This window comes from Aplidium turbinatum, chromosome 5 (assembly GCF_918807975.1).
Source record: "Aplidium turbinatum chromosome 5, kaAplTurb1.1, whole genome shotgun sequence".
NCBI lineage: Eukaryota > Metazoa > Chordata > Ascidiacea > Aplousobranchia > Polyclinidae > Aplidium > Aplidium turbinatum.
In genome coordinates, this window is record NC_137476.1 from 19,838,509 (window position 1) to 19,910,597 (window position 72,089).

At 37.7% G+C, this 72,089-nt stretch overlaps 2 protein-coding genes across 2 annotated transcripts; one reads left to right on the forward strand and one right to left on the reverse strand.

The window, feature by feature from the left end:
- Positions 1-15,650: 15,650 nt before the first annotated feature.
- Positions 15,651-27,488, forward strand: LOC145770540 (protein phosphatase 1 regulatory subunit 36-like). Its single transcript, XM_082582217.1, has 11 exons — positions 15,651-15,785; positions 19,724-19,791; positions 20,020-20,121; positions 20,908-21,126; positions 21,723-21,848; positions 24,082-24,234; positions 24,928-25,115; positions 25,525-25,663; positions 25,928-26,089; positions 26,342-26,439; positions 26,719-27,488. Exons 1-11 carry the CDS (start codon positions 15,783-15,785, stop codon positions 26,820-26,822), a joined length of 1,362 nt encoding a protein of 453 aa, XP_082438343.1. The 5' UTR covers positions 15,651-15,782; the 3' UTR covers positions 26,823-27,488.
- A 10,017-nt stretch (positions 27,489-37,505) lies between these two features.
- On the reverse strand, positions 37,506-44,195 carry LOC145771011 (cytochrome P450 10-like). Its single transcript, XM_082582752.1, has 6 exons — positions 43,693-44,195; positions 43,436-43,614; positions 42,045-42,261; positions 40,908-41,108; positions 40,016-40,591; positions 37,506-39,675 (listed from the first exon to the last, which is right to left on the reverse strand). Exons 1-6 carry the CDS (start codon positions 44,193-44,195, stop codon positions 39,465-39,467), a joined length of 1,887 nt encoding a protein of 628 aa, XP_082438878.1. The 3' UTR covers positions 37,506-39,464.
- Between the last annotated feature and the right edge of the window lie 27,894 nt (positions 44,196-72,089).

Sequence of the window (72,089 nt, forward strand, 5' to 3'; positions counted from 1 at the left end):
TGTAAGATGTCATCAAAGTAACCCCCAGAGGGTTTATTTCACCATAGAGTACATGGACCAAACGTGGTCAAAACGAAGTCTTATAGGACATCACAAAGTATCAAATCTAACAATACTCTCAATTGGGAAGGTGATAAAAGACCTACCCAAAAGTGAATCTACTCCTATAGTTTAATTTACTTCATCCCTTACTCGAACCAACCTTGGTGTAACGAAAGTGCTATGCCAGGACAGTACGAATGGATTAAATCTAAAAATATTTTTATATAGGTTTTGGTGAAATACATTCACAAGCTGTCCCATGATGCATGAAATGGAACTATAGCCTACTTTACAAAAAGTTTTTGTATAAATCATATTCAGTCAATCGAAAAAAGGCAACAGGACATGACAATACATGGCTTCGTAACACCAAAAACAGAAAGTACATAAGAAACATATAGGCTACAGTAGCCAGAAAATTGATCCAAGATCTTGATACGACCACTAAATGTGGACTTAATCGAACAACTGACTATCCAAATCAAAACGTTTCGAAATAAATCATTTGGAACGTTAATTCAGGCAGTAATGAACATTTTCCAGCTGCTACAATAAATAACCCAATAAACCCAATGTAGTAAATTTTTGTTTAATGCCATTTGCTTCATGTCTCCAATCAGTTATTGTAACTGTTCATTCATAAACAGTCCATCAATGACGCACTACGCACTGTGACTGGATGCCTGCGTCCCACTCCAACGGACTGCCTTCCCATCCTTGCAGGCATCCAACCTGCTGAGCTTCGCCGTAAAGGAGCCATGATTTCCCTTGCTCGTCGCGCACTGGACCCCGACCTCTTTGAAGCGTTCTGCTGGGAGTTCCTTCCAAATGCCGACCTATTGATGCACATCCCTGGAAAGGTAATTTAATACTGAATCCGATGCATGTAAAATTTAAGTGGCACGTGTTGCGGAATATAATTTTATTCGAAGATGTTTGGAGTGGTGTCTATTATGCAAAATCGTATTATTTTAATGTTTATCGTAAATATATGCTCCTGCATCTTTGAAGCGTTCTGCTGGGAGTTCCTTTCAAATGCCGACCTATTGATGCACATCCCTGGAAAGTTAATTTAATACTGAATCCGATGCATGTAAAATTTAAGTGGCACGTGTTGCGGATTATAGTTTTATTTGAAGATGTTTGGAGTAGTGTCTATTATACAAAAATCGTATTATTTTAATGTTTATCGTAAATATATCCTCTTGCATCTTTGAAGCGTTCTGCTGGGAGTTTCTTCCAAATGCCGACCTATTGGTGCACATCCCTGGAAAGGTAATTTAATACTAAATCCGATGCATGTAAAATTTAAGTAGCACGTGTTGCGGATTATAATTTTATTCGAAGATGTTTGGAGTGGTGTCTATTATGCAAAAATCGTATTATTTTAATGTTTATCGTAAATATATCCTCCTGCATCTTTGAAGCGTTCTGCTGGGAGTTCCTTCCAAATGCCGACCTATTGGTGCACATCCCTGGAAAGGTAATTTAATACTAAATCCGATACATGTAAAATTTAAGTGGCACGTGTTGCGGATTATAACTTTATTTGAAGATGTTTGGAGTAGTGTCTATTATGCAAAATCGTATTATTTTAATGTTTATCGTAAATATATGCTCCATCTTTGAAGCGTTCTGCTGGGAGTTCCTTTTAAATGCCGACCTATTGATGCACATCCCTGGAAAGGTAATTTAATACTGAATCCGATGCATGTAAAATTTAAGTGGCACGTGTTGCGGATTATAGTTTTATTCGAAGATGTTTGGAGTAGTGTCTATTATACAAAAATCGTATTATTTTAATGTTTATCGTAAATATATCCTCCTGCATCTTTGAAGCGTTCTGCTGGGAGTTCCTTCCAAATGCCGACCTATTGGTGCACATCCCTGGAAAGGTAATTTAATACTGAATCCGATGTATGTAAAATTTAAGTGGCACGTGTTGCGGATTATAGTTTTATTCGAAGATGTTTGGAGTAGTGTCTATTATACAAAAATCGTATTATTTTAATGTTTATCGTAAATATATCCTCCTGCATCTTTGAAGCGTTCTGCTGGGAGTTCCTTTCAAATGCCGACCTATTGATGCACATCCCTGGAAAGGTAATTTAATACTGAATCCGATGCATGTAAAATTTAAGTGGCACGTGTTGCGGATTATAATTTTATTTGAAGATGTTTGGAGTAGTGTCTATTATACAAAAATCGTATTATTTTAATGTTTATCGCAAATATATCTTCCTGCATCTTTGAAGCGTTCTGCTGGGAGTTCCTTCCAAATTCCGACCTATTGATGCACATCCCTGGAAAGGTAATTTAATACTGAATCCGATGCATGTAAAATTTAAGTGGCACGTGTTGCGGATTATAGTTTTTATTCGCAGATCTTTCGAAGGTATGTCATGTCGCATTTTGTTCCTCGCACTTATTCACGGATAACTTTTTTAGGCGGAAAGCGGAAAAATTATTCTGCCAGAATGACGGTGGTAAATAATTCAATTCAATTTATTTTTCTTTGTCAGAACGCAAAAAGAAATGATATTGTAAAAAAGAAATACAGTAACAAAACCAACATCAAATTGAACACCTGATCCTCAAAACGCTTCACACTGCTTTTGTTTACAAATTCCGTACAATCACAATGTTTTCACCTTGGTTGACAGAACAAGTAATGTTGCCAGATAAAACATAAAAATAGTGAAAAACAATAATGTTACCAGATGGCCAAATCTGAATGGAAATTAATAATTTCTACAGTTTTGGTTTTATCCTCAGATTTTATCTGCGCGGTACCGGGCGGCAAACCAGGGCAAAGTTAAAACAGTCAAAATTTTGTGTGGTACGATGGTATGACCGCGTCGTGACCGATAATGTTCCATTGCCAGTATTGGAGTGGGTATTAAGGCGATGTGAAACTTGAATGGACAAAATCGAATTATCACACAGGGTGACTACTGTTGTGTAGAGTATTTTTGTGAAGTTTTATGCAATAAAATCCAGTATCCGTAAACATGTAAGCGTTTTAAGGTTAGTATTTTCTAATTCTTGCAAGGTGATTCCACAAAAAATACTATCACAACGCATCAATCCACGTGATCCAGATAGCGCGCTCTGAATGGCTAGTTAGGGAAAACGCGTTGTGTGCCGCACACACGCGCGCGCGAGCGATTGGTGTCTGCTGCTGAGAGATTTATACCTTGAGATGCTGAATTGCTGATTATTATTGAAGATAAGGCTGCAAAATTCAGATAAGAAGTTGTGTTCAGCCGAAATGTTTGCTATGATTTTATGCTTGGTTGTTAAATAATCATTCAGGCTTCGGTTCAAAGTTAGTTTAGGCTAGGTTTTCCAAATTGTGTAAAGTAGGCCTAAGAGGCAGTGTCTGTAATTATCAGGTCTTCTGGAATAAGAACTGCTTATTCAGGTGAAGTTGCTGTTTGTGGTTCTGCATTTTTTATATGTAGCTTTGAGAATGACACTAATAAAGTTCATAGTATTACGGAAGGCTCAGACAACTAAGTTTTCAGCACTTAAATTCTTAGTTCTGTGTACCGTACTGTAAGTGGGCTATGTTTTTTTTCTTCAAAAAATACATTAATCTCTTCACATATTATCTTTAGTTCATAAAGCTGACCTTGTTGTGGGTAGCATTGTTAACTGTTAAATCATGCCTAAAAGTTCTAAAAAGAGAGTAAGAAGCATGGAAAGCTCTTCTGTCATTGGACCCTCCAAGGAGCTTACCACTGCTGATGTACCAACACTACGATATGTTCTTGCATTCTGTACTTTGTTAAAGGTGATACTCATTACTCAAGTACTTTATTACTGCAAGTTTTTCTCTGACTGGTTTTAATTAAGCTTGGTAGTGACATAAAACATAGACCAACTCGTATATCTTTGTATGGATGAAGGGTAGTTGTTAAAAATACTAACATAGGCCTATAGCTTGCATGAATGAACAGTACACGTAGGCTACAATAACCAACTAGAAGACACTTTTCAAAACCTTAATGTGTTGAAATAATTAATTGCACGTTTACAGAGACAGAGCACTCATAAGGAATTAATTTTTCAGGAAGCTGGAAAAAAGCTAACTATTCTCTTTTCAAATGAAGATCGCATTCCTAAAACAATTGAGGTTTCTCCTCTCCCAACGTTATCGTAGAGTAGAAGCACCGTTATACCAAATTGGGCCTCTTGACAAAAGGACAACGAAAACGCTTCAAAAGAGAGTTAACAAAAAGGTAAGTTCTTACATACGGTATCTTTTCAAACTTTTTTGTCTAGTAATTTTCTATGAAATGTAAGGCTTTTATAAGTATATTCTTTGATAACAGGGTCATGCATAGACATGTCCCATGTTGTGTACTGGGGTTGGTCTGTTGTTATATTTGTTGAATGAAGCCATATGGGAAGGAGAATGGGTTACTGCCAATTCTACAACCCCACTTCACCATTGCAGATGTAGTTCAACCAACTCTAGATAGTAGGTGGTTTAAGGATTTTTCGATTTCCTAAAGCATTTCCTCGTGGGAAAGTGATTCAGATGTTCTGATTTCTATGTCTGTAAAGGCAGGCTTGTGCTTTCACTAAAGCTAGTCGTGCTATGGCGAGAAGATTTTTCTTGACTATCACTGATTTTTACTGCCATTTGTCCGAAAGAGTATTAATTGTTATGTTTGGCATATATTGTTTTTCGTTGTGACAGTCAGAAATAAAAACAAACTGAACTGATTTACATGGATTATTTTGTGTTCTTTACATTTATCAATCACACAAAGGGGGGGAAGAACAAGCACCTTCTCGTGGTCCCTCCCGTCAGTACCATATCTTTGAGAAAAGATATGCGAAACGAAGCTTGTCACACTCGAGCAAACCAGGCCCAGGTTCAGCCCAGGGTGGATAGGGAAACGCCCTTGTCAGGGCGCGGCAGCTCCTCTGTCGAAAAGTACCGACGACCCACCGTACTGCAGCTGAACACCGAGGGCATCACGGCCAGCAAGCTCAGCATCATCGAGTATCTGGCCACAAAACATCAGGCCCTCGTTATTCTCCTCCAGGAGACCCACTGCACATCTGTGGATAAGTTGGTATTACCCAACTTCACACTCGCAGGCGCAACCATCAGCAGGAAACACGGCCTCGCCACGTTTGTCCATGAGCAACTGAGCTGGACGCCAACAGACCAGTCCAGTGCCCAGTCGGAGATAGAGTGGTTATGCATAGACATATCAGGCTATCACATCATCAATGTCTATAAGCCACCACCCTCACGCTTAACACCAACAGCCATCCCAGTGTTCCCCCAACCCAGCCTCTATGCTGGCGATTTTAATTGCCACCACGTTGATTGGGGCTACAACACCACCAACACCGACGGAGAAAGCCTGGCCTCATGGTCAGCCAATAACAACCTCACCCTACTGCACGATCCCAAGGGTGCAGCGAGCTTCTTCTCCGGACGCTGGAACACTGGTACAAACCCCGATCTGGCTTTCGCAAGTGATAACCCCGATAATTGCCAACCGGACAGACGTGTGCTAGAGAAGTTCCCCAGGTCCCAACATCGACCCTCGATTATCACGGCTCCAACGCTCATAATGCCTGTCCCGAGCAAGCCTGTTAATCGATGGAACTTCAGAATGGCTAACTGGGAGTACTATAGCCTCCTCACCAATGAAGCCACACAGTATCTCCCATCCCCTCACACCAACAACGTGGAAGAAGCCTACCAGGACTTTTGTGATGCAATAACATCAGCGGCAAAACAATCCATCCCCCGCGGCCGACGAAAGACCTACATACCGTGCTGGGATAAGGAGTGCGAAAGCCTCTACTCCGACTTCCTCCACGCCCCTCAGGGCAATGACACCAACAGCTCAGCCACAGCTCTGCTGGCAAGGCTGGACTTAAAGAGGAAGGAGCGCTGGACAGAAGCCGTTGAATCAATCGACTTCACGCACTCCAGCCGCATAGCATGGAGTACACTGAACAACCTAACTGGCAGATCACGTGCCTCTCGCCAACAATGTCCCGTTTCAGCAAACTCCATCGCCTCACAACTTGTGGAGAACGGGAAATACAAATCGAGAGACCGTGAATCTGATAGATCCGTCTTGCAAGAAATGACGGACCTCTGGAGGGTAACAACCCCAGACGGGGACAACATCTCGGGTGAGTTCACCCTGGAAGAATTTTCCGCCGCCCTCCAGCACATAAAGCCAGGTAAAGCCCCGGGCCCTGACCACCTATGCCCGGAGTTGATACTCCATGCTGCTGCCTCCTTAAAGTCCTGGTTAAAAGACTTCCTTTCCTGCTGTTTGCGCCACCTGAGAATTCCCAGAATCTGGAGAAGAGCCCTTGTGGTTGCAGTCCCTAAGCCGAAGAAGCCCCCAGGGGACCCGAAGAGTTACCGTCCAATCTCACTGCTCTGCATCCCCTTCAAGATCCTCGAGAGACTCATCTACGCCCGTGTCGAACCAATAATAGATCCGCAGCTCCCCCGTGAACAAGCTGGTTTCCGACACGGACGATCAACCGTAGATCAGGTCACACTTATGACCCAAGACATTGAGGACAGCTTCTCGGCTAAGAAGAAGGCTGGCGCCGTGTTTGTTGATCTCACGGCTGCCTATGACACCGTATGGCATAGCGGCCTTACCTGCAAGTTACTCCGTCTGCTCCCTGACAGACACATGGTCCATATGATGATGGAACTTGTGCAAAACCGCAGTTTTACCCTCACAACCGGTAGCGGTCGTCGAAGCAGACTACGCCGACTTAAAAACGGCGTCCCACAGGGCTCAGTCTTGGCTCCTCTCCTGTTCAACATATACACCTACGACTTGCCCCCCACCACCTCCAGGAAATATGCTTACGCAGACGACCTGGCACTCCTGCACTCAGCAGGAAACTGGCAGTCAGTGGAGAGGAACCTCAGCCAAGACATGCAAACACTATCAGCATACCTCCAGAAATGGAAGCTACAGCTCAGCAAGTCAAAGACAGTGTCGGCGGCCTTCCACCTTAACAACCGGGAGGCACAGCGTGAGATAAACATCAAGATTGATGGGGAACGCCTGCCCTACTGTGCCGAACCTACATACCTCGGCATAACCCTGGACAGGTCACTCACGTACCGCCGGCACTTGAAGTCACTGCGCAAAAAACTATCTACACGCGTCGCACTTTTGAGGCGATTGGCGGGTTCCGGCTGGGGAGCTGGTGCTAAAACTCTTCGTACAGCTACCCTAGCCCTTGTTCATTCCACCGCTGAGTACTGCGCGCCGGTCTGGTGTCGTAGTTCTCACATCCACCAGATTGATACCGCCATTAACGACGCACTGCGTACCGTGACTGGATGCCTGCGTCCCACTCCAACGGACTGCCTACCCATCCTAGCAGGCATCCAACCCGCTGAGCTACGCCGTAAAGGAGCCACGATTTCTCTCGCTCGTCGCGCTTTGGACCCCGACCATCTCCTCCATGCAACACTCAAGAGACCACCACCTATAAAGCAGCGCTTGAAATCAAGACGCCCCTTTGTGCCTGCCGCACAACAACTCCTTAAGAACGCAGAAGAACTTAGTTTAAGTGCGGCACACTGGACGAACCACATGTGGAACACGGAGTGGCAAAATCACACCTCCACGCTCCGTGACTTCATACCCAACGCCGATCCCCGTCCACCAGGGATGTCCCTCGCAAGGCTTGCGTGGGTCAGGCTTAACCGCCTGCGAACTGGCGTCGGCCGCTTTCGTTCGGACATGCACAAGTGGGGCCTGGCTCCTTCATCAGAATGCGAGTGTGGTGCCACGGAACAGACCGCAGACCATGTCATCCACCACTGCCTAACCCACCGGCCTCCACACGGTGCGCATGGTCTGAGAATCCTGGACGACGAGACTGCCGAGTGGCTGAAGATTTCCTGCCCTCCAATCTAGCCTGGAAAGATCGCTCATACGCCATCATCAATCACACAAAAAACTTGTTTTTCAAGAGCCTCAAACAACAGCGAGGAGATGATTTCGCTGCAGCAAAAGAAGTCACAAGTGATAGAGGAAGAGAACTGGAAAAAACAGCAGTTTTCTGCAGCAATTGATGAAGAAATTGACTCTCTTTTCGAACCAGCTGCACTTGGTACATCTGAATGTGACAATGTCCCGGTATTCAGTGATGATCCTGCTCTGCGATCTTTTTCTGTGAACATGTTAGAAAATATTCGCAAAAGCAGTAACTCTTGTGATGTTTCTGTCCGCACTTTTACCCAACCAAAATTAAATTTGGATGCCAACTCACTGTTCTCTTTGATTGGGACCATGCCACGCTTACTGAGTCTATCCTTACTTCACACTTGACCATGGATGAACTAAAGGGTTTGATAAACACAAAGTTTGAATACCCTCATTTTCCTGCCCATACTCAGGCTGTGCAGCGTCTCATTTGGGAAGTCACTAACGACTGTGGAAGTATTGCTGGCCATCAACGACGGGATGGTTTCATTCGGGCGAGAATTGCTTCGCGTAGGGTCTTGCCGAAAGCAGACACGAAATCTGACTTTCTTTCATTGGCCGCAGTATAATGTTTTGATATTCACCACTGTTTCTTGTTCATTTTCTTTATTCTTCATTCGTTTGTGCACGTTTTACAAGCACATATAAAGTTGGTTGGTTAATGTGTAAGCTACCATTGGTTGAGTTACAGCATAGTTAATTAACTATGGTTACAGTTACTATATCTGTCAAAAAACAAATGTAAATCGGCGAAAACAATCGAATATTAATACAGTGCGTTGTGTGATTATGTAATACATATTACTACAACAAAACCAAAGTGTCATCTTATGCACAGTGCATTCCTACTCTTGCCATGGAAGTGAAAAAGGCTTTAATATCATCAGTTTTTGCTGACCAAGCAAAAATAGGGTTGCCAGGTGATTGTTTAATATCTTACTGTACACCGCCAGACTTTACCTAAAAGGGCAACTAGCAGTCGCATCATATGTAATTGTTGTTGTGGTTGTTAAAGTTGGAAATTTTTACAATTTAAAAAAGATAAACAAAGTTTTTTCTTCAAAAAAATTGTACCTGGCAACTCTCCACTGGCAACAAATGTCAAAGACAAAATCGACTACATGTTTAAGGTTACTGAATATTTTTGCGTGAAATTTTACAGAAATACTCTACATAGCAATAGTCACCCTGTGTGATAATTCGATTTTTGATTTTTTTAAATTTTTTGATTTTCACATCGCCTTAGTGGGTATACAAGTCCCCCCCACCCCTCTTGGCAACTCATGACAAAGACAGGACTCAACCAAACATATAGGGTGAAACTACTTTACCCTTGCCTTTGCTTTACTGTCCACACACTTCAATCCACATGTTTTGGTCAATTCCTCTTTATCATGAGTTGCCAAGGGTGGGGGAGGGGACTTGTATACCAGCTCCCTAGTATTTTTTTTATTACAAATTGTTAACACTTTTGGCTTTCATTCCGAGCAAAGATGTAGCTAACAAATGATAGACCTGTGTCTGCGGTTACTTACACTTGTGTTGTTTTCTAAACTGGTGAGAAAGTCTATTGAAATGAACCACATTTCCATGTCGATGCAGTGAAAATATACACAATATTATAGGTCTGCTTGACGATAGAGGGCCCAAAATTATTCTGGCCCCGGGGCCCACAAAGGGTTTAACACAGCACTAGTTTCAAGGAACCATTAATAAAATCTGCTAGTGCAAATTCAAATGTAGCCTATATTTTGCTAAGTGTTTCCTGTATGAAATTGAAATGAGCTCAATTGCCAATCTGTTAGAGAGACTTTTCATCCAATAATTTTTGTAATAAGTATAAAAGTGTTCATACTGTTAGAAAGTTGTAGGTAAATTGGCTAAATTAATATTTATGAAGTTATAGTTTTGCTTGAACTATATTTTAGCCCATATTTCATCATTCGCAGAGACTACATGGCATTGCTTTGAAAGCGATTACCAACAGGGGCCCCTAAACTTAGCTGTGCCTCGGGCCCTCGTGAGCCTTAATCAGACCCTGGACATGCATTGTTTTTGCTGCAATGGTCGAAAATAAAAACAACTGAACTCAATCTTTTCTTTGTCGGAAAACAACAATGATAGGGGAACAAAAGAAAAAGGTGGCATATTCATAGAAGTTTAAAACGTGCGTAGGCCTACGATGCAGATTTAAAGGTTACGTAGATGAAAGCAAATTAAGCTCGGTCGCCAAACCTAACAGTTTAAAATAGATGAATTAGTTGAAAGAACCAATTTAGTCCAGTCGCTGAACTTAAAAAATATGGTCAAACCCGGAAAAAAAATAATATTAAGCTAAAACTTTGCCAGATGGTTCTATTGATGATGTGTAGAGTATAAAAAAAGCCCCATGATTCTTTTTTAGAAATAGTGAGTTTTGGCCATTTTTCCACAATGGCAGCAGCTCCCATCGGCCAAAAATTCGAAATCGTCTAAAATTGATCTTTTATACCACATTAGAAAGATAATTTAATGCTGAATCGCTTTCAAACAAGAACTATAGTCAAAGAATACACACTTTTGATGTTATAAGACTTGTTACTCAATGCAACAAACAGTGTGCCACTGTAGCCTACCAGCCTCATCTCTTAATCACAGATCAATTTCGCTATAGCGAAATTCAACCTTTTACGAACAACAAAACACTTTATGCATTGAAATAACCAAACATCAAAGGTGTAAAGCAAATATATGGGCAGTTGAGTTACCAAGTAGCCTAACTATATGAGCAATTGAGCATACAGTGAATATATCCAAACCTGATGCTAATAGCATGACAATGCAGGGAGGCGCGGATTTATGGGGAGGTGGCCCGGGCCCCCCGAAATTTTGTGAGGAATTGTTGAAATTGTATGTTTCCACATCAAATGGTTTGAACAAACTGCGCATAGGAAACCCTTTTTTGATTGCGGCTTAGACTATCTTGGACCTTTAACCTTTGTTGAAGGTAGAAGTCACAAAAAAGCTTGGGGACTCTTGTTCACATGTATGGCATCTCGCGCTATTCATGTTGAGCTGGTTACGTCATTGTCGCTGAGTGATCTTTTACTTGCCTTTACAAGGTTTACAGATTTACGTGGGCAGGTTAATGCTATCTATTCCGACAATGGAAGTACCTTTCAGGCAGCATCTAAGAAGTTACCCGAGTTGATAGAATCAGCTGAATTTCACAACGCCCTGAGACAGAGAGAGATAAACTGGGAATTTATACCTCCGTATGCTCCGGCGCAAGGTGGCCCTTGGGAGGCAATGGTTAAACAATTTAAAATTGCATTTTTTCACATTTTGGACTCACCAATTCGTAAGCCCAATTTTATTGAACTGCTTACGTACACAGGCAGTGCCGTTCGGATCGTGAACGAACGCCCTTTGGTACCTTTGAGTGACGACCCTAGGGATTTTACTGTCATCACCCCTGCCTCACTTTTGACCCCATACTTAGACCCATACTGTGCTGTTGGGCAACCACATGATCGTGACCAATTAAGAAGGGATTATCGGTTCAATTTGTCACTTTCTCAGCAGTTTTGGAGTAAATGGATCGATTTTTACTTGCCAGGTCTTCAAGGCCGGAAAAAATGGCTAAAAATGGCCGAGAATTTGGAGCCTGGTCAACTTGTAGTGGTAGGTTCTCTCCAGGACATTGGTAAACGTGGGAAGTATCAACTTGGGAGGGTGCATGAGGTAGTTCCACAAATTAGGAAAGGGAAGCCTGTGGTTCGTAGAGCTAAAGTTGCCGTCTGCAACTATGATGAGAGTACGGGGAAAGTGAAAGTAGACTATGTGTTGAGGGATATTTCGTGCCTCGCCCCCGTAAAGAACACCTAAGTGTTAGGGTTTGAGCCTGGTTTTGTCTGCGGTGGCCGACACTTGTCTGAGCCCAGAACAGTCGGTTATTATCGCAACCATTGTATATAGCGTCATTTTTTGCGTGTACCTACTACCTATGGTACCAATTTCATGTATCGTCGTGTTTATTCTTATTGCTGTTCATTCTTTGCATGCCCTTTGTATTTGCGTATTAACTTAAACGTGAGTGATTCAAACAATTTGTGTATCATGTGTTTTTATTCATTGGCTCACAATTGTCGTCAATTCTTTTTTAGTTATGCCATGTCAGACTGTCATAACTAGGGGCGGCTATGTTCCAGACAATTGTTCACCTAATCAAACGTCATATAAAAAACCGTTCAAGTCTACTGAATATTACGTCATGGAAATTCCTAAAACATGAGCCAAAATTGCACCATCGTTCGTAAGACTTGTGTCAAACCGGTTTAAACCTGTTTAAACATGAAATATTGCGTCACGAACTGCTGACGTGCCTTTGAGTTATCACAAATTTTTCTGATTCATTCTTGAAGTTGTGTGTTGGAAGTCGGTCGCACATTTAACTGGTTTATTTAGTGCTTGCTAGCTGGACAAATTCTCCGTCTTTTATCCAAGTAATCTGTATCGTAGTGACAGTTTTTAGAGGTGTAAGGCGTTGCATCTCGATTTCGATAGCCGCGGGCTAATTTTACAGGAATACACTTATTGAATAGACGTTTTAAGGAGTGTTTCTTTTTCGGTCACTACATGCAGACAAACGGATCCGGGAACTTTATGTTACAATTTTCCCACGAAGAGATTATGGTTTACCGCTGTGACCAATAGCCTTTAACCTAGCAGGCTTTTGTGATATCAGCAACGTCATCTAGAGATTACAGTGATGAAATGATACACAGTTCTGGGAGAAATCCAGAGGCTTACCGGTACTTTAGGTTTGATTTAGGCTGACAAAGCCAACATAGTGTGGTCAAAGTCAACATTTAGCTTATATGAGGCTTTATCATACAAAAACATAACATTAAATAAGCCAATAAGGTGGTTAAGGTCAACATCGAGAGTAAATATTAGGTTTTATCATACAAACCTAATACTTTTTTTACCACTAGTTATCTGGCAAAACCAAATATAAGCCATATTTTAATAAACAAACAAAAACCTGGCTCAAATTTCATTCTTAAAAATTTTGTTTGGTTGTCCGCTCCAGCCTTCCAAATGTCAACTTCGAGTGTTTTACCTTGTTAATTTTACAGCTATAATCACAAAAAGTCGTTTATCTCGAAAACTTGAAAATGGCGGATATTAGGTTATAATCACGGGAGAGCTGTATAGGCCTATCCATGCCACGATTTCTTTTGCTGTAGGTTAGGTGGTAGGCTATAGGCTACACAACACATTGCACTTTTAGACATTTGTTTCCGGTAACAAACGAACCAAACTGAGTTTGTCATCAATAACGTCTACAAGCGTTGTATCAATATAAAACGTATAAAGGTAGAAGAATAATTTTTTGTGAAAGTAGGCCTATGAGCATGGCCTTTGAAATGCCATTTAATATCTTACAGTGAAACAGGCAATGAACGTTCAACAACAGTTCCATACAATGCGCCAGTTTTTTGTAGAATTTACAAATCAGCATGTTACATTGGTAGGCTAAACAAAATGTTTAGAAAACAAATAGCCCTATAAGCCGTCGCTGAAACGTCACCAAGCAATATAATCCCGTTGAAAATATAGGCATAAAAACCCAAACTGTCAAAAAAAGGACATTTAAGCATTTTTCAGTGTCCTCGGAGGACAATTCATTTTTCTTGAAAAAAGAGGACAAATCTTCTTAAAAATGGTCGTATGGTAGCCCTATGTTACGAGAGTCGAACCAGCTTCGCTTGATCTTAAAGATTTTTTACATCATTGTTCAACACAAGCTTTTTTTACTATTAGAACTAATATCTTGATAACATAACTAATGCTATTCAAATATTTATTAAAATCACTTTGAATGTTGTTGCAACCAAATGAACTATGTTGTTGCTGATAATACTCCCGTGTTTCTCGGCAGTCGATTGTAGCAAGAGTTGTAGCTACACCAGTATGGTTAGCGAACACATTGCTTGCTGTTCTATAATGAGTAGTCAGGTAGTGCTGACTCCAGGAAGATCACTCCTTCTCAACAATTACACGCCCTTTCATTAAAAAAAAAAACTTTTTCACTACTTCTTATGGAAAAATTTTATCCTTGCTGGTTGCCAAGTTGCTAATGCTGCACCGGAGATTACTAACGATATTTTTCTTACATTACCTTTTTTTTGGTTCAAATCATTAATAACTACGACTTTGAGGTTTCTTATAGACAGATTTGTAGATTGAGTAGGGGCGTGATGCCTACCCATGGTCAGGCTCACTCGACTGCCAATCGATATAGGCTATTGGTTATGAATCAAATTCACAATGAGAATAAAAAACCTGTTTTTTGTCTGGCATCTAAAGACTTCAGTACAGTTATATAATCAAAAAAGTAATATTACATCCAGTACATCTGGTAAAGGCGTCCTAGTATCGGACATTTTTAAATGTCTCAAACCTTCTGCAGTTGAATTGCCCCGTTAGCTTAGTGGTTATGCTCTGGGCTCAAGATCTCTGGTTCGACTCTCGGGGTGTGCGCTTGAGCAACGCATTTCAGGACTGCTCTCCGGCACCTAGTGAATAGAATAATTCCCCGGCAGCAAAAAATTTCACTCTGTCTATCTCGGTAACCGGTCCTGCGACTCTACAAGTATGCGACGCCTCTACAATATAATATAGAGCCTCTACAAGCATAGTACATATAGAGCCTCTACAATGTAAGTATAGAGCCTCTACAAGTATGCAAAACTACCAAGGATAATAATTAACCTATCAAGGCTTTGTCAGTCCGAAGATAAAGATTCAAAACCAACCATGATAGCTATAAACTTTTTTAAAACTGAGGTCTCAAACATAACCCTAGCTCTATAACTTTTAATCTAGGCTATATTATATAATATTTTATCTGCCCCAATAGGAGCCTTTTACAATCTCCAATGCAGCATACTTTTACTACTTAATATAATTTTTCTATGTAGGCTGGGAAAACCTCATAGCTAGCATTTCAACTGTACCCAAGTTTTGCAACATTTAAAGGCACCCATGTTATCCTCAGGCTTTGTTCAAAAATACTATTGTATTATGCAAAAGAAAGCGGCTTTTCTTTATACATAATCGCTATTGACATGTTGCAGAAGGGCTGGTTGGTTCCATAGAAGATATAAGTGATTAATTGTGGAAATCTTTATCCTCAGATTGAGACAGCTTCTTTCAGAGCCTAAACTTGGCAGTTTTACATACTTCTACAGGCTTTGATCTACTGACGCAGCCCCCCCCCCGGGTACAAACTAGGTTGCATCCTGGCAGTTTTACATACTTCTAGAGGCTTTGATCTACTGACGCAGGCCTGATTATCAAAATTGAAGAATGAAGTTGTCACTTGTTGTTGACATGGATATTGTCTGTAATTTTTTTATTAGTTTAATACATTCAATTATTATTATAAACAAAGACTTATCAGCATTGTTTCAGTTGCATTTGTACAACTATACCAGTTTTACTTGTTAGCATATTTAACTACGGTAGCCTACTTGGCTGATTGTTGTAAAAACTCTAAAATGTTGTTCTTACTTACCCCACAACTTGTATCATATATTGAGTAGAATCAGTTGTTTTGATTTTCTTGTGGAATGCATCACCAGTGTTGACTTGCAAGACCTTGTTTCACAATTTGTATATATCTGATGATTTATTGAAGAACTTCATGACATAAAAACTTGACTTTTTTGCTGTTAAAACATGGTAATATTTTGTTACTTGTCAGACATAGTTTTATTTGCATCAAGTTTTGTATAATTGTATTTTGTATTTCTTTAAATTGTTGTTTTTGAAACCTGAAAGATAAAGCAAAACATGTTTTTCAACAAATTGTTTTACTTGTCTAAGTATTTTTAGTTTTGACAGAACAATAGTACCGCACCTTATTTTATATTATAAGGTTTAACAGCTTGTGACATTGAGAAACATTGGAAAATTGACATTATATGTAGTTGTCATACCACTCGGCATGCGACAACTGACCAAGTGCTTCAACTCAGCAAGTATATTTCAGCTACTGCCAAGTCAACAAATGAGATTTATTTGCTCAATTTTGACTTGCTTGGTCGTCGCTTGTTAAACTCATTGATATAGCTGACTTGTGACATGCTAAGCTTCAGCTTGTTCAATGTTCAGCTGTCACTTCATCAGTTTTATCATTTATTAACTTCAGCCACTTGCTGAAATATTGTTGGTTTAGTGGCTTGCTCAACTGCCACAGTGCCACATGCTCAGTTCACAACTGCTGATTGTAGGGAGACTCATTAAACGCATGTTGTACAACAAGATATAATTCTTAACCCATTTATGCCTAGCGTCCTATATGTAGGACACCTACTCAAATTAAATTTTTTCTTCGCACGTTCAGTTTTTAGATTTAGATGAAGTCAAATACGTTTATGAGTGTTTTTGCAGCATATATCACAACTTTTTTTAAAAATTGCTTGTTTTGTTGAGACTTGACATCATTTTCAATTTTCCCGATTTTGCTAATTCTGAAATTTTGAAGATGCATGTCGAATTATATCAATAAATCCGCATATGCAAATAAGCTTCCAAAAATATTTGTCATTGTCTTTATTCGTTATGTATCAACATATTTTACAGCAAATGTTTAAATTTAATTGGCAGCAAAATTTTCGAAAAAATTGATTCAAAAGATTGGTGTCCTATATATAGGTCGCCAGGCACACGTGTTCGCAAAATGAAGCAAAAGCGACAATCAATTCCCACGCATCAAGTGGTATCAAACAGCGATTCCCTATGATTTCTACGCTGTATAACAAAGTAGTTGTGTTTGTTTTTAGAACAATAACATAATTATCGTAATTTACTGAAATTTTTGATAATTTTTTAGTTCTCTCTTGGTGTTTTTACATGGAGAGCATCTTGACGTAGGCGAATTCGGCCTTAAAGCGATTTCGATCCGCTAAATGACTTATTTCAGTGATGTGTTGCTTTGCTAATTTTCATCTTCGTATTTTGTGAACTTTTGCTTCAATAAAATGCTCGATGACAAGAGATTTCCCATTTATCACTTTGAGCGATAACGATTAGGCCTACGCATTACGCACAAGAAACTTGCGAAATTTGATAGCCTAGCGGATTTGCCTAGCGTCCTATATGTAGGACGGTCTTTTTCTCGACCAGTACTAACATAATTAAGAAAAAATTAATTGTAAAATATTTTTTAGGTCATGATTATGCAATACTTAATTTTTCAAAAAAAATTTTTAAGTACTTTCACTTTCGGCACAAATGGGTTAAAGAAGGCAAAATTTATATTTGAAATTTTTTTTTCTGCATTAATTTGTTTTCTAATTGATTGTGGACCTTGATATTAGACTGGTCAGAAAAATAACATTTAGTGTTGTAGGCAGTAGCATTGACAGGGGGTTCACAGGTACTTTTGAACCCGGGGTCAGGATAGTTTTAGGGGCCTGGAAATATAAAAACACCACAAAGTATTTTTTGGATACAATGCGTTTTTTTTATAAATGTTCATCAATAACTAACGCTACAAGAGATCCAATTCAAAGGTGGCAAACGTGGCCTATGGAACCATTTTCACAGTCCTCAAGAAGGATTTGAAGATAAGCCCATTCAAACACATGAAGAAACAGTTACTAAATGCCAATACCATTGAGAAACATCTCTCCAGAGCCAGAATTCCGCTCTCACGCATTGAAGGAGGAGGTACTATGTCAAACCTTGTGTTCAGCGATGAGAAGAAATTTGATGTTCAGCATCATTTTAACAGTCAGAATGATTGTGTTTGGTCAAGAGATTTTGACATGGAACCCCAGGTAGTCACTCGGAGACAAGGGGCAGTATCAGTGATGGTGTGGGCCGCAGTCAACGAATCGGGAAGGAGTCCATTGACTTTATGGACCAAGGAGTAAACTTTAACCAAGAAAATTACCAAAATGATATCCTTGAGGGTTCAATGTTGCCTTGGGCAAAGAAACACTTCAAAAAACGTAATTGGTCATTCCAACAAGATTCTGCTCCTTCATATGGAGCTAAGAGAACACAAAACTGGCTTCCAAGGAAGAATGGTCTCCTTCATCCCCAGACCTGAAGCCCCTAGACTTTGGCACCTGGTCTTTTTCAAAGTGTCTCCGACTTGTTATCGATGCAAATGGCAGACACAATGAGTAAAACTTGTTCCTAAGTATTTATTTATTTGACAATAATATATGTTTATTACTCAAAAATTGTCTACCATTTGTTAAATATATTTGTTTGAAGTTGTAACGTTAATTACTGATGACCCTGTATAAATCTTGATTTGGGGTGCAAGGATCTCATTAGTACCGGGCCCAAAATATCCTTTCATCGGCCTTGTGTGTAGGTTTTACCCAGGTTTAATTTTCAAAATCAGTGGCATTTCTTCTACTATTTGGACCAGAAAGTTGATTTTTTGTTTTATTGTTTCACTACATCCATGTTAAATTTCACTTTTAAAAGAACAATTGTTTCTCTGTGTGGTTCAGAAACAAGTGCTAATTGCTTGACTGAAAATTTTTTACCAATTCTGGTAGGATTGTCTATTTCTGTAAGGCACTACTCAGTGTTTCAAAGCCATACAATGCTTTCTGGAGTAAACTTCAACAGATGATGAAAATTTCATGTTTTATGTACAGTTGGTAGTTTTGTGCAAATGCACTTGTTATGACATGCATGTAACTTATTAAAGTGGGGTTTAGGACATTTTAACATGGCTGACCTGTCACAACACAACTGATTGCGCTGACCTGTCTCAGGGACATCTCACCTAGAGGCTGTTTGGCATGAATATGATATTACTTACATCAAATATAGTTAGTACTATCTGAATTTTTAACAGCCTGTTTCACCTCAAACGGATCATCAGAAGAGTCTTATTCATATAGAATCCTATTATTATTATTATTAAAACATTCTATTTGAATAAGACTCTTCTGATGATCCGTTTGAGGTGAAACAGGCTGTTAAGAATTCAGATAGTAATAACTATATTTGATTTAATTTGCTCTGCTTTGCTTTTTTGCTTAGCATTGAGCACTTTTGTAGTACGGTATTAATAGTTTTCATTGTTTTTGATATTACTTACAGATATTTTTGAACACTTCTAGAAAGTCATTTTTTGTACAAAAGACTTTAAGAAAACAACATTTTTGTAAATCCAAAGTCATCTGAGCTGCCTATTCTTACGAGAATGACTCACTCGGATCAAATCTAATGAATCACGTTCGCATTTTTACATAGCATTGATATTACCGCAGCAAACATTGCCAACTATTTTCCAGCTTGGAAGTAAAAGGAACACAATGAAATTATTTAATAAGATCTTAGTTGATATGAAAGCAGAGGTCCAAGTTTCCAGTCAAGCAAGTCACGCTGTAATATGGAAGCAATAATCAGATTAGTAAGATCGACAAAAAGTCTAGGCACTGCATGGAATATCTGTAGTGTACAAGGCAAGATTAATGTAGACTTCGCACTAAGTAGTCTCATAGTGAGATATACCCTGTGGTAAGACGTTCTTGCTGCAGGTCGGTCGCGACAAAATGTTGTGTGCCCATTAAAGTGTGCTGTCCGAACATTTACATTCTTAGACTGTTTTAATAGCCTAATAAAAATTGCATACACTTTTATAGCTCAACATACAATGTGTCAAAGGCCACTTCGAATGGAACTCACAAACCAATGAATTGGAATTATTCAGGTGCCGGTAATAGTTTTTGAAAAGCAAAAAGCAATTACTAAGTTGTCAAGTTATGATATCATATATGTCAAACAAAACTTATTCCTTTATACAGCATCAAAACATGTGTGTCCTTCACATTATCTTACCTAGCCTACCTTATGTGGTTGACAGACACTTTAAGTTACAGTTTGTTTTGATATGTTGGTGACTCTTCGATTATTGCCATCAAACTTCGTGTTTTTACAGTGACAGGGATACTAGCGGTGACAATTACAATGACAGACGAAGAAAAAGTCGACTTGGTTACAATGGTCGTGTGCTGCAGTTTCCAAATTATATGAAAGATAGGTTTGATGTTTTTTTTTTCCATTTTTATCAACCATTGTAGTTGTACTAAAATTTATATAGTCTTGCCATCTGACATAAAGTGTGATCGGTTGTGAAAAACGTTTTCCTCAGGCATAGGAAACTTGTTTGGAAGCTTGATCTTGGCAGTTTTGAAAACTTAATAAGCTTTGAACCACTGGCACTTACTACGTTCCAGAGCTCATTTGGTGCTTTGGTACTTCTCTCGAATTTGTAGAGTTGTCATTTAAGTGCATTGCTCAGGTGTACACACTCAGAGTTGGATTATTATTTTTTGATCTGTTCTTTGCAAATCGAGGTGTCTATCCACTGAGCTATTAGGATAAGTGAACATTAAATATTTTCAGTCCATTTGTTATATGGCTTTATTGTATATCATAAGCATTGTTCGTTCCCAATACCAATACACCACCTAGAGCAGAACTACCTCGGAAGGAATGGGTGAAGCTTAATCTTGTGGACTGAGGTGGGCCGTTTCAATAGTAAAATGTTTCAATTGGGCCTCGCCAACTCATCATCTCATGCATGTAACTCAGATTTTCAGACCGCATACCACTTTATCTAGCAATGTCATGTATATGGACCCCAGAATAGATACGTGAACCTAACAACTCTCGATGACTCACAATCCATTGGCTGCTGCGCCTGGAATTAACAACATGACCTGTGGCAGTGTGGCGGCCTCAAATGCAAGAAGAAGAATTTTGTATGTAGCTTCCCTGAGCTTGAAGTTTGAAAAAGGTTTTCATGATTATTTTCTGCATTTAGAATAACCTCTGGCAAAACAACTCATGGAATATTGTCAACCTCTGGCAACCCTGGTGTCACAAATCGACTGGCTGGCCAAGCAGCAAGAATTTCACCAAGATTGGGGCTTCTTCGTGGGCAAAAGTCAACTGTGACCCTAAATGATGTTAAAAATGTTGCGTTATCAGACGCTAACAGAGAGAGGATGGAAGATGGTGCTCTTGTGTCTCGTTCTTTTAAGCAAGTTTATGTTTTTTTCTTAATTGCTCACAGTAACGTAGGTCTGTTTTGATGTTGATTGTGAGAGTTTTACTTGAGTTGGGCAATTTTGCATACTTTCCAAAAACGTTTGTACCCTAAACTATTGAAGTATTTGGTAAACAAACTTGATTGTACAGCTATTAAACATGAAATGATATTTGTGTTATCCTTTGAAATTAGAATCATATTATAACTGCGTGACTCTTTGGTTAATTGAGACGGAGCTCTCATCTTACTTGGGTAATTTTACTTCTGTACCATATCTGGTCACACTAATGGACACTGGACATTAAAATTTACCATTGAGGTCACCTCTTTGCTAGAAGAAGGTAAACATGATTGGTAGACAATATCAGGCAATAGCGCAGCATTGTCTTCAGAATGTGAGTACAATTAAGGACTCAACGGTTCCGTGGCAAACTGTGAAAATGGATTGACTGATTGGCACATATGGAAACATCACGTTCAGTGGTATGATCAACTGCAGTGATATTGCCTGTATTGGGCATCTGTATAAACAATACGCGTAACTTGAAATAATATCATTATGTATCATATCTCTACATTTTTTACAGAAATTTACTCTACAAAGATCAATTCAACAACTTTCTAGTCACTTTAGTGCGATACTTCCAATGCTTCTTTGAGAGTTTGGAACAGCAAAAGCGGCCACACAAGACCAGCTACCTTGAGCCGAGCAAGTGTGTTGCTAAGAGTGCTTTGATTGAAAATCTGTGTTGTGTTTTCTTGTTTACGGCTTGATAGCCCGGCCGCCAAAGTCAAAGCGCACCTCCTATAGAATAAACTTACTTAACTGTTTTGTAAGTGTCGTTTGAAATAGACTTGCAATAACCAATTTCAACACGTAAATCGTAGATGATGCTTGTGCTTAACGCCAGGTCAACCTAATTGTAACAGCTTCTCCCTTCAAACAAGCTTGTTTAATGTTTATCAAAGCTTTGAGACCTAATTAAAATACTCTTCCGAAAATGGGCTAATTAATCATGAGCAAACCGAACAATGCCTTTAGGTTTTTGAATAGTTTGAAAGGATTTAGAGTTATGAAGTCTCACTTCCAATCTACTTGACCGTTCTTGAGATTTCCAAATGTTTTGGAATAAAGCTAATGGCACCCGAATTGGCAAATGTTTTAATAGTTCTGCTGGACATTCCATCGACTCCTGATACTTTTGTTCTCCAGTATATCGGGTACAAGTTGTTGACTTTTGTAGTCTTTTGTCTGTGGTTGCAGTTGGACATCCTGATATATTTTTTCAATATATTTTCCACTGATTCAAACTTCTTGTGTGTCGTGAAGATCTTTTCCATTGTCTACACTTAATCGTGGTTTTGGATTTGAAATTGCCACTTTCATCTTTCTACATTGTTCTCCACAATATATATCTGTTTTTATTTTTTCAACCTTGTCGTTGGAATTCAGCGTTCAGGTTTTTGAATTTTGTTTTGATGACATTTGCTTTCTTTCTTTCCGGCTTTCTTTCTCTGTTCTGCTATGGTAATTCATTCCACCAATAACTTTTTGGTACCTTTTAGCCTGGAGGTTATTCTGCACCAATTTTGAGCAAATGTCTCAGATTTTTACAAAGTTGATCAAAAGTTATAATTGGGCTCATCATCCACAAAAATGACAAAAAGTGGAATCAGTTGTCGTTTGATGCCTCCTGTAGAAGCATTTCTATGGAAACGACCCAATATATAAAAATATATTGTAACAATGAAAACTATTAATACTACAAAAAGGCAAAGCAGAGCGAATTAAATCAAATGTAGTTATTACTATCTGAAGCCTTTACAAATTGTTTCACCTAACGGATCATCAGAAGGTCTTATTCAAATAGAATTTCTATTTGAATAAGACCTTCTGATGATCCGTTAGGTGAAACAATTTGTAAAGGCTTCAGATAGTAATAACTACATTTGATTTAAAAATATATTGTATATACCTTAAAAATTGATAGAGCTAAAACAAAAATTAATTGAACCATAACTATGACATTCCTATAAGGAGTGGGCTAACTATGGGTCAAAGGTACTTTTTTTTCTTATTTTTCAGTGGGGACAGTTTTTTTGTATTTCATTTAACTCATCTCAACATAAAATGGTGCAAACATTGCTAAAAAACTCAGAATTTTTAGAAACTAAAAAAATAAACATATAAAAATGTCGTTGTTCTGATTCATTTAAAAAAATAGTTATATATACAGTAGCTTTATTGGTTTCCAAGATACAATAATTTTCTACTTTTTAGGTCGTTTCCATGGAAACGCTTCTACAGGAGGTGTCAAACAACAAGCGATTTAACTTTTTTTGTCATTTTTGTGGATGATGAGCCCTACGACTTTTGACCAACTTATGTAAAAATCTTGAGACATTTGCTCAAAATTGGTACAGACTACTGGAGGTTCCAACTTATGGTACCACTTTGTCTTCACGTTTTCGTTATGTCATTATACCGTATTTCGGCAGAGCAGAATTTTGTGGTAGGTTTACCAGGTCAGAGCCGCTTAGCCAACGTGTGTGGCATACATTATCGCCTACTCTTCGCTAGGTTAAAGAAAACACTTGATCTTAAAATAATAGAAAGAATGTTTATGTGATTAAAAATAAAATGTTTATCCACCACAACTCCCGTTACGATGCAGTTCATGAATCATTTACACAGATCGAGCAAAGCTGTTGTATGGTTGTAGACAATTTTTAAAAAGTAATATAAAACTATTATATACTTTGTTTTGACTTTAGAAACGATTTGTTAAGGTAAAGTCCCCTCAAAAAGTTTCTCTCATAGGCAAGAACACTGTATGGATATTTGTATAGTTTTGTTTTGACTTTTTTCATTGTTGAAGCTTAATCCAAATCAAACTTGAAATATTTATTGAAAAATAGAACTTACTAAAAAACAACTTATAACAGAGCGGAGATCAAGGCCATAGAAGAAACAAAGAAAAAAATGGTTGTTGCAAAGCGCCATCTGGGACAAGCTTATTGCACTCTGCTGCTGGGGACGGGAATGGAAAAGCAACATCACATGGGATGCGGAAAGCAAAGGGTCTCGTCAACTCATAGGTGGGTAATGGTTTGGAAGACTGGCATATTGTTGTGATAATTTTCTTAACCGGGGGTTCTCGCACCCCTAAGGAGTGGGGGAACCCCCGGTTAAGAATTCCTGTACTATGCTATGAATATAGTATTACTTGTACTATAGTAGCAGCTAATCTACATTGCATGTAATGTTTTTTGAAGAACTATGTGCATTAAACAAAAAGCTTGCATATTTCGAGGTCTAAAACACTAAATTATTTCAGGTGGTTCTGTTTTACAGTGGCTAACTGCCAGTAAATTATAATAGAACTCTTTATTGGTTGACTGTGCGCTGCCTATCAATAAACCGGTAACGAAAGTCAGTCAGTTTGTCGGCAAGAAAATATTGCTAGAGCTGCGCACACACGCGGGATAGCTTAAGACGCAAATGGGCGACTTCGTCAATGAACCCATGTAGCCTTTCGCATGCAAGACAAACGCTGATAAGATTTGTTTGTGTTTATGTATGAACTTACTGCGTGTCGTGTTTCTTGATTTCTTCATCGCAACTGGAAGTTTCATTTCGTTTTTGCTGCGCTAACAATGCTCAGTACTTTATTTTTTACTTTGTGTGTCGCTTCGTAGATCTTAAAGTGGTGAATTCTTAAAAATAAAATACACACTACACAGGTTGCAAAACATAAAAACTACATTGCTATCCTTTCTTGTCGTTTGCAGGGATATGAAAATGTACGAAGATCTTTATCTGTTTTGTACGTCACTGGTACACGTCACATTTCGTAGGAAAGAGCTGGAAAAGATCCGTTTTGAAGTTGGCGATATGCTTCGATCATCAACGTATAACCCAGCTGCACGAAAGAGTAGACATACAGCCTCAGAAAAGCCTTTACACTTTCATAAGCCCTGTGAGTTCTTGGCATTCATATTCGAGCGGTAGTTTTATCCAAAGTCTTTGCGTCATTTTTAGGAAATACTTACTCAATAAAACTCTTTACCAAATTGATTTCTCGGAAGCTTAGTTTAAAAAATCGAAAAATAAATCATAAAAATGATGCAAGAAGTGCTCGTGACTGTGAATGATGGCGCATTTTGTTTAACCCTCATCACAAGGAAGGATCATAATGATGATGATGATTATTTGGCTCCACTATGTTTCTATGGTATGATGTCCTGTGTCAGTTCATGCGATAGACAGACACTATTACGTATTCTTGCACCTTGATACATTTAGCCATGTAGGAAATAAAACTGTTAGTTGCCAACGATCAATAAAGGTGGTTCTATTGTTATGTCATGGCGGTATGTTACTTATAGATGTGAAGGACAATGCAAAGCCAATCAGTAAACGAGTGAAGGAGCTGCTGGCTGTCAAGCTGCCTCCTATCAGCAAACTAACACCTGCGGAACATCGCCGTCAGCATGGGAAGAGACCCGCGATTACGAAGGCTATCCAGTATGAGAGCGTCTGTTATTTATCTTCAGTTTGTTTCCTTTGGTTTTGTGCTCCACATTTGCTTTTATTTTCAAATCAGCGCTGAGAAAAGACAGAAAACTCGCATTAAAACCTTTTATGGAGAAGCAGTGTTGCAATGCAGCAATTGAATCAAATGACGTTTACTTCGCTTCGTTATAATTGGATAATATTATTTCACAGCTTTAGTTTTAATGACGTATAAAACAATTCATTGGCAACAATGTGATGCATATTATGTTACAGCCAGCGATCTGAAGCTTTAATCTCTCTTCTACCGCTGCCCCAAGAAAGCTCCAACTATTTGTTTAAAACGAACGTGGAGCTTCGACAGCAATTTGTCAAAAATCAAAAGAAATCCGAACCTATGCCAAGTCTCCACAACTTAGATATTTTTGGCTTAGAGAAGTAAGCGACTGGTTGTGCAGTACGTAGGTGGTTTTGTGCGATTTTATAATGTCGTAGAATTGTCTATCTTCTGTATTGGTGGCTGCGATTCCCAAGAAGCTAAGTATGACTGCCGAAGGCATCGCAAAATTTGGAAATATTTAGAAGGTAATAAACTCATCACTAACTTCCATGGTCTGCCCTCTGAAGCTTTTCTTCTAGTTTGTAAAATTAAGTAGTCCAAATACATTCCTGAATAAATGATTTTACTAGAATTGGCATCATTGGTGAACCTTTGGATTTATTCAATCCTGACAATCTGATGCCAAAAAACACTGAAAGTGGTAATGAAGTGGACTCTAATGCTCCAGGTAGCGTTCTTACAGTTTTATGATATGTTTAAAACAACTCTTTTTTATTTATTCAAAAATGCTAATACGAATTTTGGACTTTCAAGATAAAACTCTGTCTGACAGATTATGTTTGGTTCGGAGTCAGACCGCTTTGTAAGTTTGAAGGATGGCACTGACTAGATATCAACGTCCATCATTCACAGACTGAAATATGTTCGATGAATTCATTATGTCGTTTCAACGTTTATTCAACACTCGTGTAAATAACCAACTTACTTATTGAACTTTCTGTCGCAGACTCGCCCGGACCTCACAGCACCAACAGCTTGTCAGGAGCGAGTGATAGAGCCAAGAACAGGCCCTTCTCTCGTGCCACCACTGAGGATAGCATCCAAGCTTAGCAGCTGTTGCGTGATCTGCACGAACGCTCACCCGTGCTTGACGACTTCGTTTCATGATTTCCTTCTTTGCTTGACCTTTACCTAAGCGCACCGTGAAATGTGCATTCATCCTACTTGCCCATATCCCACTGCTTTGGCGTTCAGACTTACCACTTGATACGTGATTTTTCAGACTTCTTTTCATAAAGTTTAAAAGAGATTTCAACCTCGATTTGTTGTAGTTTTATTTCTATACATTTGTAACCTTTTTTCTTCAAGGTTTCTTCTTACATTAGATGTTTCACATTAGATGTTTGGACACTGAAACAAATTTAAAGCAACATGCATTGTTCTAAAATGATAGTTATGAGTTGATCAAGTTTCTCTTGTCAAATGTGGTGTTCAAGTATGTTTCAATTCACTTGCGACCATTGCGCAAGGACTTTCGACATCCCCGACGTCAACCTTGGTCGCTGAAGTTATCAAATCCAAATTTGTGATTGGCACAGAAAATCGTTTGTTTATTTACGTTTACAATGTTTTCGTAGGACAGACATCGAAATATGAAAATTTTAACTAACGTACTCTATTTATATTTCTAATAGAATGTTCTTATCTTCTCACTTTTTACTGTGATCTAGACCTACTCTTGTGTTGCACCTATGGTATGTATATATTTTTGACATATTTTACCTATCTTGTTAATAAAAAAGCTATTTAGTGTTAATTTCAATTACTGAGAAAATCGTTTCTAAAGGTCAAGCTATCTGGGAGTACAGAACATACAGGGGCGTAGCCAGCACAAACATTCGAGGAGGGAGGCAAATAACTATCTTTACACATGTGAGTGAGCACGGGCTAGGAGTACCCGAAAGCGACGCACCCAAAGGGAGCCTTTCTCAGAAAATTTGGAAAAAAAATACCTTAAAATTGCTGATTCTAAGGATACTTTCAGCCTAAATCCACAGTAAAAACTTTGTCAAAGGATGCTGTAACAGAGTGTGAAGTGTTAATTTAAAGTATTTCGGGGAGGGAACGATTGTCCCCCCTGACTATTACGTCCCTGAAGACTTATAACACCCATTAATGTTAAAAGAACTAAAGCTCGTCGTTTTATTCCACACTTAGCTATAGTACAGTGATTCAGCCTAGGATCAGGAGGCTTTTTAAACAAAACATGTCAAATTTAACTTTAATTAATTGTATAACAGGATAGCTATTTTAAGAGCTCAGATACATTTAGTTCAAAATTTCGATCCACCCTACCCTAGGCCTACGCGTATTTATAATCTGCATCAGATGAGGCTTATTAACCAGTCAGATGGCAAGACTTAGATCAGCTGATTGCCGGCATGGCTAATGCACGTTAGGAAGGATGGTTGGAAATCTGTTTGAAAAACTTCATCCTCCTCCGACACAGAAGTCACCCGCATATCATCAAGACTGTTCTCATATCTTCTTCACTACATTTTTGATCATTCACGATCATCACTTTAATATCATGCTCAAATAATAATTAACATAAATTCCTGAACCATCAGTTACCAGTTCCTATTTTAAAACGATACCACTGTCATCGCTGCGAACACTTTATTTTATTTGAAAGCGAAACTCTATAGCCTACACAGTTTTTTGTATCATAAGCTCAGTACGTTTATTCTTAAATGCTCGTAATTTTATTTTTTTTTGTATTGGTTGTAAGGTTCAGTCGTCCCCGCATGGCTTCATCAACTGGCACACCTCAATTTGCGTTAGATATGTCGAGCCAACTGTTTTTTTCAACTACTTCATCGATTTTAAACTGTTAGATTTGGTGGTGGTGCTTATTTTACTTTCATCAACGTAACCTATAAATTTGCATCGCATGCACGTTTTAAACTTCTGTGGTTTTTGCACCTTTTCCTTTTGTTGGTTTTGTTCCCGTTAATTATTTGTAACTTTATTATTGCTGTTATTTTCCAACAAAGAAAAAGTACATTGAATTGAATGTAAAGTACTGTAAGTGAACATTTTGTCATTGACAGTGTGGTCTAACAGTGTTAGGGTTAGGATAATAGTTATTTCGATGACGAGTTTGATTCCCACCCCTGCCATTACTTTTTTTTTCTTCTGCAATTAGGCTACCAAACAGAGTTCAAAGCAAGAATCAACTCTCTGGCTGAGTGCTAGAGCGAAGAAGGATCACAACACTGTAGTCAGCTGGTTCAGAAGAAAAAGTGTCCTATGTCAAAGTGTCTTGGATACTAGTCAAAACACCCCATCTGCTCCACCGTCCTGCGGATTACAAATAGCCTACGACTAAAGTACCACTCTGTGTCATGGTCGACGCGCTTTAATTGGAGACATACCACATTCCTCCTTATAAGATCGATTCTTCTTTAAAACAAGCGCCACAGCCGACTGAAGTTAAGGCATTCATTTGAATGGAAATAATATCACCAAGCTCCCTTCTTTCATTTCCCCGATGCCGACACCCATATCATCGGCCTGTCTTCATGCCGAGGCAGACATGGGTAGCCTATGTCATAACCATCTTCGTTCAGCCTCAATAGGAAAATACCGTTAAGTTATTTGTTTTGATGTTAACACAGATTTTATGGCATTGCTTTGTATTCTTTTTAACAAGACGTTTTAAAATCAATTAATGAAAATAAAGCATACGCTATATTGCAATTATGTAATAAAAATCAATTTCAGATATAGGTCTATTTAGTGCAATAGCCTATCTTGAAATAGGCTTAGCCCTACGTTAATAAAACCTTTAAAAAAAAACTTTTTCCTGGTCCGTTCAATTACCTTTTCTCTAAAATTGATGAATAGGCTAAATATAACGGAAAGCAAGAACCACTGGACTGCCACAACAAACAAAAGCTGAAAACAGTAAGTTTATGCTTAATCAAGACATAACCACTTTGACAGGAGACCTCCATTAATAGAAACAGGAGCTCTGTGAAATCAAAACTGCAAGAGCAGCAGCCTTCCATTACAATAACAGGGAAGCAAAAGGCCAGTTGATGGCATTTATCGTCCTACCACAAATTCTACAAGTCAGGCAGAATTGCAAATATGACTCGAAAACCACATTATTTGAAAAAATCATACTTGCAAAATTAAAATTTTCTGAACTTTACAAAAATTCGCTAATTCTGGAATTTATGAAAGCTACTATAAGCTGCGGTGGGATGGCGCAACGGATAAGGCGTTGACTTTTCAATTATGCAAACCTAGTTCGACTACTGGCTTCAGCTGGTTGTTGAAAACACCGCTCACCTCTACCTAGGGTGTAATAAATTGGGTGGGCATATTTGCTGCAGGAAAGGCGGCCGAGAGAAAGGAACTGGCCACCCTACTCTGTTTAGTGCTGAAGGCTTAGTACAATGAGAGCCTCATCTTATCTAATGAACCTTATCTTTTCATCCCCAACAGTTGAATCAAGTATGGAACCACCTTTACCTTACTATAAACCAGTGGTTTTCAACCTTTTTGGTGGAACGGAACCCAATGAAACATTCCAAAAGTTCGAGGAACCCCTGTTCAACAATTTAATTGCCTGATGCAAAAAACAACGTTTGATTAATAAAAATAAATTAAAGTACTCATGTTCAGATTCATTTATGTACAATAAAAAAAAAAAAACTGTAAAAAAATTACATTTATTTTCATAAAAAATTCAATGAGAAACTTCAGCCTGGTGTTTCTTGCACATTTGCACAAGTCTTTAATATTGGGTCGTGTGTTTGACAGACACACACGAAGTTCATCTTCCGCAGACAGCAATTGTGCTCGCTTGATGGTTGTCAGAGCTGAAAATCCAAACTCACACAAGCAGGAGGTTGAAAACAGCATAAGAAGTCGCAGGGCTTTCTGAGCAATTGCAGGATATTCCTTTTCAACCAACAACCAGAATGCATCCAGGCTTATTTCAGAATGCTTCAACTTTAATGTTCTATCTATCTATCACTTGAAACACTGGCAAGTTTTTCTTCTTCTGTTAATGTAAACTGTCCTTCAGATGGCTTAAATTCGACAAATGGGCTTCTAAGACAGTCACACAAAATTCGGAATCGCAGCGAACGTGTTAAAGTGTAGCAAATTTATTAATAGTGGCAAACCTAATCAATATTTGATTATATTTAAACACTATGCATATAATAATAAAATAAACTCTCGGATTTGAATGTAAACTTGCGGAACCTTAAGGTTCCGCAGAACCCGGGTTGAAAACCACTGCTATAAGCTACTACACAATAACAGATGTAAATTACCAATGATTGAGTGAATGACAATTGATAATCAAAACAAAAGTATAACTTTACAAAAATAATATACGCATGAAAATTTCAGGAAACACAATAGGCTTTAATAAAAGGCGTTTCAATTTCTACCAATAAGCCTATTATGAAAACATTTCCGATATTCAGGAAATGGGAAGGGAGGGAAGGCAGATTTTGAAATGGCAAATGTCAAAGATGGAAATGTATTGAAGATTTGGATGATAGAAGACAATCTTCCATCATTCCATCTGAATTCCATCATTAAGTTTGAACCCTCATTTATCAAGACATACAAAAGTTGTAAAATAAATTGAGTAAACGTTTCCGTTTGATTACGTTTTTTTTAAACAAAAATATGTAGATTTTTTCGTATTGAACCACGCGGCTGTAGGAGACGATTGTTCAAAGAAGTGAAGTCGACAATATTCACACTTTGTGAGTATGACAATGGCATACTTTCATATACTCAGTGGCGCCGGCAGGGGGGGGGCAGGCGGGGCAGCTGCCCCCCCAATGTTTTGGGCATCATCTTTTTAATTTTTTTTTTTATTAATACATATTAATATTTTTTTTAATATTTGGATCCCAACCTCAAGTAAGTCAACTCAAGTTGCAAGGGGGGGGGGGGGGGGGGGGGGTAAAGCTCTCTCTTTAAAAAAAGTATGCAAAACCTTGATGACTAAATTGTACAGTAGATTAAAAGATTTTCTACAGAAGCAAAGATATAGACTTTTTAAAGTTTTAACTAACTTCACATTGATGTAGAAAAATAACAACCTGTTAAAATTTTGATCCCTCACACTCCCATGACTTCTTCCGCGCGCATTTTGGCATTGGTTGCTTGCAGTGATTCTTTCACTTAAACAAAACGTTTCGTTTCAGCAGTTTTGCGTTGTTCGATTCTTAAGTTGTAAAGGAGACTCAATTTCTCCAATATTTATCATTTATGTTTCTTCTTTAATCTCAGCAGAGTATAAAACTTGTAAAAGTTTTTCATCCATACGACGTCATGAATGAAATTATATCTCAAATCAGCGTAATGACGTGACATCATCTAAACATTTTACCGAATAATAAATTAACAAATTCGATCGTCAATAGTGGTTTGGTGGTGGTAAATATTACGTAATGAAAAAAATGTGATAAGGTTGGAAGACATTACGTCATGTATTTTTAATACAAATATGAAGTTTAAAATTTATTCTTTTGTTCATAGTCGTAATCCACCTTCGAAGCGGTACTACAAAGAACAATTTTCGATAAGGGGGGCATCAAGAATAAGTCGACATGACTTTTAACCCTTAGAAGGTTGGGCTCCTGAAGTCTTGCTCAGTTTGGGGGGGGGGGCTGTCAATTCTTCTTATGCTTTAGGAGTGATATCTCTGTTATTTTGGCACGGTTTCAAAATTTGGGATTCACTTTGTAAAATTATTCACGCTGAGCATATCCGAAAATTAAAACTATGTGAATTTTGAACTGCTCATATACGTTGAAATGTTGAGGTCACTTATGAGTGTAATTTGTAGCGTGGGTTTACACATTATTTCTTGGTAGAGTAATGAAGAACGTGCATAGTAATGTTGTGATTAATTTTTTTTACATTATTTTACATACAGCCAATGCCCTTCACGCTGTGAAACAGTTAGGATTAACGAGATATGGGCCAAATTAATTAGGCTACTTTCATCCAGCTGGTGGGAAAATGTTTCACAATAGAATATGAAATATTTCAGAGGATGTGCTGAGAAATGCTTTATATCTTTCAATTTATAACCTTTATTCGCTCAAAATTTCAGTTCAATAGAGGTGAATAAAAGTTAGGAAAAGTCAAGAAATCTCGTAGTCACAGCCTCAGTGGTTTTAGAGATACAACTGTTGATACAAAAAAGTTGTATTGACAGCCCCCCCCCCCCCCCAACCTTCAAAAGGTTTGCATTGAGTCAACAGATCTATGCCTGGTTTACGTCAGCTCCGGGGATTAGTGAAATATAAGGTTGTCATCGTCAGTGCGACAAGACCATTGATTGATTGGTTTAGTGAGGATTCGTAGTCCCATTGCTTTCATTTTGAGTGATCATACTGATTTTCAATTTATTCCTACAAGACGTTACGTAATGAAAAAATATATAACTAACGTTGGAAAACATTACGTCATGTCTTTTCAATTCAAAATGAAGTTTAAAATTTATTCTTTTGTTCATAGTCGTAATTCACCTTCAAAGCGGTATTACAAAGAACAATTTTCGATAAGGGGGGGGCATCAAGAATATGTCGACATGACTTTTAAGGTTTACGTCAGCTCCGGAGATCAGTAAAATATAAGGTTCTCATTATCGTGATTGTAAGCCGCGGGAAATTTTTTCTCTAAAAAACAGATTCCCGGGAAGTTAAACATTTTTTCCAGCCCTGGTAGAAAACAAGAGAAATTAAATAATATGCCACTGTCTTGGATGTCTTGCACAAGTTGCGTAGCCAAGGGAAGGGAGTTCGGGGGTTTCAACCTTTCAAATTGAATTTACGGATGTTAATACAAGAAAAGTCTATGATGTAGTTTCTCGTCAAACTGTGCAAGGATGCAAGCCATCTGCAACTGCTGAAATCGCTTGTTCGATCTAGATTAACATCTAAGCAACTATTCGTTATACAAAACTTGAATATATCAGAAATAGCCTGAAGTAACTTCATTGTCTCAAAGCTTTTTGTTTGACACTCATCAAGATGTATGACCTCTGTGACGTTACATTTTCTAAACTTTGGGTTGACTTCAGAGCATAAAAGTTAGTGACTTACCGGAATAAGATCGTTTTTTGAATCAACCAAGGAGAAAATTGACCTAATAAAATCGCAAAAAAAAGCAATCTCGCAAAAAAAAGCAATCAACCTATGTCTCTAAAACAAAGTTTGACTAATTTTAAACGAAACTGCATTAAAAGAGCGAGTTTTGCCAGTACCAAACATTCAAATATCTCTGTCTGGAATTAGCAACAAGAAAACATAGAGACTTAGATTTATTTTCGAAAAATGCCGAAGAAAACATGATCTTATCCTTTTGCTATGCCACCGGACAGCACCATTTTACAGAAATATTCATACCCACAATTTTGTTGAAAATGCTCTCAGAATGCACCAAACTGAAAGTAATTTTTCAAAATTTTCTGGGGGAGACCCCCCAGACCCCCCGCCGCTAAGTGTCGCCTTCGGCGAACACGCCATCGGGCTTCGCCCGCAGGCTGTCTCAAAATTTTTCACTATGCTACTGTCTTGCACTGTCAATATTTTGCCCCCCCAATGTTGAAGGTCTGGCGGCGCCACTGCATATACTGTAAGTGGAGACATTTGAATGCACTACTTTGAAGAACCTCGCCTTGCATGATTCTATTTCTGCGAGAACACTTGAACAATAACAATCAAAGAGTGAGAAACAATGACATTATGTGGCAGCATGCTAAGCGCTTTGAAAACTAAAACACAAACTGTGATCAATTAATCAAGTTTATTTCAGTAGGCCTATAGCTTCACATACCGGTACGGTACATGGTAGAAAAATTACACATCACACACATTAACATTTATCCATGTGGAAGCTACACCGTGGAGTCACCAAAGTAACCATAAGGTTTTCTAAGTCAAAGTGTTACCCAACTTAAAATAAAACTTAAGCAATTGAAGAGTGAGTAAGATAGCATAACACACACCGAACAGTAATCACCGCAAAAACAAAACATAAAAGCAGCCACTCCTACGCTACTTCAACCTGCAAAGCTTGTTAACAGTAGCCTACACCTGAAAGCATCGAAAAAACAAACAATTCTCTACGTGATGCCTATAATCCCTAAAGTTTCACATAAATTAACGGAACACGAATTACAAGCCACTCAACGCATTCCACCTCTCTGTGCTCCATGCACAACAAGTGTTGAAGTTGCACTGAAACAAGAGCACAGATTCTTCCAGGGCTGTCCAGTCGGGGGCGTGAAGTCGACGGGATTTTGGCGTGTCCAGAATTGGAGTCAGCCAGTTATAAACGGAGAAGTCGGCGTCGTATGCTATTATGCTATTTTTGCCCGACTTCACAGCCCTGGATTCTTCTTGTAGTTGTAAGCTAACTTCTAAGACCAAACGGTACGTAATTCTCAGAAAAATATTGCTGTAAAATTTTTAATTGAAATTTAGCTGCAAAAATTGCAAATAGAAAAAAGTTTTGAGATGGAATGGAAGATTTTTACGATAAAATGGAGATGGAATGAAAGAAAATCTCAGGATCAAAGATGGAAAAAACTTCTTCCATTTCATCTCATAATATAGGCTACCCTGTCGATATTTATGTTATACCATAGCAAATGTAAAGCTACCGTACTACATTGCGCCGATGTACGTTGTACTGTAAGGCCTTCTTTTTTGAGAAAAGATGAGAGTGTGTGATCTATTTGTCAAAGAATAAAAGTATTGAGTTTTTTTCCAAAATCTTCAAAGTTAGGGAAGCAATGCTCTGCGCGAATTGCGTCGTATAATCGGAAGCGTTTGCTTCGTAAGTACAGTTGTAGTTGGGTTGCAAAATGCAAAACAGAATCTGCTTTTAGGAAAAAATTAAAGCAATGAATTTACATGCGTACATCGAAGCATCAACAAAAAACTTTCAAAAGTTAATCATACCACGAAAACTTATGCATGCATGATTAGTTAAGATGAAAATTTAGGTATGAAAGAAAAACATAATTGTGGTGGAATGCCTTTTGCAAACATTCTTACCAAAACTTTGACTCTGCTAATAGTTTGCAAGTAGCCTATTTTGTACATTTTCTCTAAACATTTTTATGCTTCGCCAATTTTCATAAGCGATTGGAAACAAATTTAACGATGCGTTTTGTGCTGCGATTATTTTCTTATATTATTTTTTGATATCTGTATCACAACAGGAAGAGTCCACAAGGAACAGCAACTAATTTTGCGTCAAACTAACGTAAATTAGGCTACATTTGCGCAACGAATTTAAGTCTGTTTACTCGCAGAACATTTCTTGTAGCTTTGAGTAGCAGCCTATTAATAAAGAGGCTTGGAAGGATTGACTTATGCCGGAACATAAAAATTAATATTAGCCGTGATCTCCAAAAGGCTGGCTGCATCCCCTTTCTCCAAATATTCTCCGACATAAGGCTACATCGTACATACCATAGCCTACACCAAATTATGCGTTGACCAGTGTAATCGGTGTAATTAGCTGGATTCCAAAACTGCATATTAGGATTTTGCGATCTAAGAATAGTAAATTCACGGTAAATTAGTGACTAGATGATTGAAGCTTTACTAAAGCTGCGGTTTAAGTTGCTAAACAGTTCAAAGAATTATAAAAAGAAAATTTTGCTCGGGAAGAAAAGCTGCTTAATCTTGTTTGAGCTCAGTCAATATTTTTTCAACAGTAGTTTTCTCATTTCTTTTGTTCAGTTCAATGATTTAATCCAACTTTATTTTCGGATCAACCAAACTAAAAATACAAAGACGCTTCAATTATGAAACTATTTGGGAATTCTATCATGAGATTAGAAGTGAACTATCCATCGGAACGGATGCGTTTTGAATGTCAAAGCAAGAGTTAGCCTACTTGAGAAGCATTTCAACTATTTTTGTTTATAACCGATGTTTATGCAAAACTTGCTGCATTGTGAAGTAGCGGAGTAATTTTGAAGGCATTTATGCATAGCCGAAGTCAAATTTATCTTTGCAAGCAAAGATACAGGCTACAGCGCTTTTATACATTTGTTTTTGGACGACGGAAAATTAGAACATTCTTAAAGCGTTAACGGTTTATTTTAACAATCTGCAAAAAGGATGAAGAGAAGTTAAGTAGACGCAGAGCTTGTCATTCCTTGGTGCCCTTGTGCTTTATTCCATTGATAAATCTTATGGGTAATTGTTTCGTGCCATGTCCTCAAATCTACTTGTTCATTAGATCTTGTCGTTTAAACTTTGAACTTGCAGTTGAAATCTAATCGGCTAAACTAAGCCATTGGTCCTCAAACTTGTCTTATTATCATTCCTAACAAGCCTAGACAGTTGATCTCCCACAACCATCGTTAATATGTTAGGCCTACTGCAAGCATGTATGACGTTTTAATGAAATTGATTCATTACAAAAATGTCATTTATGAACTCACTGCCATGTATTTAGCAATTTATAACACCCACTAAAGTCTTTCCAAGCATCGCCAGGCAGCGTTAACACTCACCGCAGAAAACACCACGCTAGACTGACCAGAGGGATATCTTTTGTCGCTATGTTTTAAGTGTACACCACCTTGGCATTCAAATAATTGGTTGATTGAATTCGCTTCCTGTCTAAATGCATCAAGTAGCAGAGTTTCTCATCGCGATTAAAATCTTCAGTTTATTCAGTCTATTAAAATCATTCGATTACGTTTTTTAGTCTATTATATCCAAAGCTGGTAAACCTTGTAAATTTAAAGCTTGCTACAGGGACGAGAAAGTCTTGTTTTGAAAGATAAACTTTGTTTTTGCTTTCCTTCTGCTCGAAGATAAGTCGCTGACAAAAATGTAATCAAACAAGATTATTTTATACAGGCAAAGAAGTTGAGAAAGAAAAAAACGTTGCGGGATCTATCAGAGTTGCATTGATGTATTGTGCCGTTGTACGCACAGTCCACAGGATACTTGTGCCGTAAAGGGTAAAAATAATTCAAATACAAGGTAAGAAATTATTTCAAAAATATATAAAGTAAACTTGCAAGCATGATATAAAAAATGAATAAGTTAAATTTTAAAAACGTAAAAGCTACTTCTTGTCAAAGTTTGTACAAAGTTGTTTACTACACAAAAAAAAAACGTATTCTAAACGTAAATGCAACAGATTTTTACATCCTTGGTAACAGTTTATAAATGATGTTAGTTTAATAAAAATGAAGCAATTGATTTGTCAAATGACAAACAAAAATATAACAAACACATTGGACAAAATATCGAATATAGAAATAATTTTGATGCGGTTTAGCAAATCATAATAACCTTAAAACAGCTTTCTTTAAGACAATAATATCACAACATGCTGAAACCGTGAGCTATATTCTTCTTACGCAGCATCGGTTTGTGTTTTCCCAGAATGCCAGCCGAGAACAATGAAGCATCACAGATTGCTTCAGTTATTTACTTGTTTCGAGAACAAAGGCTGCAGTTTTTTCGGGATCGCGAGACTACAACATGGAGCGCAGTGAGTGAAATCCTCTAAATGCAATAAAGTACTCAGGTAAAAAGGCCAAATATAATTAATACTTTTTTTCCTCCGATTGTTAGCGGTTATCGTTTGATGTTTTAGTTGCCAAAAATGCGGTGTATTACACCATTTTAACGTATAGTGATATACTGTATAAAATAATAAGATAAAACTTATTTATTTTTTAAAACCATTTCACAACAATTGGAAAAAGCACCTTCCACACAAGAAGGTGATACATAGATTGGCAAATCCGATTTAAAATTAATCCAGGTTTGCTTGGAAAGAAAGCAACTTCCACGAAAGCTCGTTAAATTAATGAAGAAGTTGAGGTGCTCGTGGTCGATTGATGCGAAGCAAATTGAAATGTCTACAATCTACATCATAAATTTAAAAATTGTCTTTTTCAGGCAACATGGATTTCCAGTCATTGGGCAGGTATAAGCCTGCGAGGATTGCTCAGTCGAAACAAATCACAGTGCTAGAAGGTTTTCATGCTTGACATATTTGTCATTTTGAGAATGCAGTCAGACACGCCATAAAATATGTTAAAGATCACAACTCCTCCAGCATAAATCAAAATATTTTCTCAAAGACAAGATTTTTTAAATAAATTTCTATTGTAGATTGTTTTGTCTTGCCAACAACGTAAAGCTAATTACCATAGGAAGGTAAAAACTTCGAAACAAATTATCACCAACAAATCAGCAATGCCCAATTCCTTGCAACAAATAATGAAATAAAGTTTTTTTGTTAATATCTATCTAGAAAAAATGTTTAAAAGATTTCCCTCACGCACTGCACTGGTGATTAGTTGGAGGACAAGATAACATTGAACTTGTAAGTTTTTGTAAGCCAAACAGCCATGGCTGCGATGTAATTTTATTTTTGATTACAAAACCCTTGGTTAAAGTTTTGTCTGGTAAGTAATTCACTAGCTCTTTGAAAGTAATGCGCTTGAACATTTTGAAATTAACCTCTGCGTTGATATAACAATCTTTTAAGCAATAAATAGTGAAACCCAGACGGGAGCATGCATGCACCCGACATCCATTTATCTCAGACATTAAAAACATTCTACAACATGTCGCTTTGCTTCAAGTGGTCAGCCATATCCGAAACCAATTTGTTTTAGAAGGCGTGACTCAATTGCTTTCCAAAGTTCTTCTAATTCAAGGGCGTAAAATCAAACCTTGCCGGTTTGTCTGCTCTGTTAAACAAGCGGACTTTATTTCCCATCTTTTCGTGCTTGTAACCGATTTCAAAGTTTTTCAAAATTTCACGAAACAAAAGATCAAGTTCCTGTTCAGCGACTCGTCGTCCCGGACACTGCCTCGCTCCATGTCCGAAAGGAGTGAACGTAAATTGTTCTTTGCATCTAAAATAACAAAGTGATTATTACGTTAAGAATTTCAAGCAACGAATCTTTAGGTTGTAACTTGTAAGCTAAAATGTGATGCAAATTAAACATTTGAATAAGCTGCTGAAGAAACCCTATTTATGGAGGCGAGAGCTGTATCAATAAATTGTACAAGTTTTTGAGCGTGGCTGATTTTATAAACTCGTTATGTTCAATCGTTTGTTTCTTGGTGCAACTTTTAATGCTTAGTGATATTAAGAAACCGGAACAGCGAAATCAGGGTCCTCTTTGTTGTCAAAAGTAGCGAAATCCCTGTCTTGACTGCATCATACTGACAACAAGAAAAATGCCCTCTTACCTGTAAAGTGAATTTCGGTCCAACCAACGCTCTGGAATAAACTTATCAGGCTCTAAAAAATATTTTTCGCTTTTCAGATTCATGAGATGGGAATCGTACCGGACAGTTGTACCGGCTGGTACAAAATAGCCAGACAAGACAAGATCTTTTTCTGTCGATCTCACGTTTGCGTACGTCAAAGGATTCAGTCGCATTGATTCCCAAACAAAAGCTTTCAGATACTTGGAAAAATCTGACCTGTCCCGGTTGTATTCTTTTAAATTGCTGTTTTCAGCTTCATCAAACTTCAAAAGCTTTCTAAGATGCCGTTGATGTGTTGTATTAACCGCAAGATGGTAAAGTGTAAACACTGCTGCAGTTGCTGTGGTGTCAATGCCGCCAGCTAACAGTTCAAGGCAAACTGTAACCGCTTCGTCCTTTCGCAACTCGCTGTTGTTTATAACATGGTCAAGTAAGCAGGAAAAAGATTCGTTATCAGTGTTTTTGTTATTGTTATGGTGGTGAACAGGACAACCGGTCGATTTGGTTTGGGTTGATTTCATAGGGCAGTTCCTGGCACCTAATTCCTTTAGTTTTCTGCAATGAAAAACAAGTGGAATTACATAGCTATAAGGCATTCTAATGCACAATCAAAACCAACTTATTAACGACACGTAAATGTTTATCAGTTCAAGCTCACGGTTTCTGTATGATATCGGAGATTGACAGGAAGCAACACTCAACAAATTGTAGACTACAGCATTTTAAAGTCTTCCTTGTAGCTGTCACTTCTTTCTCACGAACGTTCCGGAACATCTTCATTATTATTATGTAAACAATAGAAGCGCAAGTCCAAAGGTTAACTATTTTTGTGATAAATCTGAAATGAAACTCTATAGCAGTAAAAGCTTACTTTTCAACAAAGTAACCGGCATATTTAAATTCATCTCTTTGCGAATTTCGAAAGATTTTCCAATCCTTGGTATTCCATAATTTCCACGTTGGCATTCCGAAGGTAAGCCGCGCTCCGTAGTCAAAAAACACGTCCATACATTCACGAAGATGTTCTGCAGCAGGATTGACTTTTACTGTTCCTGGTCCCAAAAGACCAAGCCTGCAAACCATAAGCTTATGTTTCAGTTGTATTTTTTAAGCTATTCATATGCTATAGGCCAATTAGTTATTGTAGTTTAAATTGGCACTGCTAGCTTATAGTGGCGTAATGAAGAAATGTTATCAATAGTAGGCTAGACATTGACAACAGTTTAAATTTAACCGGCAGTAACAAAAATGTTTACCATGTTTTTGAATTATGCCTACTAATAACTACTGTATAAGTAATGAGACTACTTTGTTATCTGTATTAGTGCAGAGAAATCTAGGTTGACATTGAGTAAGGTAATGTAATTAGTAACTCAGAAAGTACTGCAACAGGGATGTGTAGCTTTGTATAAATTTTAAGCTGTTACTGAAAAAGTTAGCTATGGCTTTTTGTGAAGCTGCAGCAGTTTAGGTATCAGCTTTCTTGTTAAACTGGTTGTGAAGGCTCATAAGGTAGATAGAGCATCAAATTGCGTAATCAGTTTCTATCAGGAAATTTTCAAAAAAGTTTTGTCATGCAGACGTCAGTTTTCATGCGTTTACACAAAAAAAAGTGGAGGCCAACAATTACAAATAGTTTCCATTTTCTATCGAAACACAAGTGTTTTTCAGTTGGCACTCTTTTCTGTTGATTAAAAATTTACCCAAACATGTTGTTCTGTGCTTTGTGTCTGAATAATTATACTCACAAGCCATACGAGAAACTCAAACCCAGATAGCAAATAAACCGTTTTTTACGTTAATTTAACGTCTGCAAACGTTAGATTAATGTAAAAAACGATTGATTTGCAGACTGGAAAATACTGCTTCAGGTATGAAAAAACGATCACTGCGACTTTTGTTTCAAGCACGCAAAAATGGTTTTTACAATCGTTTAAATTAAACGCAATAAATTAATGTTAAATATTTAAAATATCGCACTTGAATGCCTACTATTGGATCACATTACCTTGTATCCAACAAAGCAACAGCAATAGACTCCAGCGCCCATCGGTTCAAAGTTTGATCAAATTCCTCGACCTCACCAGTGTTTCCATCTCGTTTTTCTTTGATATGAGCAATAAGATCTTGAGCTATTTTTTTCTGAGCAAATCTATACTTTTTGACCACGTTCGGTATGGAAATGGCTGGATTTATGGCATTTCTGCTACGCTGCCATTCTTTTCCTAAGTCGGAAAAACATACTTAGTGACGTCATTATTGCTAGGCAGCATAACAATTAATTCACATAAATTAACGTTAGACTATTCGATCGCACGTAGATTTGGACTCTAGCTGTGATTATCAAAACATGCGGAGTCATTGAATCCGATGCTAAGCTAACCACAAAAATTGAAAATCTTTATTTCAAAAATGGTCTTTTACATGGCTGGGCAGGTTTGACAACTGCTGGGAATATTTTAGATCGCTAAAAGATTGTGCATCTTATATCAACGTTATTTTTTCAAATAACCTTAATATGAGATGCACAATCTTTAATAAAGTTATTTTTTCAAATAACGTTAAGAAAGAATTAATGAAAATGCGACATACCAAATCATTAATATGCTGTCCATGAGAATTTAATATGACTAGCTTAGGCAACTAAAACAAGACCCCCAGGGCTTAAAGTAATCTTTATGGTAAAGTTGTTTTAAGCGCAAAAGTTAGTTGCACAGTCCTCGTAACAGCACAATTGTTATTTTACAATGTGTTCGTTGAGTTTTTACGTTCTATTTTTAGCAACAAAATTAAAAATTAACATTAATTAATGCTGCGTGTATGGTCAAAACTTTTGTGATGTAAACAAATGGAGATACTCCAAAGCATTGAGTAGTGGATAGGGATGTTCGAAACAAAAAGGTTTCAATTTATTTTCGAACCTAACAAAAATTTATTTTGGTTTAACTTCAAATATCGTAGCTTTCGTTTCTTTGGCATTGTAACGAATTATTAGTTTTGTATTGTTTCAAAACGAAGTGGAATCCACAAGATCTTCAAAGCACGAAATGTATAGCAACAATTAAAGTGGTCGAGTAATTTTCTTTTTCCGAAATTTTCCAAAATTATGTCTTAGTTGTGCTCGAAACAAAAGCTTTTTGAATTTTTCGTCAAATTTTTCTATATCGATTATATTTTGTTTCAGGTCACCATTCAAAGAATACAATTTCGGCTTACTTCGTTTCGATTAAACAGAATTCTCTTCGTCCCAATGTCAAGAAACCGATTTTACTAGAAAAGGGTAAATATACTTTATCAACGGCTTAGGCTATTCATGTTGTTCAACGAACATCATGACGGGTGCTCGGCAGTTGTTCGAATTTGTATTCTCTGAATAAAGTTTCTTGAAACATTACAAACCTTGCATCGCAGTAATTCCAATGGGAAGTCCCTCCTGGTTTCGACTCTCGACAATCGCATCCAGATGAGGACGACAAGGAGAAGCTCCTTCGTTTTGGACAAGTAATCTGATGTCTTTCGGATCGGAGACGTAAATAAATTCTTCTTTCAAAAGCCGTTCACGGAAAATTTTTCCGTATCTGCGTAAAAGTGATTTAATGATGGTTAAACTTTGAAAACTAGTTTGAACAACAAAGTCACTTCACGATTGAAATCACCTGTTGTGTCGATGACGCAAGGCCTTGTGGTACTCTTTAGGAGAAAATCGTCCCAAAAAGGTATATTCTAAAGCAGAACCAAAAAAAGGGATACCTCTGGGTCCTGGAATGCTCGAGTAAGGTTTAGATGTTGACTTGGCTGCTTGTCTTTGTGTAAAATTTTGATTGTCGGAAAATAATAACTTTTGAACGTGTCTCGCTCGTTGAGCTAATCGTTGTATTATCCCTTTTAATTTTTCAGATGTTTGGTCCGAAGGTTTTATTGCCACGTTGTGCAACAACCTGACATTGCTTGGTTTCACTTTGCCATTGAAAATACTTGAAAAAGATGAAGTGGTTCTGGTGCAATCACAGGCTGGTTGTTGAACACACATTTTCCTATAGACATTGGTGCATATCCTCTCATGGCCGGTGAAGAATGGAATAGCGGGAACAATCCAACTTTCACTTTTCCTCAAATGACCAGTTTGTACACATAAAATAACATATCTTTTGCATAACATGTTGCTTTATGAACCTGTAAAAAAACGTTATCCTTTCGTTTGACCTGAACCTCACTGCTTCTGCAATAGGTTACAGCTGTTCATTAATTCGAATCAGCTAACAGGAACACACCATTCCTATTTGAAAATAGTAGTAGGCTATGGCCCTTATTTTTTAACGAAAAATAGCTCTCATTAATGCTGAGTTCTTTCGAATATTTTAAAATCCTGATATAGGCAGAACGTTCAGAAAAATGTTGATATTTTTATGGTGAAGCTATTATTTTATTTCATTACAAATATTACAAATATTTTCAGATTCCTGATGAGGGCTTAAGTTAAACGTTCGACTGTTAAAACTATTTGTAAGTATGTAAAATACATTATTATAAAGCTCAACCCCGTTGTATTGTTGTGTCTTGCCTGTCTTTGGTACAAGAAAGCAAACTCTCTCCCAAAGCTATATTATCTGATTTTTTCAATACCTTATGCCAGTTTTATTGTTGCGAATTCATTGCTTGTCTTGCACTTGCTGTACTAACTTCACATAATCACTGCTACTTCCCACTGCTCAAGACATACGTTTACACGAAAGCGTTGTACAAAAATTGTTTCAAGTAGGTTTTCTTGTGCATATATATACACATGCTAAAAGTAACATGAATGAAGCTCGTAAAAAAGGTAGACTACAGTAGTTCTCGCACGCGAACGATTACATGGCATGAAAAAAGGTTCACCTGCAGGTGTTCAAAAATCTTAACACGATCGCGAATAAAGTAACTTGCATAATGGCAACCGCTATCACGGTTGCAAGCTATCAAGATCAAGGAAGATTGTGAAGAAAGGAGCGTTCTTCCTGGCTATAAGCACAAGGCTGGTCACTCACTAGTAGCCTACAGCGAGCAGTTTTTGAAAATAATTGAACATGGCCCGCACAAGAAGTTTGAACTCAACTCTGCTGCACTTCTCAGTTTCAACACTAGATAGAGCCAACCATGGAAATAGCGCTTTGCAGCTGTTACCGCTACTAAACAAAATTAGGCAAAGAAAAACTTTTACCGCAAGTCACCAGAAATGGCAGCACCCAAAAAACAAAAATTAGAAAGTGAGTGAAAAAATTTCACATGTGGAAGAAACGTTAACTGCAAGGCCTATTTTTAGTGGGAGAGTGGTCCGTTTGAGCAAAGTAGCCTAATGGTCCGATTAAGTGAGGAAAATTGCACAAAAAAAATCAATTTCGATTCGGGACCAACAAAAAATGGTTCGATTAAACGGGAAGTCCGATTAAGCGTGGGCCAATTAAGCGGGGCTGATTGTATAAATGAAAACGTTTCGTGATTGCTTTCCCTACAATATACAGTCTTGAAGCTAAGGCAGAATTTTGAGGAACATGAGTGAACAAAAGATGAGTGAACTATGTCATGCGGCCCGCTAAGACTCACGAATAGCAAAATGTGGCCAGTGGCTAAAAAACTTTGGGCAAACGAAAAAGGCCCAATTCACCATGTCTGTGCAACAAGAGGATCAGCTGCTGGAAGTTGCAAATGATGGGAACGATAAATCTAGGCTACATTTGATGTAAGGATCCTACCATTGTTCTGGATGAAAATCATGCCGGAATACCTTGACCTCGCAATAACAGTACTAAAACTCTTGTTACCATTTCCAACAACCTATCTATGCCAGGTTGGTTGTTCTGTGGTGACAGCAAACAAGGCAACCATTACGATATAGTCTGGACATAACGAACAAACTGTAGGTGTCATTGGTTGGTTGGTTGATTTTTGAATCTTTATCCTCGGACTCGGACTGACAAAGCCTTGATAGGTTATTCCTGGTAGTTTCGCATACTTGTGGAGGCTTTCGACGCCGGGCCGGTTGCCGAGATAGGCAGAGTGAAGTTTCCCGTTGTTGAAGTCTTGTTGCCGGGGAATTATTCCATTCATTAGGTGCCGCTGAATGGAGAGCAGTCCTTGGAATGCTTTGCTCAAGCGCACTCTCCGAGAGTCGAACTAGCGCCGCTTGATCTTGAAGCTTCTTCGTTCACGAAGTCACGCCCTAACCAACAGAGCTATCGGGGCGGACAATTGACTACCATAATCCCTAGATAACAGCAGCTCATTGATACAAAACAAGCCCAAAGCTTTCAACGTTATGGTGATGATGATGGCGTATGAGCGATCTTTCCAGGCTAGATTGGAGGGCAGGAAATCTTCAGCCACTCGGCAGTCTCGTCGTCCAGGATTCTCAGACCATGCGCACCGTGTGGAGGCCGGTGGGTTAGGCAGTGGTGGATGACATGGTCTGCGGTCTGTTCCGTGGCACCACACTCGCATTCTGATGAAGGAGCCAGGCCCCACTTGTGCATGTCCGAACGAAAGCGGCCGACGCCAGTTCGCAGGCGGTTAAGCCTGACCCACGCAAGCCTTGCGAGGGACATCCCTGGTGGACGGGGATCGGCGTTGGGTATGAAGTCACGGAGCGTGGAGGTGTGATTTTGCCACTCCGTGTTCCACATGTGGTTCGTCCAGTGTGCCGCACTTAAACTAAGTTCTTCTGCGTTCTTAAGGAGTTGTTGTGCGGCAGGCACAAATGGGCGTCTTGATTTCAAGCGCTGCTTTATAGGTGACTAAATGAGTTGTGATACATGCGCAATATGCATGCACCAAACATATGTGTTTTATGGCCGGGCAGCAAAATAATGCCTGTCTTAAACCGGTCAGTAGTGTGAAAAAGATTGCCGATTTCTGCAATAGACCTTCTGCCAATATTTCATAGTTGCATAGGCTCTGAATTGCTATAGCCATGACGTCAGACCGGTCACTTAGTTTGACAAAATAAAGTCTCCGGTTATTGCCGAAGAGTTGTGAAACTATCCCGGTCACGACTACTGAAGGTTACTGAAATAACTGATGTCTTCCATTCCGCTGAGATTTTTGAACAAATTTAATTTTCTTTTAAGTCTTTTCAAGGGGGTCTAGCTCCACAACGAATCGTTTGAAAAACCTAAGATTTGTGTTTTTTTAATGAGAACCCTAAGTTGAAGGCTGCCAATTCCGAGTGTCAAACATTTTATACTCGCTAGACTCCAACATGCACTTTACATCACTGGTGGGATGGCGCAACGGATAAGGCGTTGGATTTCCAACTATGCAAACCTGGTTCGACTCCCGGCTTCAGCTGGTTGTTGAAAAACACCGCTCACCTCTACCCAGGGTGTAATAAATTGGGTGGGCGTAGTTGCTGAAGTAAAGGCGGCCCAGAGAAAGGAACTGTCCACCTTACTCTCCTTAGTGCCGAAGGCTTAGTAGGCTATAATGAGAACCTTATTTTCTCATACCCCAAAGCTCAGTATCTGAGTATGGGACCTTTACATCAAGCTTATTATTTTAATATCTTATAAATAAATCTATTGTTATTTCAACCAATAATATTTAAATCATACATTTCAAAACATATTGTATAAACTGCACATCTGATAATGGCAAGAATCTCTTATCTGCGTCACGAAGTTAGTTCATTCTTTTCACCTCAAGGTGATTTCAAAGATTTGAAAATGCAATGTAAATTTTGACTTACAGTAAGCTATTTTCATAAAACAAACATATGACAACATAACTCGGAGTGGTAAGATATGCTTATTTATTGCAAACAAATTCTTAGTAAAAGCGTTCCACAAGCCTGCTTTCAATCAAACAAGATACCGAAGCAGAAATTTTAAAAGCTGTTTTTAAACTTTTTGTGTATTATTGCAGCAAATTGTTTGATTTTGTCATAAATTTGCAACAACACCGGTGTCGTTCAATTTCTATTGTAGTATTCAGGCGGAAATCTGTTCAGGCCGGTGGTCTGTAGATTAAGTGGGCGTCAAGACAATCTTTGTGTTCATCTGCAGGCGTGCCATTAGCTGTCTTGCCGAAGACACAAGCCCGTGCTCTTGATGTCAACAGGGCAGTTGAGAGGATAATTTGGGCCCGGTACCAATGAGATTCTTGAGCCTCAAATTAAGGCATTTCTCAGAAAACACGCTATAACCAAATAATTGCTGGTTATAGCGCGTTATAGCAATAAATAATTGTTAATAAATAATAAATAATTGTTGGTTATAGCACCGAGGAACAGACCGCAGACCACATCATCAATGACTGCTCCATCTTCAAGCCACCTAACGGAGTGGAAGGTCTGCATGTCATGGATGATGAAACCAAAGACTGGCTGCTCTCTAGTAGCCTTCCAGTGTAGTCCGAGAACATCGTGAATCTGGGGTGGTAAAGGATAGACCTTCGGCCACAGTGGCTCACACGACGACGACGACCAAATAATATGAGTTGGTTTCTTCAAGTTCTCGGGCCTCTTGGAAATGTTGCGGGCTCCTAAAATCAGCCCGACCGGGACCAAAAATTACCCCTATGTTGTGAACAAGAGTCGAAAAGTTGTAAAGTGCAATAGTTTTAAAGGCTTCGAATAAGTTAGTTGTTGTCTAGAGGTTGATGTGATTAATTGTTTATCTGTTAGAAGCTTCTGTTCGTCAGTTCATCAAATATTTCGGCCAACATTTTACTGCTTTATCCACCTTTTCAAAGTCTTTTTACGTGTTTTCTCCATCAGAACAGTTTTCTCTATTTTTAACAGCTGTCGATCTTTACACTTTGGGAAGTAGTGTCGCTTGAGGTAGGACAGAGGCTGATAGGAAATGAAAGAATCATTTTCAGTTTTCTTTCTTTTTTGTGAGACTATCTCAGTTTCACCGAGTCGCGTCGCGTTCGCCTTGTCGCCAAATGATTCTAAAAATTGTTGACTGGCTTACAGCAAGCCAGAAAGTGCTACGTTTTTGAACAGTAGTTTTGCAGTATGAGTTAAAATGTTTTGCATGGAAATAACTCCAAGGGCGTATTGGGCCCAATGCCGACTGTGTCCACACAATGCCGACTGTGTCCACACAATGTGTAAACACAAAAGTTATTATTTTTCACTGTTTTGGTTTGGTCTTGATCCTTTATCCTCGGACTGACAACGCCTTGATTGGTTATTTCTGGTAGTTTCGCATACTTGTAGAGGGCAGGGCCGGTAACCGAAATTGACAGAGTGCAGTTTTCCGATGGTTGAAGTGTTGTTGCCGGAAAATTTTTTCATCCATTTGGTGCCGCTGAATAGAGAGCAATCCATAAAATGCGTTGCTCAAGAGCACACCCCAAGTGTCGAAGTTTCGCCGTTTGATCTTGAAGCTTCTTTGTTTACGAAGTCACACGCTAACCAACTGAGCTATCGGGGCGGACAGTTGAAATATTCTTGTTGAAGTATTCTTAAAAGTAGCGGTCTGCACTAGCTTTCAGAACACAGCTTCCTAGTCATTTGCTATGACGAATGTATAGCCAATATGACGAGGGCACTGTGTTCCGAAATCTAGTGCAAACCGCTACTACTACAGCAAACTGGCAGCATCTCAAACGCAAGAAGAAGACTGAAACAGGTCGTAAGTATCTACTTTGTGAAGTAAGCAATAGTGATCTGCTAAAAGCGAAACTCAATCCATTGCATATTCTTAAAAGAATGAACGAGAAAACGTTTAATTTTGGTTTAGTTAACCGGTAAAATTTATTTAGTCCACATTTCGTGTTTACTAAGCCCTTCGACCTAGATATGGGAACAAATGAATAAGGTTTGTTTTTCACAAACTTTTTCTAAAGTTTCAATGCATTGTGGTTTCACTTCAAAAATACTAATTTCTTGTAAGTGACTTTGCTAATGAAATAGCAATTCTGCAGTCGTGATCATTCCAATTGGTTTCGACCTAAAACTATTTTAATCGAGGTTGTTGTTGTTGTTCATGAAAAGTTTAAAATTTAAAATTGTAAAGTTTGATTTTTCCTTCCACAAGCTAATAAAAAAGCAATCTTGAAAGTATAAACGCAAGAGAACAAGCTACTGCCATAATGTAGTTGTCCTAATGTAGAAAAAAAGATGAAAAGCCTTCATCAATTCATTCCAAATAACATACAAAATGATATTTGTAACAGATAAGAATTTTCTTCATTTTTTTAAATGTACCGTGAAACCTATCAACACTTTAACTATTTTTTTTAAATCGCTTGCTATATTTAGAACAAGCCAAATTACAACAGGTTACATTTTTTCCTTCATGGTAAATTTTCGTCAAAGTCTAAAGTTAAATTCAATCAAAGACTATTTGTATGTAAAAATAACTTAAAAATATACAATCTACTTTTAGACAGCAACTGCAGGGTCTAATTTCAAATGCAACTTTAAAAATGCTCTATTTGTATAATATTTTGAAGATCACCACTGAATTAGTCAATGAGCTTTTTAAATGTAAGTTTAAACAGCTTACAAATGTTCATTTCTGCTCTCAGATGGGCGAAAAGGTTTACCTTCCTATTGGAATTGAATCAGAGTGATAAAATCAAGGTGTTTTCACCCAATATTTTCGAGTAAATGGACACAAATTACACAATGCACGCATGTAGATATGGCATTAGCCTAACGAAAGAGTAGCATACTATATACATTTAATCTATTAAGTTTTTTTGAGTAGATTATGTAATGTAATTAGTAAAAGTTTTTTACAGAAAGATAGCTCCAACGCCATATGGCAACCACAAAAAAAGATTCCTTTGTTAAAGCAAGAAGTGGTACAACGAAATATTTCAATCCATTTGGAAACAAACGGATTGTTTTTCAACTGGTAAGGCGGAAAACATGTTTTAATCTTAGTACAGTAGATTGTTTTACATCATCCAGCACTTTTCGATGAATGTTCGATGGTGGTCAAAAAAAGGTATTAAAAGAGTGACCAAAAATACATAAAACATAAAATAAACAATAAATGCTATTAATACTACAAAAAGTGCTCAATGCCAAGCAAAAAGCTAAGCAGAGAGAATCACATCAAAATTAGTTACTAGTTCTAGATTCTAATTGAATAAGATTCTTTTGATGATCCCATTGAGGTAAAACAGGCTGTTAGGTTTTTAGTGAACTAGTGACTAATTTTGGTGTGAAGCTGCAAATATATGTTGAATAAGCCAAGGCGGTTTACCAGCTTAGTCGCGAATGTAAACTAAACAGAACCATTCTCTTTCACCAAATGTCAATGCAAATAAATATACCTTTGTTGCGATAAAATTTAAAACTGACAAGACTGCCAGGAGAAACATTTAGGATTATCCAATCATTTGTAAGATCTGATTGATATGTGCGCTGTCTTGTAAGGTTTGTTTTTGGTGACCATTCAAACAGTTTGAGAAATCACGACTTTTATTTATTGTTACTAAACAAATATTTTATAAGCCTTGTCACGCAAGGATATAGATTGCTGTCTATCAGTAACCATTTTCAGAAGCTAACTGCTTTCTCTGTCTCTATTTATCAATTTCTTGCTTCTTTGTTCACTTGTCAGCTTTTGCTTGTCAGGTCCATTGGCAGCCACAAGAAGATAACCCAAATCAATAAAATGTAGATTTTTTGACAGATTAACGCCGATTTCTCGAAGCTTCGAGACCCTTTGGGAGTTTTGGGATTTCTGGGAGCTTCGAGATCCTTTCCTGTCTGTAGGTCTCTGTTTGTACATAGTCGTCCGGAGCTGTTGTGGACCGTCAGTAGTATTCAGTGATTTATTTTTTTGCTTAGTTTCAACACTTTGCTGTGTAAGCGCCCTCGTTCTGGCCAAGTGATTTCTAAAAACTTGATAACGCAATATCCTTGAAAAATAGTCACCAGTGGCAGCTCGTGGTTACTTTTAAAGGATAGTTTACTGAAACAGATTACAAAACTACTATGGTACTAAAAATTAAATTCATTGGTAACTGGATTGTGATCGAGCGCCAAAGATATTGCATATTACGTAGGCCTAATGAATATACAGTATTTGGGCTTCTGAGTCTGAAAATTACATACGTTGCTTTATTGAGTTTAATCTTTGAGACTTTTTTTCTGCCAAAAGTTAACACAAATATGGGTGTAAAAATGTCAATGTGAATAGCCCAGTTGTGAAGTTACTATCATGATCCTGTAGTTGCCAAAAAAATCGCCATTCCACCATTGCGCAGCAAACTTGGTTTCATACAGAGGAAGTCTGCAAATGAATATTGCTTTAATTATAAAGGCCAATAAAAAATGTTTTTTTTCAAAAGACGCGGCATGTGAGAGTCATTTTACTCTTAGGGTATAGAGTATTTCAAGGCCTCTGATCAGAAAAAAATTTCCCTGCAGCAAAAAGTATATATTAGCAGGGGCTCTATCTACTTTTAGAATTCGGGGGGGGGGGGGGGTGATTTTTAGACAGTGGGCTAAAATTGTCTTAGTCATTCCAAACCACTCCAATAAGCGGGGTGGGTGATCACCCCCCCTTAGATGCAGTCCATGGATATTAGCAAAGTCTTAGTATAAAATTTCATATGTAAAAGTATCAATTTCAATATGTCTACCCTTTCAATTCAAAGCTGCATTAATAAACACATAATTTTCAGGCTATTTTTCTTTTCATGTACTGATTCACAACCATTTTCATGCCTCCCTTTAATATCACAGTTCATTTCAACCCTTGCTTGTGTTTGAAACTTTTCTACAATATCAAACAATTGGACTTACTAGACTAGACACTAAAACTATGACATCATAATGGTAAACAAGGCTAAAAATAAATAATGTGATGATTGAAGGATTTTAGCAACGATTAGCTCAGTTGGTTAGAGCGTGACTTCTGGAACGAAGAAGCTTCAAGATCAAGCGGCGCTGGTTCGACTCTTGGGTGTGTGCGCTTGAGCAACGCACGTTAAGGACAGCTCTCCATTCAGCGGCATCTAATGAACAGAATAATTCCCCTGCAACAAGACTTCAACAATCGGAAACTTCACTTTGTCAATCTCGGTGACCGGACCTGCGTCAGTGATTCAAAGCCTCTACAACAGTGGTTCCCAACCTGGGGTTCGCGGACCCCTTGGGGGTCCGTGAGAAAGCATTTGGGGGTCCGTGATTACCTTGATGAATTTTGGAAAAAAAAAAACGAAAAGCGATCTTTTTACTTTCATTTCTCTTTTTAAATGCAAATGTGTCAAGCTCAAGCCCGCGAGAATGAATTGTAGGCTACCGGCATGCATTCAAATAAATCTAGCTGCTGCTTACAGTGTGTGTACATTGACCTTAAACTACATCTACCACAACGCATGTCGATTACAGTCAAATCAGGATTGGCTCGTCTATTACGTTATAGCTCGTGTATTATCGCCTGGACGTTGAAGATGAAATGCGTGTTGCATTGTCAAAAACTCAACCACAGTTCAGTCGTTTAGTTAAGGAAAGGCAGAAACAGCCCTCTCATTAAATTTGCTTACGTTGAAAAAGTTTCGGCATGGCACTTTGGGTCACCTTAATATTCAAATACTGCTAACATTTCTTGAACAATTCATTCATTTTTTTATGTGAGCAACTGTTTAACCTGATATTTGCCGCAGGAGTCATAACGGCAATGCAATATGACACAGTACAGTAGTTGAGTAGCATAATTACAATAGTCAATAGTATGTTAATTGAGTTTCAGGCAAAATTTAGGTAGGGGTCGGCAGAATTAATAATTTGTCTAAAGGGGTCCGTGACAACAAAAAGGTTGGGAACCACTGCTCTACAAGTATGCGAAACTGCCAGGATTAAGCTCTGCAGTCTGCAAGAAGCTTTCCTAGTCCGAGGATAAAGATTCAATCAATCAATCAATCGATTTCAAAAATACTTTCATTGTCGAATATCTCAAAAACTAGAGCCAATTCAAAGAACCAAGTGCATTTTCGGAATCAGGGATCTTGAAATACTTGAAACTGACTCTCACCATTTATGCCAATTTTTTTGTTGTTAGGCCTGTGTGTTAGGCTATATTTCCAAGCCATTCTAGCTTTATCTGCTGTAAGAGCTGAACCTAGATATCTTATGAATGGGCTTTAATTCCGGAAGTGGTTCGATCAGGTCATGGACAAAGGTAACAAGGCAAGTGGCATAGCCTACTCTCAAAATGGCTTCTACTTCTTCGCCGTCTTCTTCTTCATTCACATAAACCAACAGTTCTCAAACTTTTCCCGTTGGTTAGCCCCAAGGTATAAAACAATCAGTCCGAACTTCCAGTAATCTGACACTAAAACAATATCAATTGTCGGGGGTGCTAGCTTGGGGACTAACAAAGCCTGGAGTAGTTGGTTGCTTTGAATTTTTATCCTCGAAGTGATAAAGCCTCTTAAAGGTCATTTCTGGCAGTTTTGCATACTTGTAGAGGCTTTGAACCACTCACGCAGGCTCGGTCACCGAAACTGGAAGAGTGAAGTTTTCGTTTGTCGAAAATTTGTTGTCTGTGAATTGTTCTATTCACTAGTTGCCGCAGAATGGAGAACAATCTTTGAAATGCGTCACTTAAGAGCCGAAACTGCACCGTTTTATCATGAGATTCATTCATGCACAAAGACGGTCTCTCAACCAACTGAGCTACCAGGACGGGTTTCGAGAATTCTTTTCAGTAAAGCCCACTTGGATGTATGCCTGCACGGACAGGAATATTTCCGATGGATTTGGTGGCATGCATCCAGTAATAATATGTAAGGCGTCATTTATAGCTTTGAATGGAGTCTTTAAGTTATTGACCGCTTGGCATTCCATAACATTTTACAAAAAAAATTTTTTAAGAGGCGCTAAAGTATTTTTTTGTGCTATATGGTTGATTAATGTGCATTGACAGTTTACGAAATGTACTTTGATTTAAGTTATTTTGGCAGCCGATTGTAGCATCGAATAGACAGCGATAGACACGTGTTTCGCCCATGAGGCTGGGCTCATCAGTATCGCACCGTATTCTTGCCACTTGAGTAATCGACCGCCGCTTTACCAGTCAGTTTAACTCTTATCTTTGTGGAAAGAAAGAGCCAATGCTACAATCGGCTGCCAAAATAACTTAAACGTTTAATTGGAGGTCTCAATGGCTGGCGTGGAAGCTACACCGTTCTGGTTAGCGAAGCGTCACTGCAGCTCGCTGTGCTAGTGAGTAATCAGCCTTGTGCTGATAGCCGGGAAGAACGCCTTTCTTCACATGTACTTTGGTTGTTGCTAAAAGCAGAGCTTGTATTTTGACGTCATTTGTTCTTGGATTACGAAAATCTCTTGTGTACTGCAAATATAGACTAATTTGCTAAAAAAAATTACTTGATTTTTACATAAAACATAATTTGCATATTTGCAGAGCCTTAACGAAGCTATTACAAACAGGTTTGTTTGCCATAAGTGAGGTCGTGTTTCTCGTTCCTGAATGCTTATATAGGCTAGCCTAACTCACTACAATTGTTTGAATAAATAATAAAACTTAATTGCTAAAAATCATAAGCATTATTGGAAAGTAATTGGGCACTGTAGCCTAATCTTCAACGGAAATAGAATTTTAATATCTTCAAAGTGAATCAAAATATTATCAAACATTATAGAGGTACAGATATTTAGATCATCTTACTTTCGGCCTTTATATCGAGTACAGTATAATCAAACTGGTCGCAACCACAGAAGAGCCGAGAAGCACCACATTGGACCTACTTACCAAATATAATCCAAACCAGTGAGTTTGAAAATTATTGTGCACGTTTTCCAGAGACTTCACATTTTCTTGCACTTAGTCTCAGCTTATAATTTCAGGTCACCAGCTTGTTTTTTCGACAAAAGAGTAGCTTTGCAACTACGGGTGAGGATTAGGCCTATCTAAATTAGAACATGGCTTGGATTCATCAAACGTAGTAACACGGAACATCACAGTTTATATAGCATACAATAGACCACATGTTGACCTACTACTTGTACTAAAGTTTTGAGAAAAGTTTCCATTACGACACATACGTGATTTTAGCAACGTAGATTTCAAAGCCAAAATGCACGTATGAGATCATCATCATCAAAAGCAAACAATAACCTAATTGATGACATTAATAAAGTTGCTAAAAACATTGTGTTAATATAAATAAACATACGGTAGACTACTATTTGACAATATTACATAGTTGTTGCAAATTACCATTTCTACGCTTTGCTTTAATTTAGACAAACAAAACAAAGTATCTTTAGCGGGTTTAACATGTTTTATTACAAAGGGACATAACATAATTACAACCAACTCAAACCTTTTCAACACTTACGTGTATCCTCATCAGGAATTACTTAAATCTGCAATGCACATAAAACGAAAATTATAAGATAAATTTGACTAACAAGCGAAGTGATATATAGTCTTCGAGTCAGCTGCTCCCCTTATTTTGCCTTGCCATTAAGTGTCTTTGCCGAGACACAGCCGCGTGCTCTGGAGTGGTGTCGAACCCACGTATTTTCGAACGTCGCGCAGACGTTCTCATCACTCGGCTATTCAGCCAAAGCTTTGATTTAATTTGTGATCAATAAATAAAAACCTCAAAAACTTGCTTGCATATCTCTCACATATTAGTATGTGTTCTCGATATCTCATATATGTTCTCGATATCACGTCTGGTCACTCCGAAGACCTTGTGGCAACGACCATGAATCTCTTTCCTGCTTTTCACTCAGCATTCTGTTGGAGAATCGATTAAGAGAAATAACGTGCTTGGTGGCGCCTCCATGTGGCTGCAATGAAACCAAGTCTAAAACAGTCGGTTGTGAAGCGCTGAGAACGAACAAATTATATTGAACAACACAGCATCCAAATTTTATGCTAATGCGTTTTTTAGTCAATTTTATTTCGCCTCAACAAAGAGATCTTAAGTTATTTTTATACAATATACCAAAGACCTCAGTGTCAAGAAAGTCGCCTGCCACCGTCGTGCAAAATGTAAGTGAATAGATGAACAAAAAGCACACTAAAACAAGTAAAATATTTTTTAAGTACTCACTCTTTGAATTACCTGCGTATAAAATATTCGTTGCAAAATTAAAGACTAACACTTTCTCAAAGTCAACATTTGGTTTAATGCCGCACTGCGACTTAGCCATTCATTGCCGCAGTTGTGATTATACATTTTACCATTTTTATGCAATGTCATTATTATGCGACGGATGCCGTGTTGTTCATCAAAATGACGTCTTAGCCTATCAAATACTGTAAATCTAAATTGCCTCAGCTCTGACGATGACGATGGATCTTGTGAAATGCGACATGTTCCATTGCGCAACAATTATCCCAGAACAAAGTCAGCCATAAATACCAATGCCGAGGATGGTTTAAGTCGAGTTGTAGGCTATCTGGCTTAGTTTTCTAGTCAGTAAAATTCAAATTTTTATTTATTAAATCTATCAAACGCATTTTGATAAGAACCTGTCTGCAGCAAAACTAAATATGCAGTAAATATTCACATCGATTTGCGTCATTCAATAAGTGAATTAAAAAAAAGTAATTATTGAAATTACAGTTCGTACTGAATAGTCACAAAGATTGAAGAAATATCAAGTTAGCATTTTTATAATGTTGTCGTTCCTGAGCATTCATCTTGTCAGTAGGTTTATAAATGTAGGAAACAAATCAACTTGTTGAATATCGTCCCGACACAGGATACTGAATTGTTTGATGACTAAAAAGATGAAAAGAGCACGCATGGTAACCCTACGCTACAGTGGTTACAGACACAGTATATAGGCATATGAAAGTTATCAGCGTGGTGAGGCTCGAACTGTTAAATCCAGCAATGAATCATCATCTCCTACGACAATAACTGAGCAAAACTACTGCACTTTATTTTGAAAACAAGTTTTTGGAAAGTCCAATGATTAATTGATTATGCACACTTAAACCACAGTTTTAGATGTTTACATTTGAACACGATTAGCTTATGCATACCAATAACAAACAACTCCGAGTGACAAGTGTTTGATGTAATAGCTGTTGCACTTATGAACAAACTTCTTACACTGAAGAGCCTTTTTCGCTATATATTGGTGTGCGTATATTTGTGTGCGTAGACCACTCAAAAACTTTAAACTAAACAAGCAAACCAATTTGAAATCATGTAAATCACTGTTGTATTGTTTGTGATCGCTTTCTGTATCACGCAAAGGTCAAGTTCGTTGCTATAATATAAAATGTAAGTTTTCTCAGTTGATACGACACGAGCTAAGCAGGAAAGTTAACACCTATATCTGCTATATAAAAAAAACAAATCAATCAGGTTCAGAGAATAGAGGTTGAGGGACATCAGCGTCTACTTCATTACTAATATCAGCTTTGTTTTGTAAACCTTGACATTGCTCTGAAGAGTATTTGAAAGCGATATCCAATGACAAAACCAAATTCTACTGTTGACATTTTTTTATTTAAAAATTATTTTGTTTTGTTGATATGACAACCGATTATTCTTCTTACCATAGCTATACCGAGACGCAGCTTGTTGTGCAAACTATTAGTCTTGACCTGACTTGCATGACTGTTTTGTCAACTTGGCTGTTAGCTTTTGCAACAAACGATTATTCTGTGGTAATGTTTGCAATAAACAAACATGATGACGTCACTTTGGATTTGCTTCCGCGATTGGCTCTTCAATGCAAATCGCAAATTCACAAAAGACGAATTGATCGAAAGAAAGTGACGCTTTAACAAGTTTCTTTCAACCAACGAATTTCACTTGCATCAGTTTTATTTGACTCTGGCCCGGAAATTAATAATATTTTTTTTCTTCGTATGCCTATTTATGCAAACAAAAGAAAGGCCGATCTGCCAATGCTAGCTCCTAAGCGTTCCAGGGGGGACGCGCCAGAAAATCAACAAGAGATTTACTTCATTGTTGGGACGATCACACAATCGTAGCAATATCGCCACTGGAAGGAACTCAACAACGGCTTAAGAACAAAACCAGTATCATAAGATCATCACCCGCAATAGTACCAACAACGCATCTACAGTACATCGCACAATGACATAATCATCAAATACTTTAAGAACACACAACTTATTATCACAGCAACAGAAACTACACATTAACTGCACAAGACCTTATCTAATACAATTACATCATTAACTGAACAGTATCAAAATCGACTGTTTAGTATCAAAATCGACTGACTAATATCAAAATCGACTGACTAATATCAAAATCGACTGCCTAATATCAAAATCGACTGCCTAATATCAAAACCGACTGACCAATATCAAAATCGACTGAATTATTTCAAAATCGACTGCATAATATCAAAATCGACTGCCTAATATCAAAATCGACGGACTAATATCAAAATCGACTAATATCAAAATCGACTAATATCAAAATCGACTGACTAATATCAAAACCGACTGCATAATATCAAAATCACTGCATAATATCAAAACCGACTGCTTAATATCAAAATCGATTGCTTGATATCAAAACCGACGGATTAATATCAAAACCGACTGATTAATATCAAAATCGACTAGTTGCTTAAAAGATCGAAGTCCCAATTGGTGCACAATAGAAAGTCCAAGCCAAGGTTTTGCTCGCGTTAGGCTAATGCGATAAAGCAATTATCCCTTGCTCCCCCCTGCATACAATGGAAGAACTGCACTTGTATAGCGGATTAGTAGGCCTACAGTATTCCTAGAAAACTGTCTGATAATAATAGACTTAATCCACTTTCTCCCTATTGTTTGTTTTCGTTCCAACTTTGGAAAACTAGTCCAGCTGTGATTATTATTTAATGTTGAGGTAGGTGCTGAAAATGCCGAATTATATTAATAGATAATGTATTTGATCAAAAATATTGAAATTATTTTAATACGCTGTAGCTGAATAATATTTAGGAAAAGTCAAGAAATCTCGTAGTCGTAGCTTCAGTGATTTTAAAGATACAACTGTTGATACAAAAATGTTGAATTGACATCCCCCCAATCCAATGGCGTAGCCAGCCCAAAATTTTTGGGAGGGCCAAATGTTTTGACTTTAAGCGATTAACAATACTTTGTTTAAGGTACCGCCCATCCAAGCACATCATGACAAAAAATGCTTAGTTGGCAAATTAAGTTACCGTAATAATTAAGCTAAGTCGCTATACATTTCATCAACATAAAATCCACTTTTCCAAAAAAAATTTTTAGTCTGAAACATGACAAATGTTTATGACGCCATAAGCAAATAGCACTATGATCAAACCTCCATTCGTCGCTTTCCGCCAACAAAGCTCGTGACAACTCGATTGATCATCTCCTCATTGATCCTTTCACGATGGCAATAATGAAGCACATACAAGTCGAAGAGGCGATCGGAAATCATCGCTTAGCATTAACTATGTCTTCACTTGTTTCATACACAAAAAAGACCTCTCAGCCTCAACAGTTGTTGCGGGTGACGCCATGATGATTTTGATTGCGTTACGCACGCTTGGGTAATCCTGAGCGCTTAAAAGAAGCTCCTGTAAACATTTTCTGTTGGCTTCAGCGCTCAACAAAGATCTCCACAAGCTTACTCCGCTGTTGAGGTTATCCAAAGAATACAAGCGCGCAATGTCATCTATCTTGATTGGTTTGTTTGGAGGAAGGATTTAACAGAGCATAAATGAAGGGTAGTCAGTGAATCGTTCTCGAATAGAGTAAATCAAACCGTCGATGTATGGAAGACATACGGAACGCTGGAAATACTGTGAGGCCGATTCAGCACAAACGTTTTCACGATAAACTGCACCTCCAATATTCTGGGCATTTTCAGGTCTTAGGCTACACCAGGTATTTCACAAGATTCTTGATGAATGTTTGACGCAATGTTGTAGTCGATGCCTTCTTATTTACGCTTTGAAAAGTAGAAATGAGGTTTTTCACAGATGGCATACTGACTCCGACAGTCTTAAGCTTGGGTGCTAATGGTTCTATGGCCAATCAAATATCGGCCAAACAAACATAAAGCACAAGTCACGCCAAACTTCTCTAGAGCAGATTTCAAAGAAAAAACCTTCGCCTTGGTCTGACTGCTGGCATCTCTCATCATCAAGCTAAGAGTATCAAGCATAGGCTACTCAGTTACATTTGAAGATTCGGATGCTCTTGTCTTTTTCGGACCACCAGGTGGGAGAGAACAAACGAATGTTAATTATATCTTCTAATTTGATTTTGATATTATGCAGTCGATTTTGATATTATGCAGTCGATTTTGATATTATTCAGTCGATTTTGATATTATTCAGTCGGTTTTGGTATTAGTTAGTCGGTTTTGATATTAAGCAGTCGGTTTTGATATTATTCAGTCGGTTTTGATATTATTCAGTCGATTTTGGTATTAGTCAGTTGATTTTGATATTAGGCAGTCGATTTTGATATTAGTCAGTCGGTTTTGATATTATTCAGTCGATTTTAATATTAGTCAGTCGATTTTGATATTAGTCAGTCGATTTTGATATTTTTCAGTCGATTTTGATATTAGTCCGTCAGTTTTGATATAAGTGAACTGATTATTTCAATCATGTGTTGATATTGGTGATGTGATGGCAACGATGCTGAGATGGTATTTATATTGCGATGATACTGTTGTGGTGGTGATACAACTACTAGAATGGTATTGACACGTGGCTGATATAAGTAACGTTTAGGTTACGTTCCTTCATTGATATTGCTTACATTTGTTACGTTCCTTCATAGACTCAAACTAAGAAAAGAAATAAAAGGTTTGTTCATAATCCATGCATTTAAAATGTTCGTGCCCTTAGAGTCTTAGACCTATACCTTTTCTAAATTATTGTATACCTAAAAATAAACAGCTTAAGTACAAATCTGTCATATTTGACAGGTTTAAATTATTTTGTTTAAATGGCTTGAATAATTTCAAATAATTAAAACAAAAATAATGTAGTTTACTAGGTTATCATAAACAATAGAATTTCAAAGAAGTATCGTGGTTTAAAACTTTAGCAATATCTAATTCTAAAAACTCAATTGTTGTTCATGTACACCAAATGTCTAATTAAAATATATGGAAATTCTGTGTAGACCGAGATAATTTTATATTTTCACTCATACATGTTATTGTGAGAACATGTAATTTACCTTATTCGTTTCTCCGTCAACGAGCGTTGGAGCCAAATCCACCTGTTTCACTTCTATGATAGCTGCTCCTTGAAACGCGCACCCAGTCGACTGAAATCGAAACACCCATTGATTTCAGCCGCTCTTCTACTCAACGAAGCTGCCGGACAAAACAGCTAATTGAACGAACCACAAACAGGGCCTTCGAGAGAAACCAGAACTGGTCGGGAAATAACACAAAAAATGGGCCTTCAGAAAATAATTTTCAGCAAAAATAAAAGCAACTAATTTGTATGATGCGTTGCATTATGTGTCAAGCTGAACTTTCCTCAGCGTAACATTGAATATTTAGATTTTAACAACGCATCGATATGAAAAAAGCTTCTTTCAATTTGAAAATCAAAAGAAATCACTCGACGACACTTGCAGCAAAATTGCCATTATTGCTTACCATTTTGTCTAGAAAAAACTGTAGAAAAGTAGTATGGTGTGCACAGTGATGGGCATTATCGGCGATAATTTATCGGCGATAAATTTTTATCGCTTATCGTTATCGCTCAATTATTTTTTCAGTTATCGTTTATCGTTATCGCCAAAGGCAAAATTTGATTATCGCCGATAATTAATCGCCGATAAATTTTATTTCGGATCAACGCACAAGTGGAAAGACCATGAAAAGTAATATTTTTACTAGCCACCTAGTTAATGAAACTAAAATTAAAACCAGCTCTTCTTCAGTGCCTGAAGTGTGTATGCACAAGTCGTTGTCAGGGGAGAGGGCACGCCCGCCTGCAGCGACGGCCCTGACAACACAATAATTTTTAGAGTTGCAACTTGCAATGCAATGAAATGCATGCAACAAGTCTCTTGTTGTTTTGCTGCAATCGGCAATCGCGAGTGAATTTTACAATTAAAATGTAAGCGCACAGGCGGTACAGATTCCTTTGAAGCGAAGCGACAGAAATTGGCTAGTGGTTTGTGAAAGTGTCGCAATACGAGGCCGCTTTTACATCGGAAACATGGTCTTTCGCGCCACCTCACGATCAACTATTTTATTCTTGTGTTTTCTTTTTTCGTTGGAAGTGTTAGTTTTTAGTAATTGTCGTAAAAAAATAAAATCTCTCTCGTCAAAACATGAAACTTACTGTTTTAAGTGCATTAAATCTTTAGATGAGTAGATTAACTAAAATTGTAAGAACTTGCCTTGAGACGTGCGGTTACGTCACAAACTCAGTTTAAAAGACGAAATTCACACACAATAACAACACAAGATCGGTTATAGACTGTAAGATCGATTTTTTTCTAGCTTGGCGATATAACGTTAATCCAAAAATAATAACCAAATGCGTAAGTGCCATTTAACTTAAAAAGTTAACCCATTTGTGCCGAAAGTGAAAGTAGGCTACTTAAAAAAAATTCAGAAAATTTAATAATTGCATAATTATGACCTAAAAAACATATCACAATTATTTTTTTCCTAATTGTGTTTGTACTTTTTGAGAAAAAAGCCGTCCTATATAGAAGACGCTAGGCAAATCCGTTATCAAATTTCACAAGCTTGATGGATTTCACAGTGTAAGCACATTTTTACTACCAATAACGTTTAAGATTACTGATAAATTTTCAAGCATTTGGCGTTTTTTGGAATTTTTTCAATTATTGCTGACCTTGCTGTAAACAGCCCTGCAGAAAGCAAAATACAAAGTTTGGAATTTTTTATGGTATTTTCATTTGATTTACTTATTTTGCCTACTGCACGTAAGCGGCAGTGTAACTCAATTGATAAAAGCATCCAACTGGTATCTGAAGGTATAATTATAAGCACGGCGGTTACCTCAGTGGTTTGATTCTGGATCAAGAGGTTGAAGATTCGATACCTACTGCCGCTGTTGCGATTCTATTCATGCATAACTTACAAAAAGTTTTGTCCCTTTACAGTATATTATGTTCGATTTTTCGTCATGTTGATGAAAACAGTTCGTGCTGCATGGGATGGGGCAGCGCTAATCAATAAAAAAAAAACTATCGTTATCGGACATTATCGGCGATAATTTATCGTTTATCGTTATCGCTTAACTTTTTTTTGATTTATCGTTTATCGTTATTGCTTTAGGCATTTTTCGTTTATCGATTATCGTTATCGCTTAACTGAAAAATGAGTTATCGCGCCCAACACTGGGTGTGCACATCTCATATGTGGTACCTTTGGCGCTTCAACCAGGGTTTAAAAATACAGTAGTATCACATGCACATAATATAACTACTGAAAGCATCCCAACTACTTAATGTAATGTTTAGGCTGTGTGTCGTGTTTTCTGATAATTTTGTGAGTGGTTACCCATTCTTGTCTGTTTGTTGTTGTGTGGAATCCTGGAAGAGCCGCTGTTGGGTCGGTGATAGCGTCTCTTCCCTTTGACTAATTTACTTGCCAGTATTGATTCCTTTTATGACGCGAATCGAAATTATTGTATCTGGTAATTTTAGTATAAACAGAGAAAAAGTTGTAAACACACAACCTACGTGCAATGAAAACAGATCAACAAAGCATTCAATCAACTCCTAATCTTTTGCTATGCAAAGTTACAGATCACAGCATCAAATACATACTGTAATAAAGATTTTGCAAAGTCTGATTTGATGCATAACATGCATAGGCTGCTCATGTGCTCAATCGGTTTTGAGTAATGGTAGAGCATAAGCCATTCTTTACAAACTTTTGTGTGCTGAAACCACGTTTTGATGATGACGATTCGTTCCTTTCTACTGCAATAAACTGATATTCAAGAATATAGACCTTGTTCTCAGGTCATCCCCACCACCACTGTGCTCGGGATGTCGCTGTCATGGTTACACCAGTCTACAAATCCACTAAGTGTCGCTTATTGGAGAGCAGTGCCGCAATCCTTTAACTGCTCTCCCGTAACATGTCAGTCCAGTCCGAGGAAGATCGTCATCTTTAAGAGGTAGAAAGTTAGATCCACTCAGTTTTTTTTCATGGCTTTTTGCGAGAATTGCAAAAATAAGCAAAATGATAACCATAGACCTTGAACATACGTCCAAAGCAGGAAAGCTTATTTAAGTTTCACAGTTTTTCATATTTTGGAAAAACTCCAACATGTTTAGACTACAAGGCAATTACATACTTCTGGCAATGCAATAACCTAAAGAGTCACGTGGCTTACTTTGCTTAGTTGACTGAGTTTATTCCAAAGATCGAATAACTAATAAAGTTTGCAGCCAAACGAATAAAACCATTAGTCTAAATAAATACAATCGGGTTTGTTATCTACTCATGTGAGCTTTCTCCAATAGCCGGTTGTCACTTGGAAGCAAACAAACTCTAAAATTAAATAAATATTATTTATTCAGTGTTGTTGAAATTAAAATAACTTGTATTAGTGATAATATTGATGTCCTAACATTCAGTAAAGGTTCAAAAATAAAAAAAAGTTCGAAATATATCGTATCTCAAGAAGTGTATTGTTTTATCGAGTTTTCTAAATTTGGTTGATACACTACAGATAGACACATTCTTTTGCGACGAAGTTGTATTATTGAAAAGTCTCACTTGCAACACTGGGTGGTAAGCTGAGGGGGCACACAAGACGGTCCGCTGTTATACTTGTTACCTCAGATACATGTAACTGGGCTCGTGTTGTAGCCCCACCTTACCATTGGAGATTTAGTACGGCCGACACCGGTTCAGAGTCGATTCAAGGTTTTCCACTTTGCCCAGCGGGCGTTTTTTCCTGGGAAGGGACTCTGAAAGTAGAACCTTCTTTTCCGCGTAGGATAGGTCATTTTCGAATAAGTTGTTTCCATTCCTTATGCCTTCTTTCTTTTTTTGTTGAGATTAGTGGCTGGTGTGTTAGGAAGCTTTTACTTGAAATAAAATATCAGCTCGTCTTAAGAATTAGTTATAAATAACTTGATACGTTTTACTAATGCAAACTAAGCTGAATTATCACAATTTGTATAAGGTAATAATCTGCTTTTATTCCGACGTTTTCTCAATCAGACACAACTGACTTCTTCAAAGGGCGTGCACGTTAGTTTCCACCAGTGGAACGTATCAACTTATTTAACTAAATACATGGTGAACAGTCTCATTCAATTTTTATGACTGTAAGTTGGACAAAACAGCCACTTTGTACCATTATCTCAAAATTAAATCTGGAAATTCGAGAGCAGGAGTTCAATTTTCTGGCAAAAGCCGTGGTCGAGAACTCTGTGGAATGAATTAGTGGTGCGATACTGATGAGCACGAGTTTATCGCGGTCAATTCTTGCTACAATTGACTGCCGAGCAACCTATGATTTTAAAAACTTATATAAATGACTAGCATGAAAGCTAAGGTTAGCGAAACGCAATGCTCGCTATTCTATAGTGCTCCTTCAACACAGACTTACACCAGTTAGACGGCGCTACAGAGCTATTGTTTTTCCAAGGTCAGTTTGTCATGTAAGCAGTCTGCTCGCAGCTGGACAACCGTAACTGCACTTGGCAACAATGTAACGCTACTATTCCTGAATAACTGCTCACAAACTGACACAGGCCTGCTCACCAAAGCTAGTTGATCCTTCATCGACGTGATATTCTTTATTTTCTTCCTTTGGTCTGGGGACGGTACATTAAGGGACGCGCAACTCCGTTGTTTCTTCAACATTAGAAGGGTCATTTGCCAATTTGACATTTTTTTACGCTTTACTGCTGGCTTGTTTTCAACTAAAAACCTTCAATTACTTTAAAACCAACTTCACTCTTCTTATATAACCCATAAAAAGTAAAATATTTTGTAAATTACAAAAAAACGTAACCCTTCTAGTGTTGCGGATAAGCCAAAAGCGGGTGAAGTTTCGCATCCCTATGATCTACAATCCCTAACTTTGGCCTAAGCCTTTTCTCTTACAAAGTTACAATGTAGAAGTTGTCGGAGAATTATTGTTCTTTACTTAACCCTCTGTAGAAGAGAAGCAATTCTTTTATCACCTCGGATCAGTAATCTGAGGGATCAGCCTACACGAAGTAAAACATTGGCCTATCTGATATCTTTATTGAAAGAGGATTATCAAAACTGTTTAATTGGTTGTCAGTCGCCGTTGACCTATGGTGGAAGGTTGCATACTGATAATGAGACGCTTGATAACAATGAACACAGCATGAAGTTTCTTTCCTTCTGTTTCACTAACCCAAGTTTCCCTAAAGGTATCCAGTCAGGTTAAAATTATTATCACAAATAAAGAAGAAACAAGACACGTGGCTACAAAACAAATTACGTTTTATAACTATTTATTTTACTGACGTGTTGAAATCGCGGCGCCTTTGTATTTGGTTTAATTGTCTTATGTTTTGCAATTAAAATGCTTGTCCAAATTTAAAACTTTGTTGAAAAGACATCAGTAACTTATGGAGTTTTGTTGCTTCTTGGCAGTAGCATGCAATTCAATAGGCACGCTGGTACAAGTTGCATATCAACAGTGGCTTGGTGTTATTGAGGAAAATGTACATCATAAACGAATCGACAGGAAAGACACAGAATAGCGGATATCTCGTAGTAGGGTCATCTCTTCGTGTGTAATAGCTTGTTGGCTGATATTTATACAAAGTGGGAATACTCAAGAGAATACAGTAAGCTGCCGTAAAGCTCTGTGATAATATCGATGGTAAGTAATTCAGCATACAGTTCCATTCAAAAGTTACACCCTCGTCATGTTGTTTGCTTTCTGCGTTGCCAAGTTTGTTGCTTTGATAAATAAAAAAATGTTGTTGATAAAACAATGGTAGCAAAAACAAAAAAATCTTGTTGATTTGTTGTGTCTGATTGAACTTTCGTTGTTGGAGCTGGTTTTTCATTGCTTGCATATTCGTTTAGGAAACGAGACAGTTGGTAGTTGAAATGTAATGATAATACATGAAATATTGCTTGCAATTACCGCTTAAACCACGTCGAAAATTACTTTCTAGTGACTAGCGTGGGAAACCGAAACACACTAAAGAATTAAACCCAGGGAATTGGGGTCATAATCTCTCACTTAGGAGGTATGTGATGATGTCAAGAAAATTCAATCTTGTAGATGACAGCGCCAAGTCAAGAGCGAAAAAACATCTATCATGCCGCGTGTGCATTGTGTTGATATTGACCACTATACAAGCCATTCTGAATAGTATTCTATTTGCTTTAATAAAAAGATGAATGATCGTGGTCTATTGAAATGATCGTGATCGATGAAATATCGTAGTCTAATTCTATTGCAGGCGTAGAAAATTTGTTTCACTACCAACTGGTTCAAAATAAATGTTGTTTTTGTGTGACCTTCAAAGGGTGGTATAATAATAGGCTAAAGCAATAAATGACAGGATGACCATCATTACACGTAAATTGGGTAGAATTTTGTCGAAGATATCTACACTAGTAACTGTTGTGCTGCCCGGTAGCAAATTCTTTGCGGGACATCATCGAGGGATTCCTGTTTTACGAAAACTATTACAACGCATGCGATTGTATTTGCTGTAACGTTTATAGTTTCATTTCAGCATTAAAAGCTACCCCGGCTCCATTGTAAAACCGATATCAGATAATTGTTCCCCCTCCACCCTCCCTTCCCTCTAACACAAAGCACGACACGTCTGAAGCTTATTTCTTTTACCGTCCACAAAATATATTTTCATCTCGAAACAATGTCTACAGACGTTGAACCAATGTAGCTTACTGCTGACTGTGATTGCATTTCGTTCGTTAAAAGTGTACATTATTTGCTGCATGAAAAGAGTATTGCCTGAAGCAAGTTTATTTAAAAGTTGTAAATTGTTTTGCTCAGGGATCCAAGTAAATCAAGAAATCATCCAATGACGCAATGGGATTCATACTTTGCGTTGTGCGGTAACCCAATTCAAAGAAAGGCCTTCATACTTTTCATAACTTTGTTTGCAAGAACTTAAGCTACTCGAAGAAACTTTAAGCTGCTATTCTCAGTGACTGCTCGTACTCCAAGTTGAAAGGTTTAAAAATCATTAAGCTTCTTTTTCTACTTTCACCCTTTTTTAGTTCAAGTTTATACCTCTCGCATAATAACAAATATTTACGCAAAAAATAAATGTTGTCATGTAGAAAAATAATTGAGCTAATTTAATTTTATGTAATCATGGATGCTTTCAATCTCCTGAATGGACATCTTCAGCAATTTGAAAGATTGTGATCTTCGTCTTGTGAATTAAAAACAAACTTAAAAATTCAACAGTTGTGTCCAAAGTAAGTACTGTAGAATGTATAGAAGTAGTTTTGATAAAGAACGTGCCATTTCAAACCTACAGCATTATTCAATGTTTGTGTAACATAAAAGAATCAAAGTTTTAAAAAATGTTGCTATCTACATTTTTTTTAATATTTACAATTTGTTGCTATTTACAATTCAGTTAGCCTGCAATGACACGACATAGCCTACAGCTTCATTTTTCTATGTTTATTCATGCTTGTGTTGTTCACGGTGGCCGAGTGATAAAATGCTAGTACCACGTTTAAAAATGACGTCCGGCTAGACCAGACGGTAGTGTCCTTAGCAAAGCAATCAAGGGCTTGTTAAAGGTAATTAAAATTTACATAATTATTTGTGATGCTCTATTTTGCCACCTGGAATGCATTTGCGCAGCGCATAGTCTATGATCTCATATTTCTTAAACCTAGAGTTATGTTGCATTTTTTGAAGTTTTGGAGAGGCGCGTAACCATTTTTCTTCCGCCTTTAACTTGAATATGTTATTGTAAAAACACGTTTACCGACATCGTAAATTAAATTAAATGTTAAGTTTTTGAGTGAGCAAGAATTGTTTTCCAAACCAAGAAATTTGCGTTTCTGTCCAAGTTACTCCTTGGATTTGCCTCATCGATCTGAACTACCTCTGGATGTAGACACAATTGGCATTAGCATTTTATAAAGGGTTTTATAGAACGTTGTTACTTGGCACTTGATTTTCGATGGTTATGCAAATCTTTTTGTATTTTAATTGCTATTTCATTTGAGTTATAAAACATACAAGCTGAAAATATTACTAAAAAAAGGTAAAGGTGGTCCCATACTTGATTCCAAGTATCGGGAATGATGAGACAAGGTTCTCATTGTACTAAACCTTGAGCACTCGGAAAAGTAGGGTGGCCAGTTTCTTTCTCTCGGCCACCTTTTCTTCAGCAATTATGCCCACCCAATTTATTACATCCTAAGTAGAGGTGAGCAGTATTTTTCAACAATCGGAATCGGACCAGGCATCAAGAGTGGATAAAGATAAGACAAAAATCATTCAGAATAGTTCTCTTTTTGTCATAGGCAAGAGTAAAAGTACAATATTACAAACTTTAATGTGAAAAAACGAGAGAAATGCTCATTAGTCCAAAAACAAACAACAATGAAAGACTTCTAAAAGTCGTCACTCAATTTGTCCTTGTAATAGGCAACTTAAACCCTCATTAGCAGCAAGTAGAGTTTAAATTAAACCGCTTGGAAAAGTTTTGTTTCAATTGAAAAAGAAAGTAAAATTGGATTTTAATTTGTCAACAAGATTTGTTGATAAAAACGGTTGACGTTTTTGTATTTATAAGGGCAAGGTCAGGTCACTCAAAGTAATCATTGACGGATCCATGATGTGCGCTACTAAAGTCGTGTGGTAAAAAAGAAAAAAAAGTTTTAAAAGGCCTTTTCATCAAATAGGCACATTTCATAAAATTAACAGCAGTTTTACGGCAAGCAAAGTTAATATCATAACAAAACATTTAATCATTTGAAAATTAGAAAATATCACAACTTTATGCATTTGACAACCAGAGAATGTCATGTTAGAAAAAATGTTTGATTAAAACATTATTACCGTCATTTTGCTCTAATTTGACTGCGTGGTCGAAAAAAGCAATTTGCTATAGCGAAAAGCATCAGCAACTGAGCATGTCACCGTCGAATATTAGACTATAAATGCTTATCTTATCTTAAATCTCAACAAACAAAGGTTAAACTAATAACTTTTAATATCCGACTAACTCTGAGAAGTTTTCTTCATTCGTCTTCTATGATTAAATTCGAAAAGTACACAAAAAATTTCTATTTATCTGCTTTGACAGGTAAATTAGCGTCATTTCTACTGTAATGTCGCTAATTTTAATTTAAATTATTCATTTTCGCTAAAGTCAAATAGTTTTTCGAAGATCCGGCAACACACGGTGTAAGATAATTTAGCTTTGAAGAATCTGCAACCATCATCGCAATGTGTTCATAAAAATCCTTTCAGGTTGTTTGTAAGTCAGATCAGCGATCATTTAACTTTATTATAAAAAGTACGGGCTTCAGAAGCAACTTCATAGTAGCGCAATTGGCTTAAATATACTTATCGATTCCTTGGAATCACCGATATGGAATGTTTCGGTTGTAAAGTGTTGAGCAATGATGACCATTGCGATGGATCTCTTTTGCGTGTTGCGTGTTTGCTGAACAAGGTTGGTCAGGGATAATACAATTCTACTTTAATCCAATCGTAGCTTATATTTAACAATAAGAAAACGAGAGAGCAATAATGTTTTCTGGTCCAAGTTAAAAGCAATTAGGGCATTCACCCCCATTTCCTTCTTAAAAATATAAATGTAATTTAATTATTCTTCGCTTTATAACAGCAAGGTTATAATAAATACTCTATTTCTCTTTTACAGTAGATGGGACCTTTACCTTTATAAGAGTATTGCAGTCCGTTGTTACAAGTGCATTGAAAATTTGTCACTGCAAAATTCAGGTCGTGCCAGCCGATAGAGGTTATCGTCATTTTAACCGTTTAAAACATGGCCGAAACATTGGCAAGAACTTAGCACATTGGCGCTAATGTATCATCACTGATCTATAACTCCGTGATAAATTAGTTTATCAAGAATGGAAACCGCAAGCTTAACTTTGTGACGTAGTGTCATCAACT

Bases quoted from the DNA above. Each gene is read 5' to 3' on its own strand.
- LOC145770540 (XM_082582217.1), top strand. The intron at 24,235-24,927 runs GTGGGTAATGGT...TGTCGTTTGCAG, and splicing joins AGGGTCTCGTCAACTCATAG to GGATATGAAAATGTACGAAG. The intron at 26,440-26,718 runs GTAGCGTTCTTA...TTTCTGTCGCAG, and splicing joins AGTGGACTCTAATGCTCCAG to ACTCGCCCGGACCTCACAGC.
- LOC145771011 (XM_082582752.1), bottom strand. From the start codon at position 44,195: ATGTTATGCAAAAGATATGTTATTTTATGTGTACAAACTGGTCATTTG. The intron at 43,615-43,692 runs GTGATTTCAATC...ACTTTTACGCAG, and splicing joins TTGCGTCATCGACACAACAG to ATACGGAAAAATTTTCCGTG. The intron at 42,262-43,435 runs GTTTGTAATGTT...TTTCCGACTTAG, and splicing joins TGGAATTACTGCGATGCAAG to GAAAAGAATGGCAGCGTAGC.